Below are 58,475 nucleotides of genomic sequence, written 5' to 3'. Positions count from 1 at the left end.
GTGTTCTGGAATGTGTGTAGGTGGCTGTGTGTGCATGTTTGTTTGTTTCATGCATTGACATTGTAAACATCCCATAATTATGTCTAATTGCTTGAGGGACCCCCTACTCCACAGACCCACAGTAGAGCTTGTAGAGCTTTCACAACATTTGAGGCCCTGTCACATGCATAATTTGGGCATGATCTGCTCCCTTTGGAAACAATTATCCATGTTGAAATGCATCTGTAAGCAAAAAATTTGGCCACATCTTTCGTTTCTATGTTGCATTCATGTAATTATAAATGTGTAGATGATGTTCTACTTTTCTGCATTTTTTTTCACTGTCCATGTGTAAAGGAAGCCAATAAATTAGGTAATTTAATGCATATGTACAACTGTGTTTACAGAGGGGAAAACAGATGTAATTTCAGTGTATGGAGTCTGATTACATAACACAGAGAGGAGTTATTTAGATTTGCCACAACCCTCTTTCAGCAGTCGGCCTAGGCAAATAAATGAGACACTGCTTCGCTTGAAATTAAACAGAAAAGCAAGAGAAAGAGACCAGAGAGAGTAGAACGAAGTGTCTGAAAGCAGCAGTTTCCATTTAGAACAGCTGGACATTTGTTATTCCAAACACAGGAAGGGAAATGAAGGGATGATTTTATAGCTGAGCTCCTCCCAACCACACTGGATGAGGGTTAACTGAGGGTCTGAGTGTGTCTTCACAAGGTCAGGAGTTGGGTGCAGCTCTTAAAGAAACATACAAGTGTTTTGTAGGCCTACCTATCAAGTTTCCCTTTTGTGTTGCATAACGCTGTGCATCATACATGCAGTAGACAGTTGGCTCCGGATGCAATCACACAACTGTGAGTCAGTAAATCAACAACTGTTTACTAAACAAAGCAGTGAAGTGTGCAGTTTTAACGGATCAGCCATAACATTCTGACCACTGACAGGAGGAGCGTTAATAATAGTGATTATTTCATTATAATGGGACCTTTCACTGGGTTGAAGTGAACATTTAGTCCTTGAAGCTGAATTGTTGGAAGCTTTGGCAAAGGTCAAATAGTGATGACTGGGTCAGAACATCACCACAGCTGCAGGCCTTGTTGGATAATACTGGTCTACAGTGGTTAGTACCAACCAAAAATGGACTAAGGAAGGACATCCCAATGTCAGGACAAAAAATGAGCATCTGTGGGAGGTGTTGGATAAATAAATGTGATCCATGAAGGTCCACCTCTCTACTTTCAGGACTTCAGGGATCTGCTGCTAATGTCTTGGTCCAGATACCACAGCACACTTTCAGAGGTCAGGTGGGGTCTGGGCCTCAGGTCAGAGCTGTTTTATGGAAAAAGGAGAATCTATACAATATTAGACAGGTTGTAATGATGTTATTCTTCCATAGATGCTCGATTGGTTGAGATCCAGTTGTTCTTTAGATACTTTTGGTGGGTACTAACCACTTTACAACAAGATGTGGAGATGCTCTGACCACAGATCCCTACTCTTGCCAGTGTTTCGGTTCCAAACACATCAGCATTGAGGTCTAAATGTTCCCTTGCTGTTTAATATATCCAATCCACTGACAGGTCTTATTGGAATAAGATATTTGAAATTAATACCACTTGGTATTTGGTGTATTTTAGGACCAGTCTCTTATTATTCACCACCTTTATTACAGAAAAGCAGAAATATAGAGTGTTGTGTAGCACAACAGTAAACATATAGCCTTGGGGTGTTGAAATGGAAACAAAAGGATGATATTTTTAGATATTTTTAGATATTTTTAGTGTCTCAGTTCCCTCAACCTCATATTTTGTGAAAACAGACAAACACATAGGAAACAGATGATGCGATACTCTTTAAGATGTTATCCATAGACTAGCAAATTATGATGCTATCTGATAACATCTGAACTGTGTGCTAATGCCATCGTCCATTTTAATGATTGTCATTAGTAATGATGTTTTTTCAGGGTCAACCATAACCAGTTGCATAATATAAACAAATTCAGTGGACACTGTAAAAGCTGGGCTAACATTGAATGACTATTAGACTGATTATGAGGGAAATGTTGACATCAGGACTGATTATGTCCAGTCCAATGCAGTCAAAATACATCTATAATAAAAAACAGAGCAGAAGGGCTCCACAACAGAATACATTTGAAATAACAGAGACGCAAGCAAAGACACTAAAACATAGAAAACAACACAACACAATAAAAGAGATATGAACAGCAAACTAGAAAAACATGACACTCTGAATAAATTTGAATGTATTGAAGTACAGAGGGCAGAGATTACGTACATAACATGATTAAAAATGAAGAAATGGAATAAAACATCATAGATAGATAGATAGATAGATAGATAGATAGATAGATAGATAGATAGATAGATAGATAGATAGATAGACAGACAGACAGACAGACAGACAGACAGACAGACAGACAGACAGACAGACAGACTGACTGACTGACTGACTGACTGACTGATTGATTAATCTTTATTGTCATTGCACAATCATACACAGTATAACAATGCAATGAAATTAGGGTTCAATACTTTCCGGTGCAGAGGAGAATAAAAAAGACAATAAACAGAATCAAATATACACAGGGCAATTAAAAAGTACAAAAATGTAAAAATATGTTAAAAAGGTAATACAAAGTGCATATCATGTATGTTAATAATAAATCAATAACCAAAACAAGGAAAAATTAAATATTCAAACATTAAAAAGAGACAACACCACATAAAGGCAAGTCTATACAAATATGTTTTAAGAAGTGATTTAAAAGACGTCACTTATCTCCTCTAACACGAAACGCTGAAGAAGCCATTACTGCTTTGCACAAAGTAAAACAAACAAGAGGAGAAAGAGCCAGATGTTGATGGTAAAATGCACTGGATGTAATATCCTATCCTAACTCAAGTGAAAGGTCTACAAAAGCACTGTCCTTATGGTGAAAGTAATCTGGTATCTGCTGACAACAAACAGTCCTTTAGGTAATGATCCTTTGCAGTGTATTACATTAGTGCACGTCCACATGAGACATGTACATAAGCAGGAGGGACTTGTTTTTTGTCCTTTTATTATTGAAAACTCATGGTTTCTCAGTTTGGCATGTGTCTTGTTGGAGTGATTATTTTCTGTAGTGACTCTGACAGGACAGGATTCTGAGACAAACCCCTAAAGACAAACATGATGGACTAGCAGATGAGTTTTTATTGCTAAAATGTTCAGTCGGATGTCGTCTCTTGCAAAATCATGAAGGCAAGAAATCCCCTACGAGTGTCGAATATTTGTAGGTTGTCTCAGACCACTGATGAACACCAGAGGTTGTTAACTGTCAAGAGTGTTTTGTCGGTGAAATGAGGGACACGCATAAACGATGGCAAAGAAGGAGGGAAATATGTTTTTACTTCAATGACCAAATTACTGGTTTTTAATGTTGAGAAACTGTCACGGCTCATCCTCAAACACAGCTGTCTGCCATGTGGGTTCTGCATGGCTGATACAAAGTGTGGCCTGTTTTTCCAACAAGAAATAAAAGAACGAGAGAAAACCCTCCAACCCACAACAAGACCACTATCATGATACTGCTAATTTTCAGAGCTTTGGCTGTTTTGTCTAAAATTGGTTGTTTGGCCATGCAAAATACGTCAGACTTTGAGAAGATGAAATGATGGAATTTCCACCTTAGAGCACAAATCCAGGAGTTCACAAAAGTGCAGCCCTTCCACCGACACAACAAACATATCCACATTTTAACCCTTTATAGGGCACTCATAGAAATTACTTATTGTTACTTTTGTGAAATTTTTCAAAAAATATTATCAGGTCAAGAAGTTACCATATTTGGTTCCTTAACCATAAGTGGCAATTAAATAAATAAATATAAAAAACACAAGAAAAAGACATGTAAGGTAAAAGGAACATGTATTATAGAATATTAGAACATCAATTTTAGAACATTAAAACAACATAAGTGCTGATCCAGACACCTATCAGCATATATTATCACAAGGTGCTTTTCCATTGATGCTTAAATTGCTTGAATATAATTTGTGCATAAAAATTTGCCTAATGTGTTTCTGTGTGGAGTTCACACATTCTCCCTGTTTCTGCATGGGTTCTCTCCGGGTACTCCGGCTTCCTCCCACCATCCAAACACATGCACTGACAGGGTAACTGGTTAATCTAAATTGCCCATAAGTGTGAATGTGAGAGTGTTTGTTTGTATCTATATGTCAGCGCGTAAGTAGCTGGGATAGGCTCCAAGCGACCCCCATGACCCTAGTGAGGATAAAGCAGGTTCAGAAAATGAATGAATGAATGAATGAATGAATGAATTTGCCTAATGGAAAAATGGTAAGAGGCAGTTTTTCAGGCATAGCGAAATTGGTATATTTCGCAAAACTGCAATGGAGAGACCATGTCACGTGAACAAAACAAATGGATGTTGACGAATGTTAAACAAGCGAAGAAAAAGAGTTTTAAAAGAAACATGACGCAGTATGTGTGGACACACAAGAAAACCAAATCATTTTTGAATTTAGTACGGAATAGAGGGTTCATACATAATAATAATGAATACATCTGTAAATCAACGTAATATTTATGTTTGTCACTATGTTTATGGAATGACTTCTCCTGTCATCTCGGAATAATAAATAAACAAATGATCGCATTTGTGATGTATTCGAAAAACCGACATTATGCACTTCTGTTTTTTTCGACATTTAGTAAATATCGGTAAAATTTTGCACATATGTCCAGTGGAAAAGTCACTACTGTGAACATCATTCCTTACATTAGTACCGTTACTTCATGGTACCGAACAAAGCAGGTACACTCACTGTTGAAGCAGAGGTGGACCTTACAGACCCTGTAGACCACATTGGACCTGCAATTGTTGACTGACTGTCCTCCCTGTAACTGGTGTTATCACTGTTCAGTAATGTATTTGGAAATTACCAAAAATAGTCACTTGTCCAATAAAGGGTGATTTCATCCTCAAACTAATTTTTCCAGATTTTGAGTTTTTGCTAAATCAAGCTTTGCATTATTTGTCTGTATAAAAAGCTGGAAAGTTATTTTATTGCGGAAATCTGTGTGGAATTTAACACATTTTCCATTGTTCATCAACAACATTTTTATTTGCATCTGTAGACCACACTTGTGTTTTGTAGTGCCCTGATTTATGTAGTCGATGCATTACTCATTAAGATCTCTCACCAAGCTTCAGTAACTGGGAAGAAGCATTTCATTGGAATTAGATTCAATAAAATAGGCATTAAAAACTAAACTGGCTCATGTAATGCTTTCTGGTGCCAACCCAGAACACGCTGGATCAATGTGCCAAAAATAAATTGAAGTAAAACAAATCAGCTGGCGTTCTCCAGCCGCTGACTGCAGACTAATCTTCCTCATTTGACTGCTGCCTCACTCCAACGCCAAACACATGGTTACAATAATACAAGACCTCATTTTTTCCTCTGCTGCCATGCAAAGCAAACAAACATATAACAGTTCAATTTATTCTCCGTATTAAATGTTAGGTCACTTATTGAAATAACTTGACTTCAGAATGTTTGGAGGAAGCCGTTTTGTGGGCAAGCCATTTTTCCTCTGATGGAGGAAAACAGTCTTAGAGAGTGGATTAAGAGCTGGGCTGGTGTTCAAGGTCAACAGGTGTGTGACACGGAAAAACAACAGCTTTAATGGTTATTGTGTCTCAATGGTTTTGTACATTTACATTATTTTATGCTCAAAAACATGATGACGTGTGCAGAAAATATAAAAAAAATAATGCAGCTTTTAGGTTCTTCACCATAACACACTTCATCTCTCATTTTTATTTACAATTGCAACAGTGTTAAATCTTGTAAAAAAAAAAAAATAAATAAATAAATAAAAAATTAAAGATACTGTATATAGTATTTCCACTTTTACAGGTTAAAATATCCAAGACAACCTGGAGAAATCTTGTATCAATGAAACCTAAAAATCACTTAACTTTACCACAACACCTGAATTTTTTATTACATGTCTTGAACATAACACAATAATAAATGTTTCCTTGTCTTGGAATATGTAATTACATATCAGAATCAGAATCAGCTTTATTTACCAAGGATGTAAACCAATATAAGAATTTTTTTGCCAGCAGTTGTTGTCTCTCTAGCATGCGATAAATACTAAATCTAAAAGTACAATAAGAAAAACTACATAAAAACAGAGGTATCTACCAGAGATGTAACGATATGTTATGTTATATTGACCAAAATTATCCCGGTTATCATTATTATTGCGGTATTGTTGAAATGTGCTCAAAATGTTCAAAAGGTACTTATACATACACTGAAATAATTTTATTAAGTTTTATTTTGAAAAAAACAAACAAACTAATAAAATAACACATACAATGTACTTTCTGTTGGCAGAATTATTAAAATATTAACATGTGAACATCAAACATATAAATGTGCATTAAAGATGGCACCTTATGTCCATAAGAAGTAACTGCACTTTCCACAATCCAAAATATGTCCAGACTTCTGACTTTGTCCTTTTAGTGGTTGGAAAAATCTCCGGAGCTCTGTCTGTGCAGGTGTATGTTTTCAGAGGCCAAACATTGCAAACTGCACATGCATGCCTGGAGTGCTGCTGCTTCTCCAGGAAATGGGTAGTATCACCTTCAGTTTTTCAAAGTGTGGTAATTACACATGGTTTTAATGATAATTACAATTTGAAATGGTAATACTAACCATCAGGAATTTTACCACGGTTTATGATTATACATGTAATCATTACATCCCTAGTATCTACTTAAAATTGCAGTGGTTGTACAACATAAGGGAATTACACTGTTTATGATGAGAATGTAATAATACAGTGCATTGTGATATAGCAAACCAGGATTGATTTTGTCATCCTACAGGTTACATTTCACTTTTCCATAGTTTTGTGAAACTGTGTCATGTCATCATCCTTACATTTAGTCTTCTAATTACAGAACAAGGCTTCGATATCTACTGTTTCATGTTTATCTTACAAATATAACCCAACTGAACAGACAATCTTGCTTAACAGCCAAAGATGCTCTGTCTCTGCTGCAGCCAGCAGCTGCTCAAACATCCATTATCTCAAAATAACAAAGCGATCACAAGATAAATTAACTTTGGATCATGAGATAATGATATTAAAAATGATTGCACATTCCCCTGTGGCAAGATCTTACTGCAAAATGCATTCAGTAACATTACATGAAGAATGAAAAAAAAAGCTTTTGAAATGTATATTGTGTTGTTTCATAAATGACAGGTGGGAAAACAAAAATGTAAATCATTAATTTTCCACTGACTGTTTTACTCTGGAGCTTTCAACCTCAATGACTGGATGGAGTTTGTGGAGTCATTATGGCTCTGCTAATACACTTTGTCTCCAAAGAAATAAATGTGAATCATTAAATATATGATGAGCCAGTATATACAGTACAACTAAATAGCCATAGAAAATTAGGAACACAATCCACTCTTGTTCACATTTATCTTACAAATAGATGCAAACTTGGAGACATTGTGTCAAAGGCCATTCTGGGAAAATTCATTCACACTTTTATGCTTGAGTACTATAATGGTATTTTGACGGGGCTCTCCAAAAAGGCTACAAAAAACACTAGCAGCTGCATTTGCAAAAGAAAAAAAAAAAATCAATCCATTTCGGCTGTTTATTATTACATAATGTGTGTTATTAGAAAATGAAGTTTAAAAAATTACATTTAAAACACTTTCTTGAGCTATTACATAATACAATGTTCTTGCATGATGCATTTTTACACACCTCCATTCCATTACATGTAAAAGAGGTGAGGCTGCATCAGTTGTGTTTGTTTATGGGAACAGGATTCATGTGCATAGTATGAAAAGTACTCAGGTAACTCACGCAGGAGTTCTTCTTTTGTGCATTTCAATTAGAGGCCCATATAATCTATTTAATGTCGGACTTACATGCTGACTCCCAGCACACATCACAGCAGGTGTGACCCATGTTGTCACACACACATACACAATAATAGTTACCTGAGCCACAGCAAAAGGCCAAGTGTGTTTATACAGCTGTCTGTGTAATGAACTCTTTGGGGGCCTGTCGACTCCACAGTTAGCTAACGTCTGAAATGATGTGAGCGTATGTGTTGGTCCAGGTTAGGTAATGTCTTTCTGTGCAAAATCTCACTCTTGGTACATTCGATGTCATTATGAAATGACACAAGCTTAACTTAAAGGTACAGAAGGGAATATATACAGAAATAATTCATTATTTTCCTTGCAGAATCAGTTCACTACCTTTCATTTGGAGATCAGTAAAATTAATTCAGTGTTAAGAGGAAAAATGATCTGCAAGTTGTTCTGTTTTAGTTTAGAACGGAAAGAGCAATGAAGTGTAATTTGTAACATCTAGAGGGAAAGTCACAGGAAAATAAGAATTGTTGTGTTTGTGTTGCCTGATAATTATCTATTCATATCTATCCATGTATTCATGCTTCCAAATAATTCAGTTTTGTTTTTCTGCTTTATCCTCCTGAGACCCAGGACATTACAAGTTTCTGCTTTTTTCATTATAAAAATAACCTTGAGTGAAAAAATCATAATGCAACATTTTTTTTTTCCAGATAAATTCTTTTTAAATAAACATCCTTTAGAGTAGACAGCTTTTTGTTTTTTAGAATAATAAAGCTGTGGAAACCCATAAACCCCTGTAATGTAGCAAGTCCATTACTAATCAGTTAGACTAAGACAAATGCACGTTATGTATTTTCAAAATCTTTATTTGTTATTTTTTTGTGTCTTGCTCTTGGGGGACATGTAGAACTGCAAAAGAAAGGAAAGTGTAAGTAAAACTAAAAGTAAATGGTGTAATTGTAATAATGTAATGTAACAATAATAGTAATTATGTATGGCAGCTGAGATCATCCATGCTTGCAATCATTTTTAATACTGTTATCTTGATATCATAAGTGAATTATTTCTTATCAGCCACATTTGTCACAAAACTCATTTTCATCTAATACTATGATAACTAGAAAAGCACTCGGAGAGCGCAGACCTCCACCAACACAGATCTGTGCCCCCCCCACCCCCCCAATCACCACCAAAATTTAATCATTGGTTCCTTGTGCCAGTATCAACATTTCCTGAAAATTTCAAGAAAATCAGTCCATAACTTTTTGAGTTATCTTGCTAACCAACCAACCAACCAACCAACCAACCAACCAACCAACCAACCAACAAATAAACAAACACACAAACCCTGGCAAAAACATAACCCCCTTGGTGGAGGTAACCAGATAGAAACATATATAAACCAGCCAACCAGCAGTAAACCACATAGAAACATATATAAACCACATAGAAACATATATAAACCAGATAGAAACATATGTAAATGAAAAATGTGTCATAAATGGGATTTTCAATGTTAAATTGAAATGTCCACAGAGTCCACATTCCACAGTGGATGTAGACAATTTTGTGCTAGATACAACATATTGTTATAAGCTACAGGTGTATCGAATTGGAGGCTAATCGGAGTCGTTTTGAATTTTTTATGAATTTTCGAAAATTGCTCAATAATGAGAGATAGGGAAATGTGAGATTTTGTGACCTTGTTGTGACCTTGAACTTTGACCTACTTGGCCCAAAATTTAATGGGTTTGTCCCAGGGCCCAGGCCTATCTGTGGGTAAAATTTGGTAAAGATGGTTGTAATAGTTTTCCCGTAAAGTTGCTAACAAATAAACAAATAAACACACGAACAAACAAACACAAAGTGATCACAATACCTCCTGGCGGAGGTAATGATGATAATAATAAGAAGGTAACTGATCCTTTTTCCTCATAATTTGAAGACCACAAAAGAATGGTTTTACAAGATGATTTAACAACTAATTGTGGGAAAAACTCCCATTTTTATTTAGATCACAGCATAATTATAGAGAATCTGAAAATGAGTGTCTGTTCCAGTTGATCCCTCCTGATTTCATTCTATGTGCTCACCATCATGACTCTCCAGGATGATCCATATCAGAACATTACATTTTGTTTGCTGCAGTTAAATCATTAGAGCTGATAACAGACTGACTTACTCCCCTCTCTGTGCCTCTGCCAGCAGCTGCTCAAATCTCCTCTAGCTAGAGATAAGGAATCGGGCTTTCTTGGGAGAACAAGATAAACGAGTCCATAATGACAAGAAAACAAGCTTTGTTATTTCAAGACAACAAAATTATTAAGTTGTGACTTTAAGATAAACTTGGATTTGCAGTGAGTTATACTTAGGTCATTTGAGTGTCTGTGAAAGATGGAAAACTGCTTCGTCAGTGATATCCATGTTGTTTCATAAATTACGCATTGGAAATTTACTAATCTGACATTGTTATTTTAGCAGAGTAACAACATGTCCAATGACTGGCTTTTTCTAGAGCTTTTAACCTCCTCTAAGCAGGGTATGTTGAGTAGCCATGGAGAGTTCCTATAAGCAATGCACTTTTGTCACTAAATAAATAATTTGGATTGCAAGTTGAAATACGATTAACCCATAAAGACCCAAATATCCACTGGTGACCAAAAGCATCTGCTGATGTAAATTGTTTATTAACTTTAGATCCACTAATCCTATCAATACATGTAAATAATTGGTGTAAAATACAGTTTGTCATCTTTTCATGGTCATCAGATATGACCCATTTGAACGTTCAGAGGCTCTGTAGTGAACGTGGAAACACTGTCATCTTCTACAACATTGATTCACCAGGAAAACCCATGGAGTTGGATCAATGGCAGTGGATGGAAACACTTGTTTTTACACTTAGTTTCTGACACATTTGCTGAAAATGTCACTTTTTCTTCGGTTTTCTCTGTTTTTGATGTAATCACTCTCAACTTTAATCTGAGCTTTTATGAACATCTACATGATCAGTGAATTAGATACAGGAAAATATATGATTTTCACTGAAAAATCACAAAATACAGTGGATAATATTACAATAAATGGTGATAAATCATTTAAGAAAGGTCAAATAGAAACAAAAAATAATTTGGGAACCACCACAAAAGCACTACTGGGTCTTTATTGTTAAGTTTTATCACAGGTCTCTGTAAATACAGCACTACAAGGGTTTTGTGTGTTATACCTGGAATGATAGTGAAGATCATACTTTCTTCATGTTCATCAGTGAATTATGTCATGTTGTCAAGCTGCATCTGTAGGTTCATCACCTGGAGAAAACACAAACACACTCACATAATTCAATACCTGAGCCTAAATTCATTCTCAAATTAATCTTCTACAGCACTGATTCACCAGTAAAACCCATGGAGTTGGATCAATGACAGTGGATGGATACACTGGTTTTATGTTCAGTTAATGAGAGATTTTACTGAAAAAGTGACCTTTTCTTCAGTTTTCTCTGTTTTTGGTATAATAATCCTTAAAATGTAGTCTCAGCACAATGATTAAAGTACATGATTAGTAAATTAAATATAGGAAAATACCTGATTATCACTGAAAAAATGCAAAATAGAGAGCATTATATTATGAAAAATAGTGTCAGATCATTTAAGAAAGGTTAAATAGAGAAAAAAATTCATTCAGGAACTACCACAAAAGTAGCGCTGGGTCTTTATGGGTTAATTGTGAGTTGCAAAGACCCAGCCCTCAGCGTCAATAAACAGTCAGAGTATGACATCACATCCCTGATTCTGCACAAAGCATCGGTCCTGTGCGGCGTGTTAGGAAATAAAGCATTTCTCCATTATAATACATCACAGCTACTCAATCAAATTACAGTTAATCAGCTGTTAAGTGTCCAAGTGAAGAGAGGGGAGAGGTGTTACATCCTGGTCATTAAGACAAAACAGTTAAATTATTGAGAAAGAGGTTTTAGCCCGTCTAGAAGCTACTAGAGGTTAAATTATATGTATAAGGTGGTGAAAAATATTCCACCTGGGAAGTCAAACCTGGACTGGGTTCCAGAAAGCACATCTGGCACGAGGTTTATTCTGGCTCGTCTTGGTGTTTTTCACCTCAGCTATAAGACAACATACCCTCCACACACACTTCTCTCTTCCTTCTTTTAACAAAAGCAAAAAGCTGGTTTCTTTCTTTGTTCACTCAGGTGTTGGTTCTCCACTGACTAACCGTACCTAACCATTCCTAAACCCACAGGACAAACACAAGGCTCTGCTGCTTTGGAGTCACCAAACGATGACACAGTTTGACTATTTTTCATCTGTCAGCAGCTCATGATGAAACTTTGTGGGCTTCTTTGTGTTTCTGTGGGGGTAGGTTTACACGATGCTAAGCTATTATAATAAGTAGGAAAACAATCATTACTCTCCTCTAAAAAAGCCCCTCCTGTGAGGACTGAATACACAGGGAAAACCAAAATTAACAAGTGATTGCTGCCAATTAAAACAGGCCTTGGTTACCCTGCCCAGTTTCCCATATTACTCATGAGATCTGCAGTTTGACTGTGGCTGACGACACAATGAAATATAGACTGTGATGGGAGGTTGGGTGGAGTGTACAATGTAGAAAATTTCATTATTTTCAGTTTAGTCTTCGTTTTGTCAGGGTTCAAATTAATTAATGCTATTTTATTTTTGAGAAAATGTCTTATTTTAATTTATCTTTCATTTAATTGTAGGGTTAGTCTCTTCTCTAACACTATAAGAACAGTTTTCACACTGTTGCCCCAGCCCGTAAAATTGGAATAATTTTGTTTTCAGACACATTTGTCTTTTAATTCTTATTTATTCACATCAGCAATCAACTTTGACAGGTGCAGTGATTACATACTGAGCGCAATTACACTTTATTTATCAAGAATAAATCACATTGTTATGATCTTGTTATGATAATAGGTAAAAAAAAAAAAATTTATCCTGGCTTTATGGGCGACAGTTTAGAAGCTGAAAAATATAGAATGATCAATGCAGAACAGTTATTTCACTCATGACCATCATTAAGTAATCGACTAATTTATAACTACTTTTTATTCACTTGCTAATGTTGTAAATGATTAAAGGTTCAGGGTGTTTAGAGACATCTAGTGGTGACATTCCAGATTGCAACAAACTGCATGCTCTCCTTCCCTGTTCAGCTGCTACTAAAAATGTTAATTCATTAGTCATGTAATTATTAGTTATGTCCATTCTGCACTTTTTAGTTCCACTAAAACTCAAGTATAGTTGGTACTAATTAAACACCTAAATGCTATAAAATGGAAAAAAGAAGAAGAAATATGATTGATTTGCTCCATCTCTAAATATAAATGACTCAGCTTAAGGTAACAAAAACAAAGCTATATTTATTTTTGTTTGATTACACTCTATAGAAAACACTATTATGAATATTATTACTACATTCTTCAATTACATCCTCCTAATTTCTGTTAAATCATATATTTTCACTGCTAGTTTTAGAAGTGCTACAGTATTTTTAATTGATCTCGATCTCAAATGCATCTTTTGAGGGTCTTGGTCTAATTTTGGTCTTGAATGCATTCTAGCTATTGCTTTAGTCAGAGAAATGTAAGGGGGCATGTTCTAATTTGTTTATTCACATCATTAACACTAATCATTCAATCATATTTTCTGGGTGTAAAATGTCATGCTAGTTTTTGAGTCCTCAGTCTCATCCTGTGTTGGTCTTGGTGTTGACACTTTGATAACCATTAAATGTATATACATCAACATACAGTTGCGAAAAAAAATATTAGACCATCAAAACTCATCAGAAACCATGGTTATGCAATCAAGTACTAACTCCTGTGTGTATCATGTGACTAAAACAGACAGAAAAGAAAACATAGAATGTCTAAAAGCACTGTTTTTGTCAGTGCAGTGCCATAGATATTGATGTAAGAACTTAAATGATTTTGGTTATTATCAAGAAAACATGGAAAATGGATCGATATCAGCTCTTAAATTAAACTCTTATGAGCTATTTTTGTTGTTATCATTATATTTGACTAAACAAATGTACCTTTAGTTGTACCAGGCATTAACCCTTTATAGGGCACTCACTGAAATACTCTGAAATTCAAAATTTCAACCTTGGTGTGTTATCGGACTTTGTCATCTACCTCCTCTTGCTATAAAACATCTGAGCAGCACTTGCTACAAAGTAAACACATGCAATAAAACAACTGTTCTAAGGTCAAAAACTGACAAAAAACATTCATATTCACAATTTACGGCTTCAAAATGTCTATCAAATCTCAGTGAATCACTGTTATAGTTTTATAAAAACCAACATGCTTCTGGACTTCACTGAGGCACGAGATTGGCTCCATATTTAATGTTTGGCGAAATTACCAAAAATAGTCACTTGCCTGATAAAGGGTTAAAGTGAAGAAGAAATTGAAGAAAACAAGGGTGGTCTAAAAAAAATTTTCGTGACTGTATATGATTCAAACATTAAAATCCCCATAAAAATGAGAAATGGTGCCAGTTAGTAAAACACAAGAAAAAAATCTGTATTAGAGACACCGCATTTACAATCTAGCAGCATATTTTTCAGTTTATGTTAATTTTTCTGTGTCTGAAGTAGGTCATTATCTTTAGTAACATCAGAACTATGATAAAACAAACACCGCAGGCTTATTTGACAGTTATTTGTCAGTTTTAACCCAATACTTTTTTAATCTTTGCGTTCTTTTAGTGTCTGTTTCTGATTTATGGCTCCACATATTGAAGTAGTTTGGCCTTGACTCCAGGAGGTCTAACCCACCACATGACCGTATGAGGAGCAGAGAAATGGTGAGCGTGAAATCCAAGGGAGAATAGAAGCGTTCAATTAAATATATTACAACCTATCTGGGATTTAATCTCAGCCACATTTTCATTTTTCAAGCACTCATTTTATGCAGCTCTTCAGGTTTCTGGGGTGAAAACAGCATATGATTTACAGCAAATGTTCCATGCGTATAATGTATAGTCTCTACACCGCAGGAATAAGGGATTTGGGTGGATTCTTGAAGGAAGTTTTTGCTGGAGATCAAGTTCCCTAACATCCCACAAGGCCTGTCATGTTCCAGCAAGCAGAGACCGAGAAAGAGAGAAAAATGCTGTGAAAATATGATTCAGCAGATCAGGGCTGACAGGAAGGCTGTCATCTGTTTTTTTCCACAACGTCCGCAAACCTGTGTTACATTTTAATTATCAAAGACTGCCAGCTACATAGCATTCAAATAATTTATTAAAATGGAAGACTAGGATTTTCTCTGCTGAAAGTAACAGTATAAACAGGTGATTTGGAGCATGGCATAGTACCATTTTTGTAATTCAAAACCCATATTTCAGGGGCATGTAGCTTATACTTTATTATGATTTAATATAAACTGCATTATGTAAATTCTAGGCCACATTTTTTGGTAAAGAACCCATATTAAAGTAACGGGGGTAAGCTCAGACAATTGAATATTTCTGAGCCTGTGGCAGCAAACCTCAAAAATCTAATGGGAGGGGTGGACATGTGTTTTGTATTAATTTCACAACCACTCCCTTTCCTTTAAGGAGCAACAATAGCACTGTGCTCTTAAAGTACAGTAGGATACTACCAAGACTGAGACTGTTGAAAAAAGCATTTATTGAAGTTCGATGCAAGCCAGTCGCATTTCATAACAACACACAGGTTTATGAAAATACTACATTTACTTTTATGGTAAAATGTTTTTAGTTTTTTTTTACTGAGAAATATGTGATTATGTATGTGTATCAAAAAGATTTATACGATGCCCTCTTAAACATGACTCTACTGACGCATTTGATCATATACAGTAAAAGATCAGTGTGTCTGAATATTTGATGTGAACTTTAATGTAACTTTCTCAACTGCCAGAAGGTATTTTAGCTTTGTTTAGACGCAACCTTAAAAATCTGCTTGCCAACACCTTTAAAATTAAGTGATTAATAAAGTGCATCCCAAACTCGGCAAAAACTAAGATTGTAAGGCCAGATCCAATCCCAAAAACTGGTGCAAACAAAAAATAAAAAATATAAAGGGGAATTCACAAAGCCACTGCAAAAAGTCAAAATAAAGGTGCTTGCGTGTCATTTGCGGGGAGATAAATCAGTGAATATTCATACATTTGGTGCAAAATCAGGCTTTTTCTATGGACCTAAACCACTGGACTTGTATGAACCATCTAATTCACACAAAATACATGTGAAAATTGCCACAGACAATGATACATTTAACATGTGCAAATGAAATTGTGTGACTTTAATCACATTAAATTAATGTTTAATGATATCAAGGGTGACATCTTCATTATGTAATTGGGGGGATCGGGGGGATGGGCCTTATCTTGGATATGCAGCTTCTTTAAAATAAAAAGTCCTGACAACACTGATGGAGATCAGGCTGCTTTATTAAAAACACTACAGATGTTAACATGTTTTCAGACCTGCACAAGTCGTATTTGGCACTATTTTGATGGACATATCAGTAGATTGTTTAATACAGATCAAATATTAAGTACAAGAGAACCAAAAGAGGCTTTGGCAAGCAGATTTTTCTTAAATTTAGATGGAACAAGACATGTTATATCCGTTCACTTATAGCTTTTATGATAAGATAACCTTGCTCTTTACTTTACTTAATGAAAGCATTAGGCTACTGATATTCCCAAACATGGATTAAAACTAAATAATATCCTTGACAGATGCTTTTAAGTTTATTTTTAATCCATGGGTGGGAAGCTGAACCTTTATAAAACTTGTACCAAAATTTCTTTCTGTCTTTCAAAAATGCCAAAATGAGTCCAAAGAGTGTCGCTGACATTATTATTTTTCTTGACATTGTTTACATACAGCAACAGTAACAAAAGAAGTTGTATATGATAAAAAGATCACGGAAGCATTGTATGAAAATCCAAACTGGAAATCCAGTAACAAATCTGCATCTTAAACTCAGACATCATAAAGTAGATCTAAATGTCCTCAGAGAGCCTGCTCTGAAATGCCACATAAAAATGTCTTTGATTTTTACACTTTAAGAACCAGTAAAGTGCCACCCATGAGAAAATGTTGTGCCAATGTGAATATATGTGTGCCCATATAGTAGTGCAGGAGAACATAAACCCTTGCGAAGTCTTAAGGCCTGAATGGAAAAAACACTACTTACCGAAACTTTATTAACAACCCAGAAAACATTCTTAACCTTCAGTACATTCAACTTCAATAATGGACATGTTTCCAACTGTTTGCAGCTTTTAATTCAGATAAATGTGCATATTTTTGTGCTTGGACTGCCAGGTGGGCAAAAAAAAAAAAAAAAAAAACCACTCATCAAAAGTACATTTTGAGATCCAGGTCTTGGTTGTCAGTTTCCCATCATTGTAAAAAACAACTAAAAGTCTGGCCAAACTCGGAACATTTCAGTCCTGGTTTGGTCTCAGTTGACAATGAATAAACCAAAGAACAGTTCAGTGTGGCAGCAGTTCTGTTTTAGGATTTTCCTCCTGATTCATCCTAGCTTGCTGTGGCATGTCTTCAGGGGAATACCAGTCTTTGAACAATTCAGATATTAAGTTCTCCATCGTCTTGCACAATCCAATAAAAAAAAAAAAAAAGTTTTTTGTAGTATTTTATCCGTTGTTGTGTCACCACCCACTATAGACAATACTGCTTCAGTCTGTATGTGACGACAACGATCCTCAAGTTTATTTGTACCAAACATCTTCCCTCTAGGTCCAGGTTTCTCCTCACTGTCTCTTCGAGTCTGAACCAGGAGTCACAGCCTGCTGCTGAGCGATTAGGTCAGGGGGGTATGGAAGGCCAGGAGGTCCGGGAGTTCCTGGTGGACCTGGTGGGCCTACTGGTCCTGGTTTACCTCTTGGTCCTGTTGGCCCGATGATACCAGGTAGTCCTGCCTGACCCTGGATCCCTGGCGGTCCTGTTGATCCAGAAGCTCCATCTTTACCAATGGGACCCATGTCACCCTTCTGGCCCCTCTCGCCACGTGGTCCCGGCTGACCAAGAGACCCCTTGGCTCCTTTAACGCCTACAGACCCTCTACTTCCACTGGGTCCTGGTTCACCTGGCGCTCCCTTTGGACCAAGAGTACCCTTCTCTCCTTGGGATCCACGGGTCCCGGGTTGGCCTTTGTCACCTTTTGTCCCAGTTAATCCCATAGGTCCTTTAGAACCAGTCTCACCACGGTAACCTTTGGGCCCTGGTGGTCCGGGAGCACCTGTTGACAAAAGACAAGTAAGTCAGGGTGTGAACTACAGAGGAGCCAGGGGGGACTTAGACCCTGTTAATGTGACACTTTAGAGCCATTCTGAATTTAACCCCATCCACTGTCAAAAAGATGCTGAATGACCTATTATTATTATTATTATTATTATTGTTATTATTATTATTATCATTATTATTATTGTCTGACCCTATAAAAGAGCAAATGAAACTGAAATAAGATGATAGCATGAAGTGCACACATGATACATACACCAGACCTCCTAAAAATGTGGCTGAGCTCATGCAGTTCTGTGAGGAAGAATGGTCCAAAATATCTCTGGACATTGTGCAGGTCGGATTAGCACCTACCAAAACATTTGTTTAAGGTTCTTGCTGCCAAAGGAGGTTCAACCAGGTATTAAATTCAAAGGTTCACTTACTTTTCTAGCAGCACTAAATGTTTAAATAGCATTTAGATGCGTTCAGTAAAGACATTAAGTATTAATATATTAATATTATATATTGCTTGTGTGTTATTAGGTTAAGTCCATTATGTTTGTCTGTATTTGTGACTTAGATGCAGATCAGATCACATTTTATAACCAATTCATACAGAAAACTCAAACATTTCGAAGGGTTCACATACTTTTTCTTGCCATTGTTTGTTAACACTTACCCTTTATTATAGTGAAGTTCTTTATGAGTTGAGTATGGTGTGTATCCACTAACTTCATCTCCTCCATCACCATAGACAAGTTCCTGACGTCCATATCGAGTTGAACATTCAGAAGCATGTTCTGCTGCCTCAGTGTGTCCGCCAAATGGACAAGTAACAGGACTGTGTTGTTCAGGTTCTATTTGAACCATAAAAAGAAGGCAAAAAATACAACAAAAGCAGAAAACAAGAGGAGAACAAGAAAAAACAGTCATTATATACTACCGCATACAGACAGAAGCAACAGACTATTGGTGGAGTATCCAAAGTTTAATATTTGATGAATACCTGTAGATCTTCTGTGTGTCTGCCCAGGCGAGTCTGACAGGACGAGCTCTCGATGTTGATGTATTTGTACATGCTCTGGACGTGGCTGACTGTAGCGTTGATGCTGGAGGAGATTGTGTCGATCTCCATTTCAATGGAGTTCAGTCGGCCATCCAAGGCAGAGAAACGTTCTCCTGTGCGGTTCTCGTAATACCTGGTAAAGATGTGTTTTTTATAGATTTATACCTTAAAAATCACCACTCTTTTTGTGTAATTGTACTACCAACAAATACTACCATCTTCTTATGTCTCTTTCATATTTTATATATATTTTTTATTTAAGTACAACTACTAATATGACACTGTGAACATACTCTACAACCAGTTAACCAGTTCTACATTCAAAACCTTTAAGTAAAAGTATGTATTATCAGAAAAATCTATTTAAAGCATGAAATGCAATAGTAGTCATGAAGGAAAACAGCCCCTGTCAGTGTTTTACTATTAAATATGATATTTTTTGGATATTTGTGTTGCATTAATGTTGTATTTTGCTGTTTTAGGTGTTGAAGGTTGATTTAAGCCCACTACAAATTTTTACACTGTTAGTAGTTTAACCTACGGCTTTTATTCATATAATATGAGATCATTATATCTGTAGCATCCATGTCTTGTAAGAATTACATTTTTCTAAATTCAACTTTTCATGAGGTCAGAAAAACAGGCCTGCTTTCATCTTTGTGACAATGTATTTCCCAGAGGATCCAAGAGTTTATTTAACAAGGAAGGAACACTTCATCCTAGAGTTTATCGAAAAGCTTACAAAATTAGCAAAAAGATATTTGATTCTGTGGAAAAACTGTAATCTGTAAAGGAACTAAAGCTGTCAGACAAATGTAGTGGAATAAAAAGTAGACATGTAAAGTTGCATCAAATGGACACCCTAGTTAAGTGAAAGTCTCAGATTTTTACAGCATTAACCAATAAAGACCCAAACAGCCACTGGCGAGCAAAATCATCTCCTGATGTAAAATGTTTAATACCTGTTGATCCACTAATCCTATCAATATATGTAAATAATTGGTGTAAAATACAGTTTGTCATCAGATATGACCCATTTGGATGTTCAGAGCCTCTGTAGTGAACGTGGAAAACCATCATCTTCTACAACATTGATTCACCAGTAAAACCCATAGATTTGGATCCATGACAGTGGATGGAAACACTTGTTACATTTAGTTACTGACATATTTGCTAAAAAAGTCACTTTTCACTGTTTCTGATATAATAAATCTGAGCTTTTATGAACATCTGTCATGTGTCGATGTTTATGTTGATTTAGTTTAGGGGTTTTGGTTTTTGTCTCTTCCTGTTTTATTTTGGTGATGGTGGTTGCCTTCCTGTTTTGTCTGCACTCTGTCTTGTCATTGTCTTCCCTAATCCCATCATTGCCTGCACCTGGTGTTCCTCCTGTAATTGCCCACACCTGTTTGTGATCCCTGCCTTCCCTATATATTCTCCTTGCTCCCTTTGACTCTTGTCAGTGTGTCATATCTGTTTCTTTGTGAGGAACCTCATGTGTTAAGTATCTTGAATCTTGTTCCGTGTGTTTTTTGTAGATCAGGTTTTTTAGTTTGATATAGAGTACGTTGTACTTCCTCCTTTTGTTCATTAGGTTTTTTTTAGTTTAGTATTGTGCACGTTGTGCTTCCTCCCTTTGTTTGTCCGTTTTAGTCTTTTGCATTTTTGTTAAAATAAATCCTTTAAACCACTGAACCTTGAGAGTCTCATGCATTTGGGTCCACGCCGAGTGTCACACCGTAACAACATCTACATGATCAGTGAATTAGATATAGGACAATATATGATTTTCGCTGACAAATCACAAAATACAGTGGATAAGATTACAATAAATGGAGATAAATCACTTAAAGGTTAAAAAGAAAGAAATTCATTTGGGAACTGTCACAAAAGTAGCACTGGGTCTTCATGGATTTAGTAAATGTCATGTTCCATCACAGGTCTCTACTAGCATAACACTATAAAGGTGTCGGTGTGTTTTACCTGGAATGATAGTGAAGGTCGTGCATGTTCTCCTCATGTTCATCCATGAATGAGGTCACGTTGTCAAGCTGCATCTGTAGGTTCATCACCTGGACAAAACACAAACACACTCATATAATTCCATACCTGAGCATAAATTCAATCCCAAATGTTCACCCTAAATTCAAATGTTTGAAGTGAAACAAGACACACACCTGCTGAGTGAGGTCATAGTACACCTCTGTGGACATGGCGATCCTCTGGTGATCTGCCTGGATGTTGTTTTGGAGGAAGCGCATATTTTGAGTAGTGCTGCTTGTGTTGGATTTTATTGCAGTCAGAACTCGACTGTAGTTTTGCCAGTCAGTGGTCAACTTCTGAAGGACTAGAGTCTCCTCATCTGCTTTCCTCTGCAGCGCATCTATCCACATTGTACTGGAAAAATGACAAAACACACATCAGCTTTTTAATCATACGCTTTACAGCAGATTCTTAAGGGATTTGCTTTCATTATCTACTAAACACAGGAAATAATGCTGTTAACTGTGGTATAAAAGTACTTTACAAGGAAAACATCTAAGACATATGATTACTCCGATCAGATTTCACATAAAACTGATCTAAGATAAGGTTATCAGCACAAGTGGTGATTTGTTTGCATTTAACTGAACAGTTGTGTAAATATAGAGAATTAAGAATAACTGAGCAGAAATGTTCTGTGATAGATGTTATCTTATTTATACTTGTGATTGTTGGTTTGAATACAGAAAATGAATCAAAGTATTAGGACGTCTTTGTTATCTGATGTCATGCAAGTTTTCTTTAACTACAGGCCAAGAAAAGTAAGGGACTTATCTTTGATTTTAAAGTCATTGTTGAAAAATGGTAATGGATTCCCTTTAAAAGAAAGCGATTACCATGATTATACTACTGCCAAAACCTCAAAAGTTTGGAATAGATGGACATAGGCTGGTTCTCCATCAATCCACTGTGGAGTGTTCTAGCTTACTTTTTATTGTTTTATGGAATAGTATGTAGTATTTTTGACTGTCTGTGTTTAATAATATCAAAACTAAGGCTCAAGTGTTTTATGACTAAAGCTCTGCTAAGCAAGTTTTGACATGTGCGCTCTTGTATTTTCTTGTACTTAACTGTTGCTTGTTGGCTGTGTTGTTGCACCCTGATGTTTGTATTGTTCTGTTGATCTGACTGCTGCCAAAGATGCAATAATTTTCCAAACCACGATCAACAAATCAAAATAACTACGTCTGTATTCATAAGGCCTTTGGACACAATACACGTCTGAAAAGTTAGACACAGGGACAGTGTGTTCCATTGTTCTAAATATCATCTCTATCTTAAATTTAAAATAAGTGTCACATTGTTGCTGTGTTTCCAACCAGGATTACAAAGCATCATGTCTCTCCTCATCTACTCATTTACCTCAGTGCGACTGTGGTGTTGACTTGCTGTGCCGTAGCTTTAATGTCATACTGATCCTCTGTTAGAGTTTTCATCTTTTCTTCAGTTTCCTCAATCACATCCTTCCACCCCTCTACCTGGTCCAAAAACCCCTCCAGTGATTGGTTCAGAACTTTGATTGACACGAGGTGGTTTTGCATGTCACGTGTGAGCCGGTTGCTGGTGGCTTTAAGAGCAGCCTGGGTCTGGGAGGCCTGGTGTAGGACCTGGAGGAGACAAGGATCAAAGAGTCTTTGAGGTGCACAAAAGCTCTACATTTGTGTTCTCGACATAGTGATATTTATTCAAGTTGTGATCAACGAACTGTACCTGCTCCTGCCCCAGTATCATCCTCTGAATGTCCTCAAACTCCCTCTTCAACCTGCTGATCTCTTCACTGTACAGAGTCACATCCAGACATCCTGAACAGTTGGAGGTGGAGCTCAGATCTGAAGAAGAAGAAGAAGAAGAAGAAGAAGAAGAAGAAGAAGAAGAAGAAGAAGAAGAAGAAGAAGAAGAAGAAGAAGAAGAAGAAGAAGAAGAAGAAGAAGAAGAAGAAGAAGAAGAAGAAGAAGAAGGAGGAGGAGGAGGAGGAGGAGGAGGAGGAGGAGAAGAAGAAGAAGAAGAAGAAGAAGAAGAAGAAGAAGCTCTAAATTATGTACATTTTTAAAAACAATTTATATTCAAAGACTTAATTTAAGATGCAAGGCATTCTGTGTAAGTGTGCACACTGTAACCAACCCATACTATTTTATATCCACCCAGTGCCTTCAGAAATGCCTCGCTGATCTATTTAACATAACTTTGAATTAACATGACTTTAAAAATGTTGCATTTCCTCTACTTATTTAAATGAATCTGATAATATGCAAGAACCCTGAGCCAAAACGACACTGGATTGTGTCTGTCGTCATGTCACATTGTGTCTTTTCAGACTGATTAAGTTCTAAAAACATGTTTCAGGTCTGTTCAACTACAAAAAATGCCATGATTATTCCAAAGAACAGTGATGTGCCAACGTTTAGTTTAATTTGCAACAAACAATATTAAATTTAATACAGTTTTGTAGTGTGTTGCCTTCATTTGGCATCATGTTTACAACAGTAAATCACTGGTACTTGATGTAAAAGTGTTCATTTGGATCTAATTTACCCTCTATTCCCTGCTGAACCTTGGTGATCTTCTTGTGGTAGACAGATTCCTCTTCTGATAAGTTGTCAACTTTCCTGAAGACTAGGGGCAAAAGAAAGAAGAGGTATAAAATCAGCAATTATTAGACCAACCTTATCAAGCTAAACATGACAAAAACCACATAAGATCAGAAGAAAAGGCTTCAAGTTCTGTTGCTGACACCGAACTGAAATGATTTGACTATTGTCTACTTTTTTTAAATTACATATTAAATATTAAAATTAGACAAAGTTTACTTCATTTTGCACAGAAAAGGCTACTTCTGACTTACACTTACACAGAACCTGCACTTTTTCACTTGCATTTAATTATGGAAGTTGAATTAGCACTTCTACTTAATCTTTTACTCTGTCTGTACTTCTACTTGAGCTACAAATGTGTGGTTACAACCCTCCTCATGCTTTGACCCTTCATAGTACTCCTGATTGTACTCCTCACTCCTCTGGGACAAAATATAACAAGGCAGGATGTCTCTGAACACCGAGGAGTAGAGTTAACACCGCAACACTTGCTGTTAATGGGAAAGTATTAAAGTATTAAAAGGAGTACAAACAGGAAGCTGTAACTTAAGTCCTGACAGCAAGACAAATAAAGTTTTCATTAGGTCCCAAATGAAACCAAAACACTAGTGAATGATGGTTAAGCCAGATGGTCAGGGTATGCAAACCACACAACATATTTCTCCAGAGACCAACAACAATTTGGTGAGGGTGAGTTTTGTGTTTGTAAGTGTACGTTTGTATGTTTTCGTATCCTGTGTGCTCGCTCAGGGGGTTAATCTATGTGCGCTTGCATCCGTAAATGCTCCCACATGCATTCTGCACATACCACCTGCTCTACTGTATTAGCTCCTGGGACAGTGATGCTGAGCAGCTTTTGACCTTTACTACATTCCTTGCTGCTCTTTAAAGTAATGACTATATGATTCATACAGGAATTAACGTAAAAAGTAGTTTACATCTAGTTGATTTTTATAACACATGTTCTTAGGAGCAGCATGGTGAAGATTATATGCACTGACAAGAGAGTTTTCTCTTTGCCAAATGGACAAAAGGAGGCAAAATATGTCACTTTGGAGATTCACATCATGGCTGAAGAATGTCTGTATTATAAAACAGATGCTCAGCGGGAAAATCAAAGGTTAGTAGTTTCTGTTTTTCCTTGTATAAACAGACTTGGGAGTCGCAGCCAAGTACAACATGTTTTCTGTTGATGATCAGGTTGTTCTTTTTGTACTTTCATGTTGTACAGCTGTGCCGGAAATCAAATGAACATAAACATGGTTTTGTCTCTGCCTAAGTACCCCAAAACTTCTGTGTTTTTTTTTTTTCTGTGTACATGTTTCACTGTGTGACAAACACTTGCTTTATATTTGCAGTGAATCACAGTTCCTTTTGGTTAATTCATATTATTTATCAACGTTAAGCTGAAACTGATATTTAATTCATCGGTAAATACGATTTTTGATGTATTAATCAAAATGTGAAATAAGTTTTGTTGGATCCTCACGTGCAATAATCTGGTATCCTATGTGCAATAACTAATTCCTATACATATTTCACATATTCTTACATTTATTTATTTATTGCCTATTTTCAATTACTTGAGGAGTCAAGCAACAAAATGGCATTCTATGTGCACTTGTGTATGTATGAACGACAACAAAGTCTATTCTGTTATACAATGTTGCCCATAAAGTTGGAATAATTTGGTTTTCAGACACATTTTTCTTTTTATTCCTATTTATACAAGAATATTCATCTTTAACCAGATACAATGATTACATACTGAGTCCCAGTTACACTTTATCTATCTAGAATAAATCCCATTGTCACCATCGTTCCATGGGAAGAGGTAAAAATATTTTAATCCAACTTTATGGTAAACAGCGTATAAACATTTTTGCACTTGAAAACGATCCAACTGATCCAGCGTATGCAGGACCTGTTGAAGGAGACAACTTACAGACCTTAATAGACAACACTGAAGTCAACATGAACACTAAAACTATGATGAAACACATGTACACTGACACAGGTCAAGAAACAAACAATAAATCCTTGCTGCCATACCATACATTTGATACAAAAAATAATCATTTGCATAAGACTTATTATACATATGTATAATATATAATAGGCCTCGGGGCCAGTCATAGGTGAGGGGCGAGGCCCCCATTAACAAATGTCCTGCCCCCTCAAATGAAAGTTTCCAAAGTTTCAGGAGGTAGGGGAAAGGTAAACGAGCTTCACAACAGCAGCAGATGTAGAGTGATTAGTAATGTGAGTTAAGTTTCACTTTTTTCATATGTGCATATATTAACCCCCCCCCATTGAATAAGTAGGATGGAAACCAGCTGACACGCGCACCCCCCATTACACACCACCATACCAAGATATCAATTTCACAGGAAACACTGCATAGGTAGGCTAACACCACATTTACTAAAACAAAATGACTCAAACTATAGTCCTTATTTGTAAGGTTACATACACACATTTTTTTTCTTTTGTTATTTTTAACCACAGGTATTATTCTAAATTTATGGGTAGCAGTATATTCAATTATATTTTAATTGTTGCTTTAAAGAAGGATGAAATGTAGCTGTAAGAGTAATAAATAGATTAAGTGTAACAGGAAATTAACCATCACCTGTACTGTTTTCTTAGATACTAAAGCTGTGAGCTCAATTACTACTGAACTTAGAGCAAAATTGAAAACATGACACCTCATTACAAACAGTAGTCACAGTTAACTAAAAGTGTAAAACCTACAATTTAGGCCAGACTCTATAAACTGATGAAACTGCAGTAAACTCAAATGAAGCAAACACTTCAGGTATATTTGTTCAATACCTGCACACAGATCATAAAGGATAAAACTCTCATTGTGTGTCTGTATAATGTACCCAAATACAAACTTGTGTTTAGGGATTTGCATCACTCAACCATGCCTGACACTCTCCTCTGAGGTCTCTGAACGGTAGTAAAAGATAACGATTTACAGCCTTCAGACCCAATAAAAAGTGATCTTAATGTGAAATGCAGCTGTTAACTGTGGAGCTGCTCCCATGTAAAACACAACATACAGGACCCAGGTCCCTATTTATTTGATAAATAGATGTGTGACTATACCACAGATTTTCCATGATAAAAATAATCCATTTCATCCAGGAGGTTACATGTCTCTATGGAGGCGATGAAGATAATATCTGGGGCAACTTTAAACTTACCAAGCGATGCAAGCACTGCCACGGTAATAATGAGAAATGCAACGAATCCATAGAGGACTCTGACAGCCAACTGGAGGGAATGGCTCTGTTGGCATCTGACACAGCCTCCTCTGGTACGACCTGGACACACAAGATACACAAATAAATGTGTGTCTGTGACTTAACATATTGTTTAAATTCTATAATACTGAAAGAAATATGAAGAACACCTGAAGCGCTGATTAAATATGCTCAAATCCTTCGTTAAAATGGGGCTAGTTTCAGCAAACGTAACATTTTACTGCTAAGGATCATGTAGGATAAGTCTGCAGAAAAGCAGGCTGAATAAAAGGGTCAAATTTTTAAGATTTAACCTATGAATGCAAGTCATGAGTCTGTAATTGTGGACACTATGAATGAATCAGCAGCTCTTTTTTTCCTCTCTGATAGATTTTTTAGTTGCCCTTGTGCATATTCAAGATTCAAGAAGTTTATTGTCATATACACAGCAGTACTGAGCAATGAAATTCTTACTTTGCGAGTTCCCTTCACACAACTAACTAGTTAAACTGAACTAAAATAAAATAAAGGAAATAAACTGTACAATTAAAACAATTTAAACTAAACTAAAAGGAAATAAAGGAAATAAACTGTGCACTAAGCAAGGAAAATAAATAGGCAAAATTAAAAAAAAAAAAAAAAATGCTTTGCAAACATAATTCCAGTTCATGGTATATTTTTTTCTTCAGCTTATTATTCCATAAAACTATTATTGCCAACTATTGTCAACACTTACATCATAGTGCAATAGCTTAGATCTGCTGCAATATTACTCTGGAGTTTGATGCAGCGGGAATCACAAATCACAAAGAAACACTCACTAACGCAAATTAATTTGCAACTGAAAATCATACTAAATACATCACCCAAACTGACTGTTGTAAACATTTGTACCATTAAACAATGACCTAGACTAAAGTACTTTACAATTAGAGATAATCATATTTATAGAGTTTCAGCTATGCTTTTGTATGAGGAGATGTAGAACTTATACAGTCTTGTATGTCTTATACAGTATAAGACATAATCAGTTCTATTTCTCTGTCATATTCACTCATTTAACACCTCCAAATTCATATATTTTCTCAAACACATTCACATATTTAATGCTCACATACATAAACAATCTAAAGAAATGTATGATCAGTAGAATGAATATGCAGTATGTGTGTGAGAGACTGTTAGTGGAAACAGAAGGACTATAATGGAAATGGATGACAGCTTGATGAATGGTGTTCTGATTGGCTGAGGAGCTTGACCGGTGACAGTCAAAGGACTTTTATACATATGTGAAGCCGAAGGGTCCATGCAGAACTAATATTTGATAATATTAGCTGCAGATTAATGGCCAATCCAGTTTGTCACTCATCATTTCACCACAGCAAGAACTGACTTATTTCTGCAAAGTGCTTTTGAAACATGGTGCAGCAGAAATGAACTCTCTAACCACCCAGATCAGTGTTGACAGGAGGCAGGGTGTATTGTTGTCTATTTGTTTAGATTTGCAGAAATACCAACTATAAATGTATGAAAATAATTGTGACAGAATGTATAATGTCCTGTGCAGCCCCTCATACTTTTGCCTTGTTTGTACGAAGCACTATTACTAACTTTTATAAGCATTCAGACAAACAAACATGGATATAGAGTCAAAACCAGGCTTGTACACATTTCCTGAGGGCAACACAAAAACATAATACAGATGACTGGTGATTAGACTAGTGTGTATGTGTGTGGTCTTCACCTCTAAATGGAGGCATTTCCTCCTCCTCTCCTGTGAGATCCTCCTCTGAAAGACAGGAAAACAAAGAAAAAGAAATGACCACATTTGAAAGAGTTATATTTTACAGCTGACATCTATCTTCTTTGCTTTTTGCTCACTTACTGAAATGCAGATATTAATAAATAAATGGGTAATATGACTGTCAGTCACATAACTAATAACATGTTTTATAACTAATCATTTAACTTTAGTTTCACAGTTTTCAGCTTTAACATTGTGTATGAGTAATTCAGACTTTCAGAGGCTTCAGAACGGACATGGAGGACAGTTTGCACTATTTGTTGCACTGTGCATTTCATTTGATTTGTCACTTTTGCATCAATGTTCAGTGTTACAAAATACTAAACTTTCTCATAAGCCTTGAGCTCCTTAGTACACAATTAAATGCAGGAATTTACCCCCTTTTCATTGAAAAATGAATTGGACATTACTACTTATTATAAATGGCTGAAAAGGGTATAATTGAGAAATGTAAAACATCTAAGTAAAGCTTTCTAAGAAAAAATCCTCTTAAGATGTGAACAAAATAAGAATTTAACAATTAAATCACTCTTTTTTGAATTCTGGTGAATCCATTTATTCTTGGACAAAGTGAATTAAATTTAATGAAACTTAAGGTTCTTCTGAATCAAATGATGAATAGACAAAACAAATACAGTACAGTCAGGTTCATATTAGAGGTTTTTGAGTGTTAAACTTGTTGATATTTATGTCTTTTAGCAGCTTCATCATTACCTTTGAAAAGCTGGTTCTCATATCCTCCATAGTTTTCTGCCAAAGACAAAAACAGACGCATTAAAAACAGAGCAAACTGAGCACAACAACAAAAAATGTTTAATTTTGTTCTGCTCAAATGTTTTTTTCATTTAGGAAAAACAGTCCCACAGCGGTACAGTGCATGAGAAACACTTGTTGGCCTTGCGTGCTGACTACATTGGGGAGTGTTGTGTGTGTTTTGTGGTCACATGTGTCAGAGGACATTGTCATCACACAGTGTTGCTGGAAAAAAAATGAAGTAAGAAGCACGGCTGCCTCAGAATTTAACCAGAGGGGCTAATAAAACACAAAAAGTCAGTTTACTGTACAGCCCCAGAATGATTTCAACACTGAGTTTTCATGGCTGAACTTATACCTCACGTCAGTACATGTACATTACACCACCCAAACCGGTGCCCACAGCTGGAGCTCTGCAGGTGTGGTGCTTCATGTTAAAAACCTCTCAGTGGAGCTGTAGGGGTAAAGAACTGGGAAACACACAGGCTATGTGAACTAACACTCACATATGGGGAAAAAAAAGTGTTTGGCATGTTGTTGACTAGTTGAAGAGAGACAGTCATACATTCAGACATGTTCTGAGTGAGCAGCATCGGTCTGCAGAAACACTAACTCAAACTGTAGCATGTGTACGTGTATTGGACATGATTATGTTTGACTTTGAAATGATGTCTCAGAATGTGGAAATATGGAAAATGCGTTGACTGATGTGGTGTGTTTTAAAGTGCCACCAAATACTCAACACCTGGAGGCTGAAAATGTGGCTTTGAAAGGTTTGTGGTGTTTTCGGAAGCGACATTATATTAGTCCAGACAGAACACTGCTGCTCGACTACCACATGACTAGTAACATTCAGACATATTCAAAGCACTGCAAATACCAGAGTGTTGAAATTTCAGAGTGGATTTCTGCTCCTACAGGGTAATTTTAATCCATTCTGAGTTAAAAAGTGTTGAGTTTTGTAATTATTTAACAGTTAAGACTTAAATGCATCAATGTAAATCCAACTCTGCAGAGAGTTGTTCTGCCCCATTAAGTTTGCCATGTTTTATTTACCTTACTTTGTTAGATTAGTAACATAATACCATGAGTAAAGTAAGATGCAGGATTCATCACGATGCCTGGTGCCCAACTGTATATTTATACATGGGATTGTGTCCTGAGTGCTATGAAAAAGAACAGCAATGGTAGAAAAATTCCAAAAGTGACTCTTAAACTTTTCAAAGAGCATGCAAACCCTCTCCACAATAATACAGCAAACAAGGATACACTGGTGTACCGTTGCTGTTTCGGCAATAGAAACTCATGACACATAATAGAGATGTAACTTGTGTGGATTATATAAATCACAATAGGAGTAGGACTTTAAAAATGAAAGATTCTTTAATGTGAATTTGCTTTACTTATTTAAAATGACCAAATGCATCATGATGTCAAAAAATGTGTGACATCCCTACATCACCTATTGACACAACATGCCATATGTGAATTGAAATAAGTTAATTGAGTTAATCATAACTTTACATGTCCACCCAAATATAGGAGGACGTGCATTTTCAAGAAATCAAAGGCAAGGACCAACACAAAAGGCAAATGCACACCTGTAATTGGAGTAAACTTATGGAATAACCTTGATAAAGAATTAAAAACATGCACACTAAGGTATTCAATAAAAATGAAATATTAGGATAAAGTAAGCCAATTATTAGAATAGATCTAAGATTTTGCTTAGATTTATACTATTTGTTTTATTTATGTTATTGGATAAAACTGTGCCATCTTGTTATCTTGTTCTGTTTCTGCAACTTTCCTTCTTGTAAATAGGGTAGGCATAAATAAGCTGTTGCTTCAGCCTATACCTTGTCTCCCATACTTACTATAGAAATCTGAACGGTATGTATGTATATATTATGCTCTGTTAAATGGACGAATAAATTACTACTACTGTTTATCAGATCGTAAAATACAGCAGTGCATTATAACACAGTGAAGATGTTCCAAATGTCACTTCTAACAGAAGTCTATTTAACTCTTAGAGACCTAAAACTTTTTCTGGTGACTTCCAAATGAATTTTTAACTAAATTTAACCTTTACTAAGAGATTTATCACCATTCATTACAGCATCACTATTCTTTAAAATTTTTCAGTGAAAATTAGGTATTTTCCTATATTTCATTTACTGATCATGTAGATGCAAAATATATCATCAGCTAAATATAAAATTAAGTGTTTACAACCACAGTCATTTATCAAATTACATTTGCATTCACATTACTGGTGAACCAATGTTGCAGAAAATGACGGTTCTTCCACATTCACTCTGAATTATTTATGTGTATTGATATGAAAAGTGGTTCTTAAGTTATTTAACATTTCAGGTCAGTTGATGTTTTTGGTGGCTTATAGGTGTTTAGACCTTTGAGGGTGAAAAACAACTCCTAGACACTCATGTCTCATATTGTTAGATCCCTGTGTCCTCTCTCCTTGGGTCATCACTTCAACTCGACTCACATCCCAATTGGAAAGGTGAAGAATTGAGGCGAGAACACAAGGAGCAACTTGGTGTCACGGCTTTGGACCATTGTCATGCCCAGTCATGACCCAGACTCAATAAACCAGGCTCGTAAAAGAGTGGTTCATGGAAATCTAATCATCCCAGAGTCTTGACCTGAACCCTACCTGAGAATCTTTGCTAATCTTTGGGTACATGGAGAAATTTTGCTGCACTGGCCCAACTCTTCCATCATCAATGCAAAATCTTGACAAAATTTTAATGCAACTACAGTAACTAATGTAAAAATAGCTGTGAAATTTCCTGACACTTAATATTATATCTCAATGAAGTCACTTGTTTGCCTCTGTCAGAACCACTTTAAATCTGATTTTGAGAAAGTCAATCAGGTTAGTGATGCTGTATTTAAGTAGTTACTGGGATTTGAACCTCAAGAACAAGGAGAAAACTAATAAAAAGACAAAACTGTTGAATTTCTTACACATCATTTAGACCCAGTGTAGACCAAAGATGACAGATCAACAGGGTAATCATAGCAGCAACGCAAGAGAAAGCAGTAATCTTTCCTTTTACAGCCTTCTACAAATAAATACATACATATACAGTAAACTATGGTCTATAGTTGAGCACATACTCTCACTCTGTAAATAAGTAAATACAATCAAACTGCATCTGAAACAGTAAGGAAAAACCTCCACTATTAGCCATCTGCATACACATAATCACCTAACTGCAACTGTAAATTAAACTAGTGGATAACAGTGGAAGTGTGTTCTTAAAAAGCATGTAATAATATCTGAGTTAATACCAACCTAAATGGGTCACAACTGCACTACATGTAGTTGAGTATTTTTTCTACATTTTCAGCTGTAATTCCTCTATATTTACCAACAATATATTGCATATGTACTGGGTAATACTGAGTAATTTAATGATTAAAATTATGTTTATGAATACAATTAGATTTTATTTCAACACCTAGAGTCTAATCCTGTGAGCTCCAGCACTGTGAATTGTTTGATGTGATTTTAATATGACCGAATATGTTCCACCAGAACACTTAATCTGTGTTTAAGAATGTCCTAATTTATATTTTATGCACTTGAAGTAGGTTTTTATGAATTTAGGCTAACCAAAGTTGCACAGCCTTTTCACAAAAATCAAGATTCAGACTTTTTCTCAAAGCATATTTCGAGTCTCCAGCCAAAACACAAGCATCCTCCCATAAACATTTGAGGAAAACAAGGTCAGAAGTTCCAGGTCTTACTGGAGGGAATCCTGAGTGTTCAATCCACAAATGCGCCAAGCCTCCTTTACTCAGCTGACTCAGATGTCTTGACCTCACAGGTTTACAGTTCATTTTCATTTGGAGGATGATAGAATATGTATCTGTTCTGTTGAGATTCTTATGCCAAAACAAAATGTGGTGTAATTTCTTAAGACAAAAATGCCTGTGGTGGATCAATGGCAGTGTGGCTCACCACATAATCAACACAACATGAAGGGATATCCGGCCTTTGATAGGGAGAGAATTGGAGACTCATTTTCAGAAATAGAATGAAATTGGGTGCAGTTGCAAGAAACAAAAAGTTAAAGGATAGACAGCAGAGTGTAAATGAAAGTATGTAAGAAAGGTGATGCTATATCTTTCACATAATGAGGAACATTTCTGTCTTATTCAATGTGAAATCATCATTGAAGTTAAAATCTTTTTTTTCCAAGAATGACCAGACCCAGAGAGCAGCGTAAACAATGTCATAACAATTAATAAAGACAGAAGACTTTAATACGCTACAAATAATGAATACAATATCTGGTTTGATTATAATATAATGATGACTAGATTGCAATTAAATAGGATCAAATTCCAAACCTAATCCAGTGCAGCTTTAGAAGTAATTGCAGTGACTCAAAGTATTATTTTCTTCAGCCTTTACAATTACCATAAAGTTACAAGTTCAAACAAATTTTTCCAAGAAGAAGTAGAGCTGGGAGCTTTGTTCTGGCCTTGGGAACTGCCACATTTTGAGTTTGGTTTACATTTGGCTTTTGCCAGTGTTTATGACACTTCTACCTCACACCTCAAAGTTTAGTGTGTGATTCCCATTTGGACCATGGCCTTTCTGTGTTGGGTTTGCCTGTTCCTGTTTGCCTGGGTCCTCTGGTTTCCCCCACCAGCAAAAACAGGCATACATAAGAGTCAATGCCATAAATTAAAGTGCTGATGAAGATCTGGAGCTGGTCTCTGAGTGCCTTCAATGGCAGCGCAGTGGTTCTAGTTTGCAAAGTGATAATGCTAATGCAAGGTGCTATGTGTATAAGCATGGGTAAAAAGCAGAGAGTGAGGCCATGTATAGGCTACACGTAGCCACGTATTTATAAAAGCGGAAATTTCCCTAACATTATACACACCAGATAGTTTTCAGAAAAGTTTTAATCTACACAAACCTGTATGAATACACCTGTAAAGTGCTATCATGGAGTAAGGGTTTGGATAAACAAAGGTTGCATGCATGACGTTGATGCATTTTTTGCCGTATACTGTGACATTTGGGACCCTAAAACTCAGTTTCCCCCATATACACTCAAGTACAAAAACTTTGGCTAGAGTTTTCAGGAATAATAATTGTTATTGACCTAAACCAGTCCCAACTCCAAATCTTGACTTGCTCTCAAACCCTGTTTTTTTTTTTCATCCTATCCCCCGAAATCCTATCAAATCCATGAAAAAGTACCAGCATGTGTCCACGTGTACCGTGCGAGATCTGTATGATGGCTTATATTTGTGCTTTGCATTATCCTGTGTTCTTCACTGCAAATTTCGAAGAAAAGGGTTCTGTGGCAGCGCACCAGTTGCCGCGGCCCAATGTCCCTAATCATCGATTGCAATCTCGTTTGATGTACTCTGCGCTGTATGTACTCTGTGCTGTCAAATGACAATAAATAGCAGTTCATTCATTTATTCAATTCATTCATTCATGTGGACGAAAAGTAAAAATGCATTAGAAAATATCACTTTTATTCCAAATTCCTTCCAAAGCTAAAATGGAAACAGCCCAACCAACCCCAGTACAGTATCTCCCCCGAAAAACCAGAAAAACCCTTGAAAAAGAAAAGTTTTGATGAATGACAACACTTGGCCTGCAAACACACACACTGTGGTGAATGTTTAGTGGAGGTGGCAGTGGAACAGCTGAGGTCAGGATCGAGTGGACGAGTCACAAAGCCCTGAGGCCGACCAAATGATGGAGGACGCACAGAGGGGTGGAAAAACTGGAGAGAGGTGTAGGAGGTGACAATGGGTGACAGAGGAAGGGAGGAAAAGATAATAACTGAGCACGATAAAGATAGTTATATTCACAAAGTAAAGTATTTTTAGCAGCTGAAATTGTAGTTCAGTTAGAGGAAGATGTTTAAGATAAGACAAGACAACACAAGACAAGATAAGATAAGATAAGATAAGGTAAGGTAAGATAAGACTTAACTGATCCCAAGGGGAAATTACACTGTTACCAGGAGGAAAAAAAAAAAAAAAAAAGACAGGCCAAACTAGAGCAGTTTCATAGATTTAAAACTAATTTATCCCTACTTCAATTAAAACTTGTAAATAAAAAAGGGATTCAACCTTTACGGAAAGGTTGATTTACTCATGATTGACACTTTCCCACTTGAAATGCCTCCTGGTGCCTTTTCTGTTTCTTAAAAAAAGTTCTTATCTATGAAATTAGTGCATGTGGAACTGATATTTTTGACAATATGTTCTAAGATGTTTTCTTGATCTATTCATATGTTTTATCAGAACTTTTGTGTATGTTGTTTTAGGACGCAACATGAGTTAAAGTCTGAGCCAAATATATATAAATGTGAAATTAAATGAATGTTTAATCTTTGCAGACTACAAATGATACTGAAATTGAACATTTATGTTAGCTGTCTTTTACTTTTCTTTGTTTACTCTTAGCTTCAACCAGTCTTTGACTTTCACGCATTACTTGTATAAAAACTATTCCCATTTATGATACTTTATGTCAGGTTTCAGAAATGAAGGGAGGGCCCAAACACAGACTCACTAAACTTAATTTACAAAATAACCAGAGAGTAACAGAAAACTGGAAAACACAGAGGAAGTGTATGAGAACATGGGAAACACAGGCAGGAAAAGGTGTGAGATATTGCAAACAGGGAACAAAGGAAAGTTGAGTGGTTTATGTAAATGGAACTATTGTGCTGTTCTTCTGTCTAAGATTGTTATGATTCTTGATATTGGTATTATTATGTATGTTTTGCTAGTTTGTATATATATTAAATTTCATTGCATGTTCGGAATAAATCACTAAATCAAATCAAAGTGTGGGATTACAGACTGGAGAACAGGTGAGAATGAGTGTAAACAGAAGCAAAGGAAGGAAACTGGATAGAAAACTACTGAAGGAAAGATTGGCAGAGGAGTGGAGTAGAGACACAAGTGTGGCACAACAAGTCTGATGGACACACAAGACACAGGTGAGACTAATGAATAGATGACGAGACAGGAAGTAACCTCACAAGGGCCCACAAGGATGCAACTGGCAAAATAAAACAGGAAATAAGATGCAAACCACGATACTTTTCAGATTAACATTTTTTCCACCTCATTCCTGTCCGGTGACAAAAATGTGTTGATTTGTAATATTATTGATAAACTTTATAGGTTAGGAAATTTCTCCTCTTTCTTAAGGTCAGTAAACTCTCCAAAAACCTCTGAGATTTGTTGCAAAATACATTCTCACAAAGCTAAAATCAGGCCTGAAAAGTCAACTTTCCAGGATAGCGACACTACAAACACATGATGATCTCATAGAATAATATGATGCTTTATTGGACGATATAGCACTTCAAATGAACTCGAAGGAAGGGTTTTTGTGGCGGCGCTCTAGTAGGAGCAGCGGCTTGATGTCCCTAATCATCGAACTCATTTCGTTTGATGTACTTTGTACTGTCAAATGACAATAAAGGCTATTCTATTCTATTCTTCTATTGTATTCTAACATGTAACATCCACAGTAAAATGCAACAAACACGTAAATAATGATCTAAAAACTCCATAAAACACTGACAAAGGCTGTATTAATGTACAATTACTACATTTACTTTCATATGTTAAGTATATTTTGCTGATAAAATGTGCCTTAAAATAGTTTATGTAATTAATTTATTGTAGTTTATGGTTTTTATGAGTTAACCTTTTAACCTTTTTTTTTTAGTAATACTTTTCCTTAAAGTGTTGTATTTTCACAGTGTGGTACTTTGACATGAGTCTGGGTTTCAGTGGTGTGTTTTCATGCCTCATCCTGGTCTAAATTCAGATTCAAACTTTCCCACAATGGTTGGATAACATTTGACTTCATTTCATTTTATTGAACTTTTGTGGCGTGAAAATGACTAGAGTCAAACATTTCAATGTCAGCACATTATTGGAAGCTGGAATCCAAACTTTCACAATTAGTTTCCACCCTTAAATCTCCGCCCGTTCCCTTGTCGAATCCCCTGCTCCTAATCATCCATCTAGTCCTGTTCTAGTGTTTCTCCTCCTGCACCTCCCTCTCTCTCTCTCTCCTTTTTTCTGCCCTGTTCCTGTTCTCCCCTCATGTTTTCCCCGCTCTCTGTGGAAAAAAGCCTCATGTCTGTCTCGTTAGCGAGGAAGTGGACCTGTCCAACACTCACAGAGCAGAACTGAGCTGATCTGACAGCAGCACAACACAGTCATACCAGGTCACACCTATACAGTACAGCACAAGTCCAATGAATAGACTGTTTATTCGTCAGATTTACAACTTTAAGAATGACTTCAACTCCACTGGTCAGGAAAATGGCGTAAGCAACAAAAAAAAAAGTGCATACAGTGAACATGTGCAGCATTTTGTTTAGTTTTTTTTTTTGTATTGGGATGTGATCAGATCATTACAAACCAGCAGCAACATACCTGGATTCTACAGAAGAGAGAAATAGATGCTCTTCTACATCCATTGAAGTCTGCATTTACATATCGTCACCTTCCTAAAATAATTGCCCATGTCATTTTTTCAGATTTTTTAGGAAACACAAAAAACTTAACCTGAAATTGTGTATTTGATGATTTAGGCAAAAAAGTAAAAAAAATAAATAAATAAATTTAAAAAAAATTACTTGAGCAATTATTTTAGGAAGGTGATGATATACTGGTGCCAATTCTGATTATTTTTGCAAGAATAAGCTTTGTAAAGTGAGTCATTACATCCTGAATGGGTGATAAATCATGAAATATAAACAATAACCTAACATTTAGATGCTTAAGAACATGACATTTTCTCTGCAAAGGAACAACCTCCACTGTTAAGAGTTATAATTTTATTGTCTATGTGACTTGATTTCAATCATTTTCTCCAGATTTATTGAAATTTAAGCATCTCCAAACCAGCAAATGACCTGAAATGGACCCACCACAGTTCCCACCGTGTTCAAGTGGGCCAGAGGACCAGGCACCAGCCACACTGTCAACCCGAAGCAAGCTACCAATAGAAATCCATCCCTTCTGCTCGTGTAGATCCCGCGCATCACGTTCGGTTGAACTTGCAAGCAAAACTTTTTGATTTGCAAAAGATTTAGAGGTGCAAATCCTTTGAACTTGCAAACAAAACTTTTAAAACGACAAAACACTTTAATCTGCAAGCAGAAGTTTCAGATTTGAAATGAAAGAAAATGTGAACACAATCGATTTTGTTAAGCTTAAAAATTTTGAAACGTTAATTTTTGTTTTCAAATCTTGATTTTTTTTGTCTCAAAACTGTATTTTTTGTTTGCTTTTTTCCCCCTTTGCTTGCAAGATAAAGACACAAATTTATCTTCATACAAGTGACATTTTTAGAGATTACTTACAAATCATCTTTATAAATGTTTGGACAGACTAAGGTCATAGTTTGGTCACAACTTAAACCAGATAGTGAACTGAAGTCAGCACAGTGATTTTAAGCTTCTCCTAGATGCTGGTTTTTAGGTACAGAATCAAGCATTACTAATAACATCTTTGACCTGCTGTTATTACCAGTCTGAACAAGCTGTAGAAATATTTGCTCATATATTATATTTCACTTATTTATCCAAGATTTTGTCTACATTTTACTGTGGCTTTTATTCAATTTATTATTTAATTATTAATGATTTGTTCATATTTGCATTTCCTTTTCCTCATCAGTGAAGCCTGGAGTACTTTTAATCATATTTTATTACATATTATTATCCTGCATGTTGCATTGTCACTAGCTGGCTGCAAAACAAATCTACCTAGAGGTACAAATAATGTAAGTAAGTAAGTAAGTCAATTTTATTTATAGAGCACTTTTCACAGACAGAATCACCAAGTGCTTTATCAAATGAAAATCAAATCAATGTGACTTGGCTTCACTTGAGTACACCTCTCTGGAGCATTACTTGGACAATAGCACACTGCAAATATATATTTTTGGTAACACAAACACTTTTAAGTAGTGTAATTTTATCACAATGTCAAGAAAGCCAGATAGGCCTTTATAACTTCAGAAAAATTATTTAAATTTTTTGACAAGCTGTACTTTATGTAGAGCTCCACAGTGCTCATTTCTGAGTATAAGAAATATATTTCCATTGTGTTGCCTTAAGATGGATCCTTAAAATACAAGATCTAGTATTATACAGCATAACTGAGCCTAATACAATCTAACGAACTTAAAAATATACAGTAAAAAGCTCTTCATCTGTATGTCAACTTTGGTTTTTTAATTGACAAAACGAAAGGAGCCTCTAATTGACTTCCCAGGCTGAACCAGACAGGGTTTTATGTTGTTTATCCAGACTGTAAGGCAGACTGACAATGGAAAAGTTTGGTTGCAGCTTGAACCCAAAGTTCAAGCCACTGTTCCTGAAAATAACACTTTGACCACTTGCCTTTTCATGTGTTGGTTTGGTTTTTCAGATCCACCATTGTTTTAACTCAGCCTCTACTCATAGAGGATGGTGTAGAGGTAAATTTTCCATCCATGTACATGCTTTACTTCCCCATCTTCAGTGTTTAAGCTCTAGATTGGTCTATGTTGTCATGCTAAACTAGTCTTTTCACCAAAGTCTTTTGTTTCTGCTTCAATAAATGGTGTTAAACAGTGTTGATAACGGTAAAGAAGTACTTCTACACATATACATACTGGGGGAACTTGTACATTACCTTAGTATTTACATTTTATTCACCTGAGGGTGTAAATGTCCCTTTATTGGTTCAGACAAATCACCTTCTCGAGACCCTACATCTGAAGACATGACGCATTGGATTTCCTGCTCCTTACACTTTCCTCTGTATACCACTATGTCCTGAAGGCTCTCAAAGAACTGAAATGAACAATGAGTTGACCAGAAATGACTTAAAAATGTGTTTTACTCTCACATCCCAGAGGCAATTATTGTGATGTTTTACAGAGCAAAACTCTTATTTTTTTTGGAATATTTTCATTTTGCTGATATTTAACTTTTTAAGAGCAGCAGTTCTGTTTTACTTGAACACTTGTCCTGTTCCTGAGCATTGAGAACACTTGGGTGGTATGTGAAAACAGAGCATGATATAGCAGTTTTTTTGTGGATATTTTGTTGAAGGTATAGAGATTTCCCATATACCATCTTCCTATGCTCTTGCTACCCTTTTTGCTACTTTATGAATAATTTTCTAGATCAATTGACTAAGGCACAATATAATGATGGTTTGGAACTTAGTTTAATCTCTCTAACATATTTCACAACTTTTAGCAATAGGAAAAAGCTAAGATTCTACATTAAATCATCATGAAGTTCTAGAAATCATACTGCAAACCCCACTGTGTTGCAAAGAACAAAGCTGTTCCTGTAGATCTTCTGTGCAGTGTGTTTCATGTTAAGTGTCTTTTGTTATATGTGCACCATTTCTCACGGGCCAACGAGCATAACAAACACATCCTACAGGCAAAAAATGGTATTCCTGATGTGGAGTTGGGAGCAAAAAAGATGTCTTTAACCGCAAAATGTAATTCTTATAATCTGTCTGCAGACCAGCATACCGACCAGCATACCATCACCCTCATGGAGATGGATATGTTGTCATAACTTCTCAGAAACCTAGTCAAAAGAGCGGGTCAAAAGATAATCTCTCCTCTAATCATCTAAAAAATACATATCCGACCAACATTATCTTTTTAGGGCGGGTTAATGTTACTGCTCACTCTGTCTTCTATATGTAACTATATGAGGGCCTCCGTATGGTCCAGATGGTTAACAGTGGCCAGTCACCACACCTATGAAAATATCACGGAAAATATCACCGAGTTAAAACAGCATGCACAGGACATGAGACAGACACGTTACATGCTACTTTACATTGCTTCTCTAAACATTTCTGATTGTTTCTAACCAGTTCCATAAGGACAAGTGTGTGGGAGAATGTGGGTTTCAGTTACAGAGCTTCCCGCTGGGTTTCAGGCAGGTGAAAGCAGAGCTATAACACAACCCTACTCGAATACAAATTAATAATAAAAATTCAGATGGAGTATAGGCAGCCACATGGAGTCAATCAGCCCTGTCTTCCCTCCGTCGTCTTTCACATTAGACCTTTGGTGTTTGGGAACTCAGCACCAGGCCTGTACTTGAGTCAGCTAACCATCAGGACCACTCCATGTTTGTGGCTCCTCTGTGGCGGTTCCTCTCATAGGGGGTTTGGACTTTCCAACCCCTACCCCACCCACACTCTGCCTTACTTCATTCCCCTTCTCCACTGTTGTAAAATGGTTTTGCAAAATGTTATTCATGGTGAGTAACGTTCCCGATATTTCTCCTAAAACTCTAAAATACAACTCCTGTCTCCACATAAAAGATGCAGAGATTCAGCATGTCCTTTGTAATGTTCCCTTCCTTCTGAAAATCCCCCCTCCAGAACCCCAGCCTTAAGTGAAACCAGAGTCACGAGATGGGCCTTGCTCCAGATCAGAGTGGAGGTCTTGACCACATCTCGTAAAACCAGTCGAGTCCTTTTCCAAACCTCTGTTTACATCCAAGTCATTTAGGTGCCCTCTGACTGGAATGTGTGGTCTCCCCTCACAAAACTGTAAACGCCAGGAATGTGTTGCTCCACACGGTGAGGCTGAAGCTACAGCAGAGCCATTACAAGAGTATGGTCTTTTATTGTGGTTCAGTTGTGAAATGGGAGATTTTCGGAGTCACGATCCCATAAACACTTCATATTTTCTCAGGACTTCGGACAGTGATGCTGAGACATGGAGACAAGCCTGGTTAGGTTTACAAGACTGAGACCAAAGGGCGTGTACAATATTCTCTAATGCTTTATTGGAAGGCCTTGCAGTCTTTATTATTTTATTGCCCTCAAATTTCACATGGTCACCATTTCTGACAGATTTTCCACAGAGACAGAAAACTGGTTGGAATGCACGGCAAATTCCCTGAATGCAAGACTTGCCATCCTGTATCTAGCCCTAAAATCTTACTGATGTTGTTTTGAGAATAATATACTATGCAAGTGCAGACTGTCTAAACTTATTGAGATTGTTTAACGATAACCTTTTTCCATGTTATTTAGTTATTTCTCATGCACATCAAGCTAAAATAATGTCACAGACACCAACAATGTTTCCAAAAATGTCAAGTGAATTTGAAGCAAAATTCTGAAAAGTCACAATAAAGAAAATCCAAATTATGTGGAGTTCCAAAAACTGTTTCAAAGCAAACGTACTAGCCTGCATTGTGTTGACAGAAGTAATATAGACTATGCTGCATATTTCTGTAAAAGACACAGTAGAGGAGGTAGAGCCTAATGTTGCTGATTACCTGTGAGGATGCCAGAGACGAATCAGCTGATTAGTCATGTGAGTTAAATGTTTGAAACTTCAGAATCAAGGAGCAAGGACTTTGGCTACAAAATGAAACACATGTGGATGATTTTAGAGTTGTAATACCACTGACAGCTGCTAGGGGTTAGAATTACTTCTCTACCTAAGGCATTCTCTTTTTCCAGGATTCCTTCCAGTCTCATTCATTTCATTTGGACCTTCTAATAACTGTTCTGGTGCTCCATCTTTAAATTACAACTCAGATCAGGTCCAACAGAAGGATCTGATATCTGTTGTGTTGGGCTTTGATTGACAGGTGCTGATACCAGCTTTCTCACCTATTTATGTTTTAAACCATTACTTCACTTCTGATGCTGCACACTTCCACAGCTCCACCCATTTTGTCCAAATATGGTCACTTCCAGGTCCAGAAAGACAACATGGTAGCAGACAAATCGCAGACAACTGGCTTCAAAACAGCAGTTCAGGACCCATTGGATGGCTAATTATACACAGTATATGTTCAGAATGTATTCAAAATGGTTTTTCATATCTTAATATGAACAAGTTAATAAAAATATGCATATCAATAACAGGCAAAAGTGGGTGTAAAATACTTGTAGAAACTAAAATAATTTGTTAACTTTTCTTGTTTCCATTATCATTTTCTAAACAAAATTTCAATGACTAAAAGCTAATAGAAAGTTCATTGTAGGTATGGAAAAACTAAATAAAGAATGAAAATCTTAATATTACAACAATTTGTCTTCTTGAAGTATCCACAACATATTCTGGGAGGATTTTAGTAGCAGTCCAGTATCAGTGAGGGACTCTAATGTGATGATGAGCCCCTATTTGCAGTTAGTCTTCATGCCAAAAGGTTATGGATCCAGGTATGGAGTCAGATTTTACACATCAGTCTAAGAAAATTATACATGGACCCCATTTTGGAAAAGGAGCTTTTCCCCAAGCTATTCATACAAAGTTTGAACAACTCCTCTCAAAAGTATGGAAATAAGTCAACTATCACAAACCATGAAAAACAAGCCCAGGGCAAAAGTACAGAGAGCTATGTGGACAGGCAGCCCAATTGGACTTGTATCCAATTTGGAGTTTTGTGCACTCTTTACCCTATGTCCATTGCCAACAATCAGATGGTTGTGTGCTAGCCTGGGAACCAGACAAAATGCATCTGGTTCAACAATTTTGCTCAAATTTGTTCAAATGGATTTTAACCTGGCAACACCCATGGCAGGGCAATCATAACCAGTTATATAATATAGGGAGGGTTTCATTGTTGAGGCACTTTTGAAAACAAGCAAGATGGCCTCTGCTCATGTGGAACAGTCTTGGTGTTTCTTATTATTAGTCTATATGATTGGTGGTTTTAGTAAATTCCAGATTCATCCGTCACTTTTCTCCTGCTCTACACACTTTCTACTCACAAAACCAACATGGCAAAATTCATGTCACACATCTTGAGGCTCCAATATCACAAAACGCAAACTCCTGGCTTAAAAATGAGTACTTGTTATATGCTGTGTATAGTGTGTATAGTAAAAGTGTACAGTTGATTTTTAGTTGCAGGTGCAGACAGATTGGAGTAATTACTCCAATGAAATCCTCAAAAACCTGAACAGCCAACAGCAACCAACATCTACTGATCTAAAATGTTCAATCACTTCTGAACCACTAATTCTATTAATATTTTTAAATAATTCAGGTAAAATGCAGTTTCTCAGATTTTCGTCATCATCAGATGTGACCCACTTGGATGTCCAGAGGCTCCAGAGTGAATGCGGAAACACCATCATCTTCTGCAGCATTGACTCACCAATAAAACCCACGTATTTTGACAAACGAGTGTGGTTGATGATGCTTATTTTAATGTTCAGTTAAACAGTTTTGTTGAAAAAGTCACTTCTTCACTTTTATCTCTTCTGATTTAATACCATGTGAATTTACACTGAGGTTCCTTGAACATCTACATCAGGGGTGTCAAACATGTGGCCCGTGGCCCATCAAAGGGTCCAGGGATGAATTTGCAAAGTGCACTGAAGATATTAACAGTCGAGTGTATTGAACTGGTTTTAGCTCAGGTTCCACATACAGACCAATTCAACCTCAAGTAAAATAACAGCATAATAACCTATAAATTACTCCAAATTTCCCTCTTGGTTTAATGTGGAAAAAATAATATTACATTATATCAAGAGATAATGACAACTCCAAATGTTTCTATTTGTTTTATTGCAAAAAAATATTAAATTATGAAAATATTTAAGCCTACATTAACAAACTATTCTTCAACAATAAAATGTCAAATGCGAAAAATTGGGAACTGAATGTGGTCCTTGAACTAAAATGAGTTTGACAGCCCTGATCTACATGATCAGTAAATTAAAGACATGAAAATACCTGATTTTTATAAAACATGCCCATGGTGTTAACATGCCCAGTGGCAAAGTCCAGCATGAACATGGTACAAGATGGTAAATTCCAAAACAAACAATAAAGATGTCTATTTTAGTATGACTGAAACACACTATATTATGTCTTCTTGCTCTCTTATGACTCCAAATTGAAAATGCTTTGGTCTGTACTTTCATAACGCTGCCACAGCAGAAAAGGCCTGAAAAACAAGAGAAGCTGTCTCACTTTCTCTGTGCCTCCCGTCTCCACTTCACTCAGTTTTTCCTGCTCAGAGTGCCAGCCGTACACCTGTCTCCTCTCCTCTACCTCCTCCTGCTTGGAGCCCCCTCCCCCCCGCCCTCCTTGGCCCTGAGAAGAATGTATGAGGCAGCATGTTTGGTTCAGGACGGGCTGGGTTGAGCTCACCATCAGCAGGACTGGAAACCACATTAACAGACCTCCTGCACCGTTTGGCTGTGAAGTGTAAACTGTATATGTTCATGGGAGTAATTTGCTGCATCGTTTTGTGGCTTTTCTGCAGACGTACACATGAGCTAATCACAGTAGTACAGTAGTATGCCACTGGGTACCTTCGTCTGGAGCAAAACAATATTTATTTGTTGAGTATAACTGAGTATTGCATAATTCTTCTAATGCACAGTACTGACTTCATGTGCATTAGTTCTGAATAGTTTCTTCCACCAAATCTTGCAAAACACAATTTTTTTTCTATATAGAACAGATTTAGCAGCCTGTCTTTAAGATGAACAACTTTGTTTGGTAAAAACCATTGTAACCTTAAAGTATGGTGACCCATACTTTAATGTTATAAAAACACAATGTCTGAAAATAATCTAACCTTTCATAAACATCTACATGGATTGTTAAAGAGTGGATGTAGCCTCTACGATAATTCCCATTGGCTTTTGTATGCTGTTTCTGAGTCTTGCATTTGCATTTTGGTTGTCACCATCTTGGCTTTTTGAAGCCAGAGGTGACCATATTTAGACAAGGAGGTGGAGACTGGGAAGCAAGACAGATGATGGGAGGGTTAATGTACCACTAACTTTCTGAAGCAGTAAATTACATGAAACATTTGCATGCCAGAATCTTCTAATGGTCTCTTACCCACAAGTAGAGCTGTGTGCAAGGAAAAAAAAAAACATTTTATTAAACTAAAACTTAAGAAAGTCTGACTCACCAAGTCAGCTCTCAATCACAGCTGTCAAATAAAGCAATTAATCTTACTGACTGAAGACAGATTCACAAAAGGATCACCAGTGCACTTATTCAGATGAAGGGGATGGGGAAAACAACTGACGTAAGTGCATTACCCATAAAATATTTTGGCATCAATCTTAAGCCATCACTGTTGCCCCAACATTTAACACAACAACATTTCAGATTAAGAAAAAGGTCAGAAAAAACTTCTTGTTTGTGATTGAACAGAACTCAAGTCCGTGTCACTTCAATGTTATTTCCTGTTTGTTTCCATTGAATAAATTGTGAATAATGTGGGTTCTGTCACTGCCAGACGTGTTGTCCACACGTGTTTTGTGAAAAGTTGTATTTTCAGAAAAATTATGGGCTTTCAGGCATGTTGTCTTTTGTAAGATGGATGGATGGATGGATGGATGAATGTCATGTTACTGAAGTATGACTTTTTTTGAGATTATGATAAGTTGTGTTTGTTAAATGTCATTGTTCTTGGTGAAATGTGTTTTGGCTCAACACTATCAAAGCAAAGGAAACAGTACCTCCTACAGCACAGAAAATAAAAAAGTGGCATAAAAAAAATGTGTTTTACAAATGACAAAGACTGATGATTTGTGGGAACTGAAGAAATAAAATACAGAAACAAGCAGTTCTGACAAGTGTGATTATATGTAATAATAAATAGAGAAATGAAGCCATGATATTTCCGTTGCTGTTGGTAATGGATATGTTAACACTTCTTAACGTCTTTTCAAGCTGTACAACCCTCAGCTGGGATTTCTAGCTTCTCAGTCCCTCTACCCCCTCTCTCTTTCCCACTGTATCCTCCCATCTCTGTCAGACCTCCACCTCTCATTCCTCTGCAGCTCTGCATACTGTAAGTCTGGGAAACCATGTAAAAGCCTCTGCCCCTCTTCAAAGCCACTGGCAGCTCCTTTTTCATGCCATGTAGTAAAAACCTCAAATTCTAATGTTATGTTTTCACTCACCCTCCTTTAGAGGGGATATTAAGTCAATCCGCGGCAGATTGGCAGGGCTAGAGGACATTTTGTGTTTCAAACAGAGCTGTGGTGTACACACACGTATAGAGATTTAAAGCTGACTGATCAAAGTCTCACATCCAAGAACAACAAACCGGTACTTTCTCAGGATACAGACTGCCAAGACGTGGAGCAGAAATTCAATGAGAAGCATATGTGGTCGCTGGTGACCTGCACAGGTGCTGACTGCATGCTATTATGACAAATACCTTTCCTGTTTATGTTTTTAGATGGGTTTTTTTGATGATGAACCACACTTGAACCTTGCTGAGAGAGCTACTGTGCATAACAAGAGAGAAAACACACTTTACCTTTCATGATTCTTGCTTTTAAAAACTCCAGTTTGCTGCCGTTCAGTTTGATGACAGTGGTGATGCTGCAGTCCTCTTCACGGATTTACCTCTCAGGTGTCACCAGGTTCACTAATGCAACATTTCCCAGTTGTGTCTAGATTTCCAAAAAGAGAAGAAAGCTGAACGTCCTGAAAAGTCCACAAACTCACAAATTCCTGAACAAGAAACAAGTGTGAGGAGCAACACCTCAGCTCATTAATCCAGGATTTTAATGGCAGCCCATATGTGCAAAAGTGCACCTCTGCAACAGAAAGCATAGATTATTTACTTCTGGTTGTTTTCAGCCTGTGTGTTTGCATGCAGCTCTCTGGCATCATCACTCTCCCATCCACAGCCTGAGGAAACGAAAACCTCCTCAGACAGAAACCATGTGCGCCTTTACAGAGGGAGTAATGGAGCGAGAGGGGATGAAAAGAAGGAGGGAGAAAGGGTGAATAAAAGAGAGGGAGATGGGAGGGGAACAAAAAACTGGAAAATGAGGGAGGGACTGGAAAAGGGACAGGGTAAAAAAAAAGGAAAAGGAGGTGGAGAGAGGGAGGGTTTATGTGTTTTGTTGAAAGTCGGTTTTGTGGCAGAGGCTAATTGCTAACAAATGTTTGAACATCGTGGAGTGAGCACCTTGAATATCCGTGGCCTTGGCCCTCGAGACAGGAAAATAGTTTCTGTGGACACACATCTCCACACACTTGTCAAAGCTGTAATCCCTATTTGGCACTGGTTTGCCGTCTCCACAGCTTGATCCTGCTAACCTTGACTACCAGAGTGTATGACGAACAGCAGGTGTAATTCTCACACCGACACACATGTTTTTGTCCATCCAGCTGACAAAGCAGCTCCAGTGGCTGTCTGGTCTGATGTTGTAGATCTGCAGATGCTTTATTTGGTCTCTTATTTTCACTGCACCTTGACTGTACTGTATATTAAAGTATCCAGTTAATGTCTTTCCCACAATAAAACAGGCCTGAGGGCTTTAGAAATAATGGCAAACTTTCAAAACTCTCCCTTACAGATAACTTGGACTGAAACAAGCAGTAATTTATGGTCCTTATTCCATCCTCCACAATTCACCAGAGCCATCCTGACAGCTTGGTATGGAGTTCCAAAAAGTATACATAATGGTGTCCATGGTACAGACAGGAAAGGGGTGTGGGCAAAAGAAAGTCATTTGCATTTACAGCAACAGATACAGAAAAAGTCCACTTGACACAGGGTTGAAAACCAGATGTATATAAACCTTTATTTTATCCTGAAATGTAAATATTCAGGGGACATATGAGACTTGAAGGAACATGTAATAAAGTGGAATAATGTGCCCTCTTCAAATATATTTAAGTATCATTATAGTGTTCAGAATAGTAATCAAAATAAAAGAAAGTGACAAAGTATACAAAATAGACATATTGCTGTGGTTTTTACCACTAGACAGAGACAAAAATTAACTTTGATGCTAAAATTTCAGCTTTTCTTCCCCACTGGTGAGTTTTATTAATCAGCTAATTAAGTTAATGTGTTATCTTTGCTAAGTTTGCCGTCCATGACCCATGGTTCAGACTTCTGACCTGGTTTGGACATTTTCCTTTAGTGGATCTATTGACAACACAAACTGTACCAACAGAGGTGATTTGAGGTTTTACTGTGGCTGTTTTCTGTCTAGAAACAGAGCTAAGCTGAAGGAGCTATAATGTAAACTATCAGCTGATGCAGCACACAAAGATTATAAGAGTGTAATCTTGACTGAGTTTTCATGTGAAGGAGAAACATTAAAACAGATGTGACTAAACAATAGGCCTCAAACTTTATACAGTCTGTGGATATGCAGTGTTAATTTGTTGGTGGTTTTACTGTAGTGTGGGATATCAATGTTACGTCTAACTACTTTGAGCAGTCGTGTTAAAAAAAAAAAAAAAGCGAAAATACTTTTGGCTTTCACAAGTCCAACTGTGGTTCTTGGTTGCATATTGTGTGTCACATTTGTTTCATCAACTTAAACAAAGGACACACTCTGTGACTGACAGTGTTGGTTCATCCATTTTCCCCCAGTATTTATGCAAAGACAACCACTCAGTACATGCATTTTAGTCCATATGCTTATTTATATTACAGGTGCAAGACTGAGAAGAATCTGGGGGAAAATGTACTATAATGGTAAAGCCAACACACTGTTGATACTGTGGATAAAAAGGAGAAAGAACCAATATTTTTGTTTATTTTTAATATAATTTAATCAAATACTTGATCACATTACCTCATAATTCATTTCTGTAAGTGTGTGTGATATAATACTAAAACACTGCACAAATTAAACAAACAATAGTTCAACTAAAACCGCATTAGATTACACAGAACATTCTTTCCAAAGTAAAATAAAAGACCAGCTGTGGAACTTGTTCTTCCACATCATTCTCTTTCTTCATTTCCTGTCATCTATCATTAAAAGGGGTGAAATGCCAACCTGGCAACCCAAAAGTTATTCTTATAAATGGCTTATTATAACAAACAGTAACATAGTAACTGTACATTATGGTCAACAAATCAAGGGAGATAAGATAAACATGTTAAAGTACAAATAACCCCAAAAGCCTGGAGAACATTCCTTTCAGTGATTACTACTGTAGATTCTCTAATCAAAACACTGAGGGACTGTTTTGCTCCATGTCACCATCGCAACTTTAATCTGAGTGAAAAATTCAACTTTAAAGATCGCTTTTGCATTCCTGCCCTGGTTGCTACCACACATAGAAGGATTTCATTAGTTAATTCAATGACTAACACAGCTCAGCGGTGTTTGATTACAATGAGTTTCTTAATCAGCCTGCACATTCCTACACACGCACCCAAAAACACGATTCCCCTAAATTGATACCAGAATCATCCAAGTGTTTGAAGTTTATCCGGGGCCTGTCAGCCACGGGCCGCTCACTAGCACCAATGGGACCAATTAGGCCCACCGATAATTATGTTTTGTGTCAGAAGCCAGCAGAGCAGTGCACTCAGAGCTCTCCCATTGCATGTGTGTGTTCAAACTCATGCCACCGGTTGAGGATTGAAAACAGAGCTGCATGGTTTTAGTTCCTTTGTTGGACAACTGAACACTGGAGCAGCTTGGCATGGCGATGTATACACACACACACACACACACACACACACACGGGTCCTGTCAGACATCTGGATACCTACACGCATTCAGCTGTTCAGTCAGTGAAGTGAAACACATTTTTCAGTGTGTCACGCAACACAATCATCTTAGTCACACTGGATCTTCTGCTGGTAAACTGTCAACACTGAGTAACACAAATACCTTAAAGGCACAGAGCTTTAGTTCCATATGTGCAGTGGAGTTTTGTGTAACGTTCAAACCATATGTCGCTGTCACTTTGTTTTAACAACTGAAACAAAGGAGGCAATAGTCGATGTGATTGGTTGTCTTTGCCTTGAATCAGTGGCTCTGTTAAAGACTTCAGACTGGCAGCATTGGTTTGTTCATTCTTCTTCAGTAGATGGCAGACTCAGTATTCAGATCCTTGTGTAAAAATACTAATACTCAACTGTAAGTAAAAGAGGTTACATTCAGAACTTACTTAATATATTATCAGCAAAATATACTTTAAGTTTGGAAAGTAGAAGGTTCATTGTGCAGTAAAATAGCCTCTGTCAGTGTTTTTTATCATGTAATGTTTTTGTTTTATTTCACTGCTGCTTTGTTTTTTATATTGAATCTGCTTTACATGTTTAATGTTGTGCTCATTTGAACTACTTTGGTAGTTTAATCTACAGTAATACATCATGCACTAAAAAATTATTATGTTCGTAATGTCGCTGTCCCATGAGACAAATGTATGTCTTTAAGTAAACTTTTAATGAGCTCAGAAAAAACAGGCCCATGATGTTATGATGTAGTTTCCACATAATCCTGGAGTGTTTTTCAAAGGTTTATTTAATTTAATGTCAAGGTTGTAATACAAAGGGAGAATTCGATGAAAACATAAATGTAAAATAAACTAAACTTAGCTATAAAATAACCACAAGTCCTACAGAAAACCTAAAAACACAGTAGTAGCACAAGGAAACATGGGAAACAGTGTAACATTGAGTAGGACATTACAAACTGACAGGGAACAAAGAGAGTGGTTTGTGTAAACTGTGTGATTACAGAATGGAGAACAGGTGAGTATGAGTGGAGACAGAACCAAAGGAGGGAAACAGGATAGAAAACTACTGACAGAGAGATTGGTAGAGGAGTGGAGTATGGACACAGGTGAGACTAATAAATGTGGTAATAACATAATCTGACAAGGACACACAAGGAGGCCACCTTCAAAAGAAAACAGGAAATAAACCACCAAACATGACATTTAAAGCTGCAGGAGCTAAAATATGGGTGAAAAATGGCCCTTTTCAATTCTCTCCTGTTGCTCCAACTCAAAAGACTAAATATAAACATAGATGAATTGACATTGTTCCATGACACCATGAAAAATTTTCCATATGAAGACATATAGTAGAGCTGTAGAATCATTTCGAGGTTGCATCTGGCACAATCGGATCAGTGACTAGTAGCTAATTTACAGCTCAATCACATTTTTAACCCCCCTCTCTGTTTGAAAATGTCTTTTATCAGACCAAGTCAGGGCATCCTAAGGTTAGCAAGAAGTAGAAGCAGAAGCCAGATGTCCTCTCAGACCACATGCTAAAAGTCTTTATAGAATTTTCGCTCAGTGATGCTAAAAAAGCTATCAAAACTATCAACCCGAGATGCCGTGGTTTAGAGATTAAGTTAAATAAAACTGGTTCAGTACCTCAAATTTGTACCTAAAGTTGCTCAGATCTCTACTCTCATTTTGCTGTTTCTGACACATTAGCTTTGAGGTCTAAATATTCACTTGCTGCCTAATGTATCCAATCTACTGGCAGGTCCCATTGTAATGAGGTAATCCACATTAATACCACATTGCCTGTCTATGGTCATAATATAACGGTTGATCAGAAGTAAACAAACAATAGAGAATGCTACTATCTGTTGGATGTGCATCATGTAAAGACTTGAGAATCAACAGAGATTTTCTGTCAAAAACCTTCAAAACAAATGTTTTCCTAGTTTCCCCTCATATTGATCCCACATTTTCAGAAAAGAGATGATGTGACACTGGTTTCAGATTTCCCCTTTGAATGAACATCAGAGTATTTCCGCTTTTTCTGTCTTTTTTTTTTTTAAAACACCTCTACTTCTCTGTCACATCTAAGACATTTGAGACAAAAAAACGTAGAGCCAAAGCTTCCTCTGGAAAATCTATTCATCCTACTTTATTGTTCCTTTTACTGATTATTTGGACTGACATACATGCGCATAGTCTATATTAAATTACATGTGAAGACCTGGAGAGGTTATGTTTGAGCTGCAGGTGTGGAAAATAACATTTTAGAAGTTGCAGACCAACAAGACAAGAAAAATTACCCAAAGAAGTTCAGGAACATACCCATGTCAAGTCTGCTATGTTATCTTTCAAATGATGAAAAACTGCACAGTAATTGCCAACAGTTAAGCAGGGAAAACATCTGCACAGTCTGTTCCATGCCAGCACCACGTCCACTGTGCTCCTATTTATTTAATTGTGCAGTTGAATTATAGTAATTCCAGTAAACACCCTTAATGACAGCCTAACAAATGGCAATCCTGCAGAAGACTCTGTTCCACATTTTTCTGTAACATGCAAACAAACTTTTTTTTTTAATTAGCATGTTTATCCATTTGATACTCGGACACAGTGTTCATGTAAAATTACTAGACTTGAGGAAACAGTGCATGTGTTGTCCAGGACTGTTTGTTCATCCTGTGGCTTCAAACAACATCACACCATCAAAGCAACTGACAGCAGTGAGCATACGGATCTCTTTAAACTTGTTATTTGTGTCTTGCATGTACAGTAGGCATTGATTAACTTTATAATGTGTCTGTTATGGGTGAGTAAACCTTAAAAGCTCTGGAAATGGGACCTGAAAACAAAATTCTAGCTGCACTGAAATAAAACAATGCAGCATAGAGGTATTATAATTAATAGTTTCATTAATATATTAGATAATGTTTTGTAGCCTCTTGAGCCCAGTTACTTCCGGTACATGATGCAGCCACAGTTCCGCCTGTGCTGCCATGCTAATGCTACTTGTAGATCTATACACATTCTGTGAGATAAAAACTCAACAAAACCAAATGCCAGAAAACATAACACAATCCAGACAAGCACAATCAGCAAATGTCTACAATAAACTAACAGTCCAACCCCAGCATATGTCATGAGTAATTTATAAACGTTGCAGTGCTAAGCTAACACTTAGCAGATCCAACAGTACAAGTATTATTTCTCTACCACTAAAACTTGCTGAACCATACAAAGAAGAACAAAATTAAAGAACACATTATGAAGCAAAAATCCTGAATTTTGTCTTTACCTGTGCTGTTTTCTGATCATAATTTGGTTTAAATGAATAAAGCTTCTGCTATCAGCTAATCCATTGTTTTGTGTTACGTTGAAATGATTCCCACCAGAAACTAGTACGAAAATTACAATATTTTAAACAATTTTCTTTTTCTTTCTTTCTTTTTTTTTTTTTTTTTTTGCTTTTTTTTATTTATTTATTTATTTTGCATTTTACATGTTTTTCATTTTTCACAAAGCTTTTGCCATGTTATATTATCTTTTACATCATGTCTGACCATTTTCTTCTTTTTGCATGTTTTACCAATTTTTTTTTTTTTTTTTTTTTAACATTTCCTCTGCATTTCACAAGGTTTTGTCAAAATATGAGGATACTACTCTTGCATTGCAGAAGAGCTATGTTTTTACTGACCGTTTGACTCCTAAAACAATTTTTGAGGGCTCATTCTGTTCTTTCTTTTTGTATATTTTGATCTTTTGAAGCATTTTAAATGTTTTTCATAATGTTACATCTTTTACATTATGTCTGTCTCGTGTCATTTTTTGTCTCGTTATCTCATTCTGTACATCTTTTATACTATGTCCATCTAGACTTATCATTTTTATTTCTTGTTTTATAAAAAACCTTTGGTCTCAGTCTCAGCATATCCTTTAGATCATTTCTTTCTCATTTGATCCTTTCTTTTCTTTTTTACGTGTTTTGCATAAATTTTCTCTTGATACATCTTTTTCCACTGAATTTCTTCTGAAATTTAATGAAAAATAAATCATATTTAAGCAAATAATATATTTGTGTCATTCCAAAACTTTTGGATTGACACTATTATATGTTAATTAGATTTTATTATTATTATTATTATTTTTTAAATCACATACATTATTTCTTTATGTTCATTCAGCTATTTGAGTCCTACACTTATGTTTAAGAAACAAAGGAAACAGAGGTGACTGTAGGTTTCCAGAGGCTTCTTTGAGGCTGTATATCAGTGTTAAAGATGTACACAGCTGTCTAATCCAAGAATCCTCTGGCCTGACTTCTGACAGTTCACTTCTGCAACAACATCCATCTTTGTCTGAAGTGTTGTGAAGTGAACAAGAATCCACAAATAGAACCCAGCTTTGACCGGAGTGGAGACGTTACCCAGTGTCACTCCTCACCTCATGATCCCTGTGATTTACACACTGCCACATTTCCATGTTTTCAATGGCTGAAGCCTTTGTTTAACAGATTAAGTCAGCTGAAGCTGAGATCACACCAACAGCCAAGTTGGCGTTTAATGAGGGATGCTGTGACACAAGAGGCTGGAATTTCACACATGGAAGCCATATTGGAGCGAGTATAAAGGACATTCTTTAAAATCTCACTCACATTTTTGTGGTCAGTTTTTGCTACACAGATGTTCTGGTCAGTGTTTATTTACGTGTGATGCTGTAAACAGGCTCCAGCAGACAATGTGGCGGATTAACAACACTGCAAAGCTGTAAATAGAAACAAAACAGAGTAGGTGCACTCTCTTAGAACTACTAAAATGTTGGTTCGGTACATGAAATATGACTACAATGAAACTCTGCCTGTAACTGAGTTTTTACAACTACCATGTGTTTTATCTGCAGAGAAACGTGTGATGAAGCATGTGCGCTTGAATAGGAAGCTTTTTAAGAAAGAGGTTTCTGCCCCCTAGTGTCACAATGGGTTATGCACATACAGTGAGCAGCTGAAAAAACAGTCCCCACCTGGAGTTAATGCATCAAACAGGTAAGATCCTTTCATTGGATAATTACTGCAGTGACTAATATGTTTCAGCTGCAACAGGTTCTTAACCTTTTAACTCAGGGGTGTCAAACTCATTTTAGTCCAGGGGCCACATTAAGCCAAATTTGATCTGAGGTGGGCCTGGAATAGTGAAATAATAACGTAATAATATATAAATATTGCCAAATCCAAACTTTCTTCTGTGTTTTAGAGCAAAAAAAGCTAAATTATGTGATGAAAATGTTTACATCTACCAACAATCCTTTAAAACAATGTGAATAACATGAACAAACTGAAATTTCTTAAGAAAACTAAGTGCAATTTTAACAACATTATGTCTCAGTTTATCATTTACACATACAAATTACAACTTATAGATAACACTGGATCTACAAAAACACAAAGCATTTAATAAAAGGCAGAATATTGGTAATGTGGCATCTCAGACATTTCAAAATGTTCAAAATGCATTTTGTGAAATGATAGTTTGTTTCAGTGTAAATACAGTAAAATGACATGAAAATGTTTACATTTACAAAGAGAAAAATTTGGAGTTGTGAGTATTTATAGGTTATTATGATTGTATTTTACTGATCCAACCCACTTGAGATTATATTGGTCTGTATGTGGAACCTGAACTGAAATGATTAATATCTTCAGTATAATTTTTGCATTTCATAAATTCATTCCACGGGCCAGCCTGGACCCTTTCGCGGGCCGGATTTGGCCCCCGGGCCACATGTTTAAGACCTCTGCTTTAACTGATGCAGTAGCTTCTAGTAGAGTAGCTTCTTATTTCTTAAAAAACCATCAGTTTGTGAAAGATTGGACTGTGTTTTAATGGAAAAAGGGCATGTGGTCTGATGAGTCCAGATTAACCCCGTTTTTCAAAGTCAAGGGTCCTTCTTTAGTAGTTACTTTCTTTGCTTTCTTCCTTCATAGACCAGATCGGAGTCCCTCCTCCTAATCAATTCACCTATAAATGAAACATTTTAACAACAGTAGATAAGGCTGCACCCTAAATCTAGTGGAACAGTAACACATTGACACATGACAGTAGGACTTAATGGAAAACTAACAAATGCATTTACCAGGACAATAATAAAGGTGAACCAGTATTTATCTGTTCTGCTGCAACATGAAACAAACTTAATATAAAATTTACCCCAAACATAGAATTTAAAAATAATCTAATTAAATCATCTCACTTTTCATGTAGAGATGAATGAACTCTTCTCACTGTAAATTCAGGTGTACTGTCCCTTCTATTAATCAGTTTAAAGAGATAGACTCATATTATTTTATGTATTCTGTGCTTTCCCGTCTCATTATTTCTGTCTTTTTTGTTTTATTTTTCTCTGGATGTTCCACTTATTTATCAGCACATTGAACTGCCTTTGTGTATCAAATGGGCTATATAACATAAATTAACTTTGATTAAGGCTAATTTCATTTATATGCAATTTAAACAGACAAAATGGTATTATTATTATTATTATTATTATTATTATTATTATTATTATTATTATTATTATTATTATTATTATTATTATTAAGTGACGTTTTATTTAGAATTGAGGTCTGCTCTTTTTCATTTATTAGCATTTTTAAAACATAAAGGATTGAAAAGTTTCTGAATATTGGAACAATCATCCAGCATAAACTGACAGCCTTGACAGATCCTTTTCCTGTTTACCAGAGTGACGGACACATCAGACTGAAAATAGAGGCAGGTAAAGTGATTACCCATAATGCCTAGTGCCTATGGTACAAACTTCTGGGGATAGCATTATGATCTGAGGTTGATTCAGTTCGTCAGGTCTAGGTTTTGTCTAAAAAAATGAGGTCAGCCGACACATAAATATCTTCTGACTATAAAAAATAACAGTAATAAATGTCTTTCTCCACAACAATAAAAACATTTGCTTTCATTTTAATTAAAATGCAGTTCCCTGTGTTTAATGTTTAAATCCACCAGATGCTACAGGAAACAGCCGTCTGTCAATGTTTGTCTTTCTGCAGCAGAAAAATCAACATTGAATCTACTCTCTATATGACTTGACTAAAACGTCTTTCATCTGATTATGGGTGTGAAACCTTCAGCACAGAATTCACTTCAAATAGATATTTTTACTATATGAGACATAATTTTACATACATTTTATACA

General features: G+C 36.4%; 1 protein-coding gene across 4 annotated transcripts; it reads right to left on the bottom strand.

The window, feature by feature from the left end:
* Positions 1-15,622: 15,622 nt before the first annotated feature.
* Positions 15,623-48,534, bottom strand: scara3 (scavenger receptor class A, member 3). 4 transcript variants are annotated; one of them, XM_030129271.1, is made up of 13 exons: positions 48,310-48,534; positions 48,082-48,217; positions 29,702-29,737; positions 28,928-28,972; positions 27,145-27,264; positions 23,874-23,954; positions 23,052-23,170; positions 22,704-22,948; positions 21,476-21,695; positions 21,282-21,370; positions 19,239-19,431; positions 18,912-19,089; positions 17,761-18,248 (listed from the first exon to the last, which is right to left on the bottom strand). In XM_030129271.1, the coding sequence occupies exons 2-13, from the start codon at positions 48,086-48,088 to the stop codon at positions 17,761-17,763; spliced, it is 1,821 nt and encodes a 606-aa protein (XP_029985131.1). In that variant the 5' UTR covers positions 48,089-48,217; positions 48,310-48,534. The 4 variants fall into 4 exon arrangements, with proteins under 4 accessions (XP_029985133.1, XP_029985134.1, XP_029985131.1 ...); XM_030129272.1 differs by having other exon boundaries at positions 48,392-48,534; XM_030129273.1 differs by having other exon boundaries at positions 15,623-18,248; positions 48,082-48,534.
* Positions 48,535-58,475: the final 9,941 nt, after the last annotated feature.

The sequence above is a fragment of the Sphaeramia orbicularis genome, chromosome 24, assembly GCF_902148855.1.
Source record: "Sphaeramia orbicularis chromosome 24, fSphaOr1.1, whole genome shotgun sequence".
NCBI lineage: Eukaryota > Metazoa > Chordata > Actinopteri > Kurtiformes > Apogonidae > Sphaeramia > Sphaeramia orbicularis.
Note: the sequence above shows the minus strand (reverse complement) of the source record. Positions and strands in the feature narration are given on the sequence as shown.

Coding starts and splice junctions, on each gene's coding strand:
- scara3 (XM_030129273.1), bottom strand. Junction 21,696..22,703: donor AACACCACAGTCGCACTGAG/GTAAATGAGTAG, acceptor TCATTTTTCCAG/TACAATGTGGATAGATGCGC. Junction 18,249..18,911: donor GAACTTCACTATAATAAAGG/GTAAGTGTTAAC, acceptor TTTTGTCAACAG/GTGCTCCCGGACCACCAGGG.